The sequence below is a fragment of the Ziziphus jujuba genome, chromosome 11 (assembly GCF_031755915.1).
Source record: "Ziziphus jujuba cultivar Dongzao chromosome 11, ASM3175591v1".
NCBI classification, from domain to species: Eukaryota; Viridiplantae; Streptophyta; class Magnoliopsida; order Rosales; family Rhamnaceae; genus Ziziphus; species Ziziphus jujuba.
The window spans coordinates 4,357,126-4,428,600 of NC_083389.1; the positions used below are offsets into that span (position 1 = coordinate 4,357,126).

The window sequence follows — 71,475 nt, forward strand, 5'->3', positions numbered from 1 at the left end:
CACTTGCATTATCTTTAGCAACATTTGCTTGTTGCTTATCTTTCTTGTTTGCCTTGCATACTCTCTCCACATGACCCTTTTGTTGACATTTATGGCAAAATGCATCCGGCCTCCACCAACACCTTCTTGGATGATGACCTTTCTTCTTGCAATGGTGACAAGGTTCATAGGACTTCCTCTCGGGTTTGCTAGTTTCACCTTTCTCCTTTATGACCCTAAGCTTGTTCTTCTTTTGATTATGTGTCTTTTGATGTTGATTAGACACAAATGCAGCCTCCATTGATTCTTCATGTCTAATCCTCCTCCTTTGCTCCGTAGCTTGCAAGGCATTCACCAACTCGGTCAAGGAAATTTCATTTAGGTTCCTTGACTCCTCCAATGAAGATATCTTAGCTTCAAACCTCTCGGGCATGGAGACCAACACCTTCTCTACAATCCTTTGGTCACTTAATATTTCACCTAGCACCCTAATTTGATTCACCACATTAAGAAGCCTTGTGGTGAACTCCTTAACCGTTTCTTTGTCTTTCATCTTGATGGTCTCAAACTCCCTCCTTAGGTTAAGGATTTGCATTTGCCTTGTCCTTGCACTTCCTTGGAACTCATCTTGAAGTTTGTCCCAAGCTTCTTTGGCACTCTCACATGCCATTATCCTTGTGAAAATGGTATCACTAATACAAGAATGAATGGCGGTGAGAGCCTTGAAACCTTTAGCCAATTCCTCCTCATGGTGCTTGATTTAGTTGACCGTTGCCCCTTGTCTCAAAGGCTCGGGTTCTTGGGGATTTATGGTGACCCCCCAAAGACCATAAGCCTTCAAGTAGGCTTGCATCTTGATACTCCAAATGTTTTAGTTCTCCCCATTGAAGATAGGAGGAGAAGGAGTTGAAAAACTTGAAGAAGCCATGTGAATGTTGCTTTCTAGTATGAAGGAATATGAAAATATATTTGTGCTTTCAAGTATATCTTCACTCTCAAGGAACGAACCAGCCCAAAAACCTCACAAATCTCACAAAAATGTGCCTTGCTCTGATACCACTTTGTTGGGGTGAGAAGGTTATGACCAAGAGCAAGCTAGCTTGAAGTGTTAGCAACAAGCAAGCTTTTGGTGATGCTCTTGGGAATGGTTGTGTGTGAGTTATGTTTTTAGGTTTTAGCTATGGTGTTTTCTGGTTTTTAGGGTTCCTAGAGTGTTCTAAGGTGTTGAAGAAGAGATGAGAAGAAGGGGAGCACGTTGCTTTTGAAAAATGAGGCTTGGATGTATAGCCATTTCATTCATTTTACAATATAAGCTTGAAATTACAACTAGTTCACACATGCCAAGCATGTGAGCTTACAAAATGAGTAAAGTATTTGAAATTTAAAAAGTAAAATGGTCAACACCTAACTTTTCATACACAAAAGAGTCAAAAACCAGCTGCAACATGTCTATTCCAAATATAGTAAAAACTGTCACATGGTTTGAACTAAGTTCCTATTGTTTAACTAGTTTGGGTAAACAACCAAACTAGCTTCACCTACTTAGTTCCCCTTTGTATCTGCTTATGAAACTTTTTTTGAAGTATCCTTGATCATCAATAAATATTGTTCCAAGATCTAGAAAAGTTTTGGAACCGGATCATGGGCCAAACAGCTCCAAAACTGGCCCATACTCTGCATACTGGGCCCATCAGATACAGCAATCTGTTTGGAATAGAAAATGGACTTTCCCATGTCATTTTGACCTGAACTTTAAACCATAGTCTTCTATATATGTCTGTAGACATCCCTCAAAAGTTCAGCCCAAAACTCCATTTGCAACCTGAGATATAAGATAAATAGTGGAGTTATGTTGCTGGAAATTATGAATCCAGCACCATAGGCACTTCAAGCATAACATTCCTACTCTTTTGTGCATAATTTTGCCTATAATTTTGCATACATAACTTAGGCACAAAACATTATCAAAATATACCTTGAATCAATTAAAAACATACAAAAAATATAAACTCATAAAAGGAAAGGATTTGATACCAAGGTGTGCATGCTAGCCGGTGACATGCACCATTAAGTGGCAAAATTGCCACACTTCAGTGATTAGAAACTTTGGTATATAATGAAGCCTCCATAATAGGTGATGGAAGGCCTATTGATGAGTCAAACGAAAACACTCATTCACTAATGGTGTTCTAGGTGTTCAAAAGAAGAAAGAGAGATTCAATCTCACAAAACATATTCTCAATATTATCAATGGTATGTTCTTCCTAAAAAACAAGCCCTTTTATAGGTTAAAAGAAAACAAAATAAAACCCTAAAAATGAGCCATGCTTGTTGTTTCCTAATGTGACCGAATTTTCTATCTCCTTTCCTAATCTAATTTTGATTAATTAATTTCTTTATTTTGAATTAGGAATGAATTAATTTACAAAGAAATAATAAATATAATAACTTTCCTAAACTTATTTTTCCAGAAAATAAACAAATAAAAACCAAAACATAAAGGTAATTTCCTAAAATAAAAAGTAGAAATCAAATTAGGAAACTAAAATACTATCTTTTTGACGAAGTTGACTTTGACAAAATTTTGACCAATTTAAGCTCCAAATCAGATTCCATGTGCTTTTTAGGATACCAAATAGTATTTCCATGGAGCCCTATATATTTTCCTTGCTTGGAGGAAAAAGAAAAAGCTAACTCAGCAAAATGCAGTAAAGTCAATGGGTAATACAGTAAAACCGGCCAATTTGTCATGCCATACATATAGCCCCTTTTTGGTTGCCTTTGAAGCTGTCTTGACTTGATTCCATGGCCTCTTATACATATATATTGAATCCATGAAGCATTGGAACCATTTCATGCTCCCCGGACTCCATAAATGCACCAAAACTACTACCCGAGTCCGTATCAGCTTCTACCACTTGTATGTTCAAAACAAGTCTTGGGTCTTCAGGTATGGGCAAGCCCCCTTGAGAATGAATTACTCCCTAGATAAAGGTAGTAATGTTGTCCTTAAACCTCTTATCTTAAGCCTTAGTGATTGGTCCGGTCTTCATCCATATCGGTTCAGCACCCCGGCAGGTTGTCGATTGTTCGGGTTCGGGCAGATTCGTATCAGAACTCAAATGTGAGAATGGTATGATCATACGATATGATGACAATGCTGTAGTTGTTATTGATCAAGATGGAAATCCAAAAAGAACTCGAATTTTGGTGTGATCGCTCGAGAATTAAGATAGTAAAATTTCACTAAAATAGTTTCATTAGCACCCGAAGTATTATAAGAAGAGACCAGAACAAAATTAATATAATTAATTATAACATAATTAATATAGTGATAATATTTAACTGAGTATTTACTAAGTATTTGATTGAGATCGATTAGGATTATTTAGTAAATTGAGATTTATTATTAGTAGTAGATTGGTTGTGTCTCACGTATATGCCTTTAAGAATTCATAAATAAAAAATAAAGAAAAATAGAAAAAAAAAAGCATGTTGATTATATCAAAATTCGAGTACAACAACACTCTGAGTTTATCATAAATAAAGACACTATTACTGACATAATAACCTTTATATGAAATGCTGACATGAATAAAAAAAGAACAGTTCAAATACCATATACTAACATTACTGAAAACATTGTTAAAATCCTTTTATGCGAAGGTTTATTGAAAACATGCGGAAACATTAGGAAAACAACAAAGATTTTTTGGTTTTAACCCTACGACATAGAAGGAATAGGAAAGGACCATATAAGCTATTTTAAATTTAAAATGGATCAGTTGACCCGGTCTACGAATATATCCTAACTATCAACAAATTCCTAGAATTTTAGGCGGAATGGGGATTGTAATTCTTTCTACTTCTTGAGGTATAATGATAGACAAAGAGGCCCAATTACAAAAAATTGGTGGAGAACTTTTGTGCTATATATGGTAATCCTTATGATATGAGAATTATATGCAGAACTTTCATATTTATGAAAAAGAAAAAAGAGAGAGGGCGGTTTCTAATATCATCCCTCCCATATTAGTTGATACCTCAAGGAGTTTGACCTAAAATGAAAGGAAAAAAAAAAAAAGATTCATGAAGGTTGAATTACTGCATGACTGCCCAATGGTATAGTTTGAATTTGTTTAGATAATGAAAATTTGATTCTAGATTATGTTTCAAAAACAATTATAGGCAGTTTTTTTATATGTATATGATGAGGAAATCGAAGCTAAAGTGAAGCAGGTCATTATGATTCGACCAGGGGACATATAGTTTATAGACTGTGAAAAAAATTCCAATGATTAGATGGTTTTTTCAATTTCAACATTCATTTTTGGGGTATAAAATTCGAAGTTAAAAATTTAAAGCAACTTATTTTCTTCCAATAAAGAAAGTCAGAATTAAGTTCAGGAATGATAAATATGAAAATAAGACCCTCTGTTCATAAAATCTATGAAAAATGTCAACTGATCCTTAGGCGGGGATGAATTATAGTAATTTGTTCCAACCCAAGACATAAACAAAGACAAGGATAATCTTTCTAAACAAAAAAGGATTCTATAAATATAAAGGAACCGTTGTAAAAATATAGAAATAAAAATAAAGGATTTGTTTTGACATGAAATGGATATATCCATATATCTCTGACTTATATTTATGAGATGATAAAATATGGCAAAACCTATACCAAGAACTAGTTCAGATAAGAATAGACGTATTGGTTCACGTAAAAATGTGCATAGAATACCAAAGGGAGTTATTCATGTTCAAACAAGTTTCAACAACACTATTATGACTATTACAAATGTAAAGTGTACGGTAATTTCGTGCTGTACCCGGGTACAAGACAAGGGACACCATTTGCCACTCATACTGGATTAAGGTATGCAACGTGTAGAAGTAATCATAAAAGGCCCCGGTCTCAGAAGAGATGCGGCATTAAAAGCTATTCGTAGAAGTGGTATACTATTAAGTTTCATACAAGATGTAACCCCTATGCCACATAATGGTTGTAGGCCTCCTAAAAAAAGACATGTATAAAAATAAACATTGAAGAATTTTCAAGAGAAATAAATAATGCAATGATCTGATTGAATAATATTAGTATGGTTCGCGAGAAAGTAGCAGTATCTACTCAGACACTGCAGTGGAAGTGTGTTAAATCACAAGTAGACAGTAAGCATCTTTGCTATGGACACTTTATGCTGGCTCCACTTATGAAAGGCCAAGCCGATACAATAGACATTGCGATGCTAAAAGCTTTGCTTGGAGAAATAGAAGGAACATGTATCACACACGCAAAATTTTATAAAATACCACATGGATATTCTACCATAGTGGGCATTCAAGAATCTGTACATGAAATTTTAATGAATTTGAAAGAAATTGTATTGAGAAGTAATCTTTATGGAACTCATGATGTGTCTATTTGTGTCTAAGGTCCCCAATATGTAACTGCTCAAGGCATCATCATACCACCTTTGGTGGAAATCATTGATAATACGAAGCCTATAGTGAGCCTAACAGAACCAACTAATTTGTGTATTGAATTAAACTCGAAAGGCATCATGGGTATCGTATAAAAACACCAAATAACTTTCAAGATGGAAGTTATCGTATAGATGTTGTATTCATGCTTGTTCAAAATGCCCATCATAGTATTCATTCTTATGCAAATGGGAATGAAAAAAAAGAGATACTTTTTTCTCAAAATATGGACAAATGGAAGTTTAACTCATAAAGAAGCACTTCATGAGGCTTCCTGGAATTTGATTGATTTATTTATTCCTTTTTTACATGAAGAAGCAGAAAATTTCCATTTAGAAAAAAACCAACACAAAGTTACTTTACCCCTTTTTACTTTTCATGATAGATTGGCTAAACCACGTAAAAATCAAACTGAAATATCGTTGAAATCTATTTTTGTTGACCAATTAGAATTGCACCCCGAGGTCTATAATTGCCTTAAAAGGTCTGATATACATACATTATTAGACCTTTTGAATAACAGTGATGAAGACCTTATGAAAATGAAACATTTTAACATAAAAGATATGATGAGAATCCGTCCAAGCCCACACAACCGACAATCCGCTAGGGTGCTGACCCAATACGGATGAAGACTGGGCAGATCATTAGAGCTCAAGCCAAGAGATTTAAGGACAAAATGGATGCTTTTATATGAGGGGTAATTAATTCTCAAAAGGACTTGTCAAAACACGAAGATACAAATCCTGTTTTAAGCATCCAAGTGATGGAGACCGTTACAGACTGGAGTAGCTGTTTTCGTGCAAATTTGGACTCCAAGTAGCAAGGAATGGTTCCAACACTTCATGAGCTCCATGAATATCATTAAGATAACATGGAATCCAAGCAAGGCAGAATCAAAAGCATCTAAAAAGGAGTTGTACGGACAGCATCCCAATTTGGCTAAAAATGTGCTATCTAGCAACTGACTTTGACTTTTCTTCTTGTTTGACTTATTCCAATCAAGGCGCAACGTGTGGGAATCATTATTAATCATATTTGGCATCATACATGGCATATAGAAGTTGATTTGGAGCTCAAACAAGCTGGAGATTGGTCAAAAACAGCTTAGTAGTCAAACTAGTCAACTAGTTTCCTAATTTAATTTTTACTTATTGTTTTAGGAAATTAGTCTTTTATTTGATTTTTATTTATTTATTTGTTGGAAAAATCAACTGAGGAAATTATTATTTTATTATTTCCATTGTAAATTAATTAATTCCTAATTCAAAATAAAAGAATTATATGAATTAATTAATCTAAATTAGATTAGGAAATGAGGTGAATTTCAGCCAAGCTAGGTTTCCTATTTTTTGGTGGCCAGTTTTACCTAGATAATTAGGGTATTATCTTGTAACTTCTTAGCCTATTTAAGGGCTTATTTTATCAATAATATTCAGTACATTACTTATATGGAAAATTATTTGTGAGATTGAATTCTCTTTGTTCTCTTTGAACACCTAAAACACCATTAGTGAATGAGTGTTTTAGTTTGACTTATCAATAGGATATCCATCACCTATTGTGGTGTCTTAATTATACCAAGGTTTCTAATCACATGTTGGTTAGGGGTTAAGCTGACCATTAGAACTTAAATATAATTAGATCCGGACTAATATAGTACGGGTTTAGGCGCAGGTCGTCCTAGGTTTATATCAAGATATAAAACATATATTGGACATTCTAGAAATAAAAATTAGTTTTTAATCTTTAGCATATTCCATATGCTCGGAATAAATCCAAAATTGAATGTAATAAGTAGATGTATCTAGGGAGAATTCACTTTGAAATGACTATTCCCTAGATACACACATTGTGTTTTTTTTTTTTTTTTCACAATTGAATCAATTTAAAAAAGACCTAAAGTTAGAGATTTATCAATAGTAACATTGCTCCAATACCCAACCAAAGGGCTACTACAGTACCAATCAAAAAGACGATTGTCCCTACTGGATGACAAAATGGGTTTTGGAATTTATTAACATTGTCCTAAAAAGGCACTGTTAATAACCCCGCGATACGAAAACCATTAAAAGAACACCCAATAATTTATTGGGCACTGTACGAAGAATTTGAAATACGGGAAAGAATTACCATTTAGGCAATATATCCAAAGGAGTTGCAAATTGATCCACAGGTTTGCCAATAATTGATGGTTCTAGAATCGCTAAACCTATGTTACACACCTAAAATTACTATCAGAAAAATATATAAAAGATTGTTGGGCCGTGCAGGCTCTCCATAATAATTATGCCCCATCCCCTTAGCCAACTTAGCTTTTAATACAGGATCGTTCAAGTCAGGTTTTTTTGTTATTAGGATTGGTGAATTATTCTAGATCCAACTCCTAAAAGAACCAGACATAATAATTTTTCATCATCCGGCTCAAGTACGAATCAAACGAACCAAATAGATCCATATAAAAATAAAATAAAAAATTGATATGGTATCCACACCTATATGAATGATTCTATGTAAGAGTAAGAAAAAATTTACCAAATTTCCTTTTTCGGAGTTCCAACAACCATCCATTGTAAGGAAGTAAGTTCTTACAGATAAATGCTCAATGCCCAAGTAGGCTTACAAATCATAATCAAGTGCTTTCTTGGCCGTCTCAAACCTTGCAATTTAACTTTATCCCCAAGAATATCAAAACTTTTTACATGCAAAGGACTTACTTGTTACTAATCTAGTTTAGCCCCCTATTATTCTTATTCTTCTTTAGATCCCTTGTTTCACTATGATAGTATAATAAATTGAGTCAATGTAAAGGAAATGAATACATTTCCATACTATTAAGTAAGTGAAATATATAGAACATACTCCTAGATTTTATCAAATCACTTCACTTATTCATTCTATTGGATCTCACGAAGCCTATTCATACACGATATGATTGGGTCTGATCATAGAAAAGATTCTCTTCAAACAAACTAGCCTATACCTCTGTATGGGGCTTACATGGTTCTTGGAACAAAGACATATTTGTTTATTTTAGTTGCGAATTCAAATGTGGCAGATAAGGGCATATATTCTGCATGGCCCAATCAATAGTTCAAGTCACACACTCCCATAATCCATTTTATCTTCAAAAAATTTACTCAGACTATGAGCGTAAAAAAAATAAAAATAAAACTTTATTACATTTCTATAAGACATATTTGTACCAATGAAATACTATTGGTCCTAACCCAATTGATAAATGATTGATTAGAAATAGCTATGATATAATATATTTTTTATATTATTTACATTATAAATTACATTACATTATCTTATAAATGGCCAGAAATCCCTTGCTTACGTATCATTAGGAAGTACATTAACATGAATACAGCAGTAAGAAGAGGTAATACAAAAGTATGTAAACTATAAAACTGAGTCAATGTGGATTGTCCCACACTAGCACTTCCGTGTAATAACTCTACCAAAGGCGATCCTATTATAGGAATAGCTCCTGGAACACCTGTTACAATTTTTATTGCCCAATAACCAATTTGGTCCCAAGTTAAGGAATAACCAGTTACACCAAAAGATGCAGTCAATACACCCAAAACCACACCTATAACCCAATTCAATTCGCAAGGTTTTTTAAAGCCGTTGGTGAGATACACACAAAATATGTGCAGGATCATCATTAGGACCATCGTACTGGCTGACCATCAATGAATTAATCGGATAACCAACCAAATTTATATTGAACAGAAGCAAAAGCCTCCGTAACAGTCGAACGGTAATAAAAAGTCATAGCAAACCTTGTAGCTACTTATACCAAAAAACAAGTAAGTGTAATTTTGCCTAGATAATAAAAAATGTAAACATGAGGAGGAACATATTTACTAGTTATATCATCTACAATTGCCTGAATCTCAAGACATTCTTTGAATCAATCATAGATTTTATTGGGATAGGTAAACAAAGCGGACCCCCCCCTCGAGAATCGTATATGAGATTTTCATCTCATAGGGCTCAAACAGAAACACCAAAATACTAGTTCTACCGGATATGTGTAATAGAAAGTTAAGTTCGAAACTTCTTAATCCTCTAATCAATCGTTTCTGAAGATACAAAAGAAAAAAAATTCGAAAGTTCTTTCTTGTGGTTGTAATGCGAAAATATCAAGTCGGCTCATTTGTCTCTATGGTGATGATTATAGGCCTCTTAAATCTTCTTCTTACCTATTTTATAGTTTTTTTTATTGTGTGTATTGCACCTTTAACTATTGTTTTCTTTATTATTGATATTGATGGGAATTCTCTTGTTAAGACCCTATGAATCGGTTAAAACCTAAGATTCATACCAGAACCACGATGATTAAATCAAACCCTTTCTTTATAAACTAATTCCAAAAATTCCTTGAGTAAGAACTGTTGGATTATCACTTAATCAATGAATAATAGAATGAATAAAAGTCCAATGACATCCTGTCCTTTGATCAAAATAAGTGTAAATACGAGTTTGAAAAAATAAAAATATTACGATATATAACTTCTAAATCTAACTCTTTGAAAAAAAAAAAATGGAAGTCCGGACACATGGTTTAAATATTAAGGATGAATCATATTGCTAATAATACTTTGGAATCTACTTCCTATATTCCGTGCTTCAGATACTAGAATGAATATCTGGCCAAGTAAAACTATCTCTATTAAGATGACAAATGAATTCTCTATACTATCCATAGGAAAATAGAATGGGATAAAAATTCGAGACCTAGATGCTTCACTTTGTATTGAAAAGGTAGTTATTAGTTCTTATGAATCTAATTCATTCCAAATTCATCCAGTAAAATGGAAGAATTATAGATCTCCAAAATAATATATAGGAATACTGTAAAATGGGCCATTGCGATACCCATCAAAGGAGTAGCTCCCTACCGAGGAGCTGCTTTATTGTATTTTGAATTCAATGGTTTCAATAAACTCCGTACAGCAGTTTGTCTTGGACCAGATCTAGAACTACTCTCAACAGTATGTGTAGCCATAAATTGTATTTTATATTCATTGAGATATGTTGACTTTGTATACCATTTCGTTGTAAATAAATGATCTTATCATAGACCCATTGTGGTATTGAAACTATATAATAATGGAAATAGTAACCCTAGTTGCCATCTTTATATCAGGTTTACTTGTAAGTTTTACTGGGTACGTCTTATATACTGCTTTTAGGCAATCCTGTCAACAACTAAGAGCTCCATTCGAGTAAGATGGAGACTTGATGAAGTAATGAGCCTCTCAATATTGCGAGGCTCATTACTTTCAATTGAGATAATGAAAAATCATTTCACCTTTTTAGTTGGAACTTTAGGTGGTTCTCAAAAAAAGATAGTGAAAAAAATTATTTCTAAAGTTGAGACTAAGAGGAATGTATAGACCAATGCTTCTATAGATTCGATCGTGGTTTACATACAATTATAGCTTCCAGACCTATTTATTTGGGATCATCTCCTTGATAAAGAAAGAGCAAGAGTCAAAGAAAAGGTAGTGATTCAAATCAAGATTTATCCGGTACCCTACTCATAAAACTAAAATCAAAAAATTACAAAAATTTATTCTATTAGATTACTTGTCTTTGTGTAGTTGGATCTCCAAGTTGTTCGAATGCTTCAAATTTTACTTGATCATCCAAACTAGCAAAAACATCTCTGAACAAGGTTCTAGCACCATGCCAAATGTTTCCGAAGAAAAAGAGCAGAGCAAACAAAGCATGTCCAAAAGTAAACTAACCCCTCGGACTGCTATGAAAAACACCGTCGGATTTCAAAGTAGCACGATCGAATTCAAAAATTTCACCCAATTGAGCACGTCTAGAATACATTTTCATAGTAGCGGGATCACTATAACTGACTCCATTGAGTTCGCCACCATAGAACTCAACTGTTACACCTACTTGTTCAACATTGTATTTCGATTCTGCCCTTCTAAAAGAAACATTGGCTCTAATAATTCCATTTCCATCTACCAAAACAATAGGAAATGTTTCAAAAAAAGTAGGCATACGACGTATAAAAAGTTCATGACCCTCTTTATCTCTAAAATTAGGGTGTCCTAAGCATCAAACAGCAATTCCATCCTCATTGTCCATTGAGCCTGCTCTGAATAATCCCCCCTTTACTGGATTATTGCCGATGTAATCATAAAAAGCTAAATTTTTAGGAATTTTAGATGAAGCTTCGGATAGACTTTGATTTTCAGCTAGCCCAGCACCAATTCATCGGTATATTTCTTATGGAAAGTATCCTTGATCCCATTGATAACGAGTGGGACCAACTAATTCAATCGGCGTAGTTACCGAACCATACCACATAGTTCCAACACCACAAAAGCTGTAAAAAAGGCAGCAGCGATACTACTGGAAAGGACAATTTCAATATTTCCATACGTAATCCATTGTATAGGCCTTGTGATACGAACCTAGGACGACCTGCTCCTAAACCCGTATTATATTAGCCCGAATCTAATTATGTTCAAGTTCTAATGGTCATCTTGACCCCTAACCAACTTGTGATGAGAAACCTTAGTATAGAATGAAGACGCCACAATAGGTGATGGAAGTCCTATTGATAAGTCAAAACTAAAACACTCATTCACTAATGTACAATGTTACAAATAGAATTCAAAAGAGCAAAGAGAATTCAATCTTACAAATAATTTTCTATTAACATTCAAGCTTCCCCTTTCTCATTGAAAATAAGCCTTTAAATAGGCTTTAAATGAACAAAATAAAACCTAAAAGGATTAGGAAATTTCGGCCAACATAGAATCCAATTAGGAAATTGCCTAATTTCACATCCTTTCCTAATCTAATTTGGATTAATTAATTCTCTTATTCTGAAGTAGGAATTAATTAATGTACAATGTAAATAATAAAATAATAACTTTCCTAAACTTATTTGTCCAGCAAATAAATAAATAAATAGCCAAAAAAAAGTCAAACGCAAATTAGAAAACAAGTTGACTAATTTGACAACTAAGCTGACTTATGTCTGATGTCCGAGCTAATTTATGTCTGTCCGAGCTAACTTATGTCTGTCCTAGCTAACTTATATCTGCGTGATGTCCGAACTAAGTTATGTTTGATGTACAAAGTCCGAGGTTAGATGTCTGAGGCATGGGTGTCCGATATAAAATGTCCGATGTATGGGTGTTCGATATAAAATGTCCGATGTATCAGTCTCCACCACTTGGATGCTTAAAACAGATTTTTTATCTTCAGGTATGGACAAGCCCTTTTGAGAATGAATTACTGTCAAGACCCGTCCAGAATTCCTTCCCCGGAACCCTAGACAGCCCTGATCCCAGGGAAACCCTACCGGACCCTCCAACGGAAAATCCGACAGAGCCTCCCCTAAGGGATTTACTTACCACAAACTACAAGTTGCTCCACAAATTTCAGCACTTCTCAAAAACAACAACAGTCCAGTGCATAAATAAAACAGAAGTATCCCAATAGTATACAGAGCTTTAAGAAGTGCTAAACAACATAAATACAACAAGGCTGAAAGAAATAATACACTGAAATGAAAGAGTACGAAGATACTTCTCGAAACACAACAGCAGCGGAAAACTTGGTTCGCTCCGGAAGAACGTCTACCACCACTTGCACCTAAGGGAACGGAATTTAAGAGTGTGAGATGCTAATCATCTCCGTGAGTAACCGGAACTACTGAACACCTTTTGCGATAATAAAAATAATAATAGTAATAGCAATTAAGGAATAGAACAAATACCAGCAATTAATAAATAAATAATAATAACTGTTGGAAAAATAATAATTTCCCTCAAAACTCTCACCAATCGCTCCGTTTGAAATGTTCCCTTTTTAAAACCTTTTCGCAAAACCCAATGTACATACCTCCCAAAAACCAAGGGATTAAACCATTTGATACACAATAAATAAATGAAAACATACCCCAATATATATAATAAAAATATAATAAATTATAGTAAATAATTTTTGAACACCTTTGGGTTTAAACCACTATTTGGAATTTACACCGACACACCACACCATATACCGGTGATGCCCTCCGATACCCAGCGTCCCGAGCACCGACTGGCGGGGGGTTAAAGAGAGAAACCTGCAACGGTCACTTCGGCGTCCCGACAGTACCGCTGCTAAAACCATCAACCCGGCCAAGGAGGGGGGCGGCTGTGCGCAACAATAACCTTGCCTGCCCACGGTCCAATGGCAACTCACGGGTGAAGTAATAACCGTGCGCTAAACCACATAATAACCGCGCACTGCCACGTGTCTATACACCATACACCAGAACACCAATACTGTATGAGTGCGTCTAAAAATAAACATAAATAACCAACCGTACCGTTTTTCCAAAAACCACCGTGGGAAGTATACCAAATTTTCACAAAACACCATCCCACATATTTTTATTCAACAACCCGGTACGAAACAACGATAATCAACAAACCACAATTTTCTCGAAATACGAGATGTAACCATAAAAATACCGCGGACATAATATATAAAATTCAAACCAATATTTTCGTAAAATATTTAACCCAATTGTGCCCGGAAAATCAATTTTAAAAACCATGTACAAATACTACCAAAATACACCTTGCTCATGCATAATAAATTAAACCACAATATAATTCATAAATAAATCACACCACATGAGCATAATTTAAATACCAATTAAATATAATTAATTGCCCAAAATAATTTTTGAAGGTGGGTCACTCACCTTGAGCACGCAAATCAACTAAGATCCTCCTCGGGATCAACTCCGCTACTCGCGCGTGCACCTAAACAACCACAGTGCACAAACCAAAAATATTAATATTTTATTCGGGTAATTCCAAAATGGATACCCGGGGAGCGAACAGCAAACGACATCTAAGGGTTACGAGTTATATACCGAATCGAAGCTCACGTGATGAGGATCACGGATTCGGTCTTACTTTCCGGTGATCGGACCCGACGGGGTCGGAATCTCGCCGGAAAGCTTTTCAAGTTTCGGCTCTGCAATTCTCCCAAACCTTCGCGAATTGGTGGAAACGGAAGCCGGATTCGGGTTCAGGAGGTCGAACACAGTTGACTGGAGCTGGCCGGAAAACTGGGTACTCTCCGGCGAGCCGCCGCGGTCACCGGCAACCGTCACCGGCGGCGGCGCGTACGGTGGCCGTTGGCTGTGAAAATTAGCAGACTTTTAGATCTTGAAGAGAGCAACCCAACGGGATCGGCGGTGAGCAAAACGGAGGACAGACGGCGGAGAAATCACCGTTTGAAGATTTCCGGTCGCTCGCGGGAAAACGCTCCGATCCCGGCGCGTCGGTGGTCCGATGGCCGTGAGTTTTGGTGGGTCGGCCGAACTTGAGGAGAGGATCAAGGGTGTACGGCGCGTGTGGCCGGAAAATGGCCGGAAAAGGGTCGATTTGCGGTGGCCGGCGGTGGAGGGGTAAAACTCGCCGTCGATCTTCGGAGGTCCGATCCGGGCACGTCCGGCGGCCATTCGCCGTGAAATTTGGAGGCTTTGCCGGAAATGAGGAGGGCATGCTTTCTGGCCGGCGCGTACACAGTAACTCGACCGGAACAGTGGAAAACTCCGGTGGCCGGCGGTCTCTCGCTCTCTCTTTCTCTCTCCTCTCTCTCTTTCTCTCTCTTCCCCGAGAATTTTAACAAATAAAACCCCTGTGTGACACTGTTCATGCCACGTGGACAAATCAGAAGCTGACACATGGCATTTTCACTGTTCATAGACCAAAAAATATTAAAATAATACGGTATCCGATAAACTTCAAACATCCATAACTTTTTAACCGGATGTCCGTTTTGAGTGTGCCGCTAGTCTGTGAACTCATATCGACGAGCACTTCACAACCATGCACGAGTCAAAGCTCATTTCCCCATAAACAAAAAGTCAACTCCGGCACCCCCTGGACAATTTGGACCGCAACTTGTTTCGCCCATAACTTTCAAACCGTAGCTCCGTTTTTGACGTGCTACCAGTCTACGAACTCAGGGCGTCATGCACTTCGCCACGGTACCCTGGTCAACTCAAAATTCCCACCGAGTCAAAAAGTCAACTTTTGACCCCTTAGGTCAACAGTCAAAGGTCAACCTCGGTCAACGTGCACGAATTCCGGTGCGATTTGGGACAGGGTGTTACAATTACTTTCTAGATAAAGGCAGTAAGGTTGTCCTTAATCCTCTTAGCTTGAGCTTTAGTGATCGGTGCAGTCTTCATCCATATCGGATCAGTACCTCAGTGAGTTGTCGGTTGTGCAAGCTCGGGCGGATTCGCATCATTCCCCTCCTTTTGAAAAGGATTTTCCCTCAAATCCAAATCATCACTTGCAGCAAAAGGAGACAAATCAACAACATTGAATGTAGCACTAACATTATACTCACCTGGTAAATCAAGTTTGTAAGCATTGTCATTTATCCGCTCCAAAACTTGAAAAGGTCCATTGCCTCTCGGCATCAATTTTGATTTCTGCTGTTTGGGAAACCTCTCCTTCCTCAAGTGTAACCAAACCCAATCCCCAGGTTCAAAAACAACCTGTTTTCGGCCTTGGTTAGCATTCCTTGCATATTGCTCGGTCCTCCTCACAATATTTGCCTTAGTTTTTTCATGAATCTGCTTAACAAAATCAGCTTTTTGGTTCCCATTTAGATTAGCACGTTCACTTAAAGGTAAAGGTGTTAGATCTAATGGAGTTAAAGGATTAAAACCATTAACAATTTCAAAAGGAGTAAATTTAGTTGCTGAATGCAAAGACCTATTATAAGCAAAGTCAACATATGGCAACAATCCTCCCAAGTTCTCATATTTTGACTAATTAATGCTCTCAACAATGCAGACAAAGTTCTATTCACTACTTCGGTTTGTCCATCAGCTTGTGGATGACAAGTAGTTGAAAATAAAAGCTTAGTACCTAACTTTGCCCACAAATTTTTCCAAAAATAAGTTAAGAACTTAGCATCCCTATTCAAAACAATAGTTCTTGGCATTCCATGCAATCTCATAATTTCCTTGAAAAATAAATTAGCAACATTGGATGCATCATCAGTTTTATTACATGCAATAAAATGTGCTATCTTAGAAAACCTATCTACTACAACAAATATTGAATCCCTACCTATCCTTGACCTAGGCAAACCAAGAGTAAAATCCATAGACAAATCTACCCAAGGATAGGTAAGAATCGACAAAGGCTTGTACAATCCATGCGGCTTCAATGTTGATTTTGTTTTTCGGCACTTCAAACATCTCTCCTCATGTTAGGCCAATAAAAATGTTCTTGTAGCAAGGATAAAGTTTTAAAAACACCAAAATGACCCATTAAACCACCCTCATGTCCTTCCCAAACCAATAATTCCCTAATGCTACAATTAGGCACACAAAGTTTGTTTTCCTTAAACAAATGCCCCTCAAATATGTAAAATTTATTAAATCCATATTTCAAACAGGTTATAAAAATTTCTCCAAAGTCACTATCGTGCTTATAAAGTTCTTTCAATTGCTCAAATCCAAGCAATCTAGCATCTAAGGTAGAAAATAGGACATACCTTCGCGATAATGCATCGGCAACCACATTTTCCTTACTTTTTTTTGTAGCGGATCACATATGGAAAGGGTTCAATAAATTCAATCCACTTGGCATGCTTTCGGTTGAGCTTTCCTTGACCTTGAATATGCTTTAAAGACTCATGATCCGTATGAATCACAAACTCCTTTGACATGAGATAATGCTGCCACGTCTCCAAAGCCCTCACCAAAGCATACATCTCCTTGTCATATGTCGGGTAGTTTAGTACTGCTCCATTTAATTTTTCACTAAAGTAGGCTATGGTTCTTCCTTCTTGCATTAAGACAGCTCCAATACATATACCCGAAGCATCACACTCAATTTCAAAAGTCTTAGAAAAATTTGGCAAAACTAATAAAGGTGCATTACACAATTTTTCTTTCAACAAATTAAAAGATTTTTCTTGTACTTCCCCCCATTTAAAGCCAACATTCTTCTTGACAACTTCATTCAAAGGTGCGGCTATGGTGCTAAAATCCTTGACGCTCAATTTTTTGTGCTCTTAATATGGTTAAGTAATCTTCTTCGGATAATTTATCCAACCCAAGGATAGCCATAATGTTCTAAAGTTCTTTGTAACGTTGTACATTTTGTTTAACTCTTTATGCAGTTTCGTAATGCTCTTCACCAATGATCCAAGGTTGGAGCATAGTTGACATTGAATCTAAAGGATCTATTGCTGGATAGATACCTTTGGCAGCCAATCCTCTTAATAGTACGGTAGTAGCATTTAAATGTGCAAATGTTGTGGTCGGAGTAGGATTGATCAAATCGTCCAAGGGAATATAAACTGCTTGAATAGAAGTTATGGACCCCTCTTTGGAAGAACTAATTCTTTCTTGTAAAGAACCCATTTCGGTATTAAGAGTGGGTTGATATCCCACAGCGAAGGGCATTCTACCCAATAAGGCCGATACAAATGAATGTAAGGGGATCAGATTCTATTTGTATTATATCTGAAATGAATCTTGGCTATTCGTACCCCTCAACTCCCCTTGTAATATAGAAGAATTAGTACCATTCTTTGGGAATGAGAGGAGACATAGTATGAACAAATAAATAAAACGATGAGGAAACAAAGTCTATTTGTTTCTTTAGATACGCTTTACTCATCTATAAATACTCATCTATAAATATTCTCTATTTCTTATATAGAAGGGGTATCTTTCCAGTCGCTTAGATGGATAAACATGTATCATGATCTATACTATTAATTAATGAATATGTATGTCGACCAATTTGTAGAATCGATACTCATACAAATAGTCCATGTGCCAGGTGTCAGGACCCGTCCAGAATTCCTTCCCCGGAACCCTAGACAGCCCTGATCCCAGGGAAACCCTACCGGACCCTCCAAAGGAAAATCCGACAGAGCCTCCCCTAAGGGATTTACTTACCACAAATTACCTGCACTGAAAACACACTTCTAAAAACATCCCCTTATTCCTCCCACAAACTACAAACTGATTCCACAAATTCCAGCACTTCTCAAAGCAACAACAGTCCAGTGCATAAATAAAACAGAAGTATTCCAATAGTATACAGAGCTTTAAGAAGTGCTAAACAACAGAAATACAACAAGGCTGAAAAGAAATAATACACTGAGATGAAAGAGTACAAAGAAACTTCTCGAAACACAACAGCAGCGGAAAACTTGGTTCGCTCCGGAAGAACGTCTACCACCACTTGCACCTAAGGGAACGGAATTTAAGAGTGTGAGATGCTAATCATCTCCGTGAGTAACCCGAACTACTGAACACCTTTTGATAATAATAATAAAATAATAATAATTAAGGAGTGGAACAAATACCAACTATTAATAATAAATAATAATAACCTTTGGAAAATAGTGATTTCCCTCAAAACTCTCACCAATCGCTCCGTTTGAAATGTTCCCTTTTTAAAACCTTTTCGCAAAACCCAATGTGCATACCTCCCAAAAACCAAGGGATTAAATAATTTAACAACAACAATTAAATAAATACATACCCCAAATATATAATAAAAATATAATAAATTATAATAAATAAATTTTGAACACCTTTGGGATTTAAACCATTATTTGCAATTACACCGACAATTACACCTGACGCACCACACCATATACCGGTGATGCCCTCCGATACCCAGCGTCCCGAGCACCGACTGGCGGGAGGTTAAAGAAAGAAACCTGCAGTGGTCACTTCGGCGTCCCGACAGTACCGACTGCTAAAAACCATCACCCGGCCAAGGAGGGGGGCGGCTGTGCGCAACAATAACCTTGCCTGCCCACGGTCCAATGGCAACTCACGGGTGAAGTAATAACCGCACGCTAAACCATATAATAACCGCGTGCTAAACCACGTGTCCATACACCATACACCAGAACACCAATACTGTATGAGTGCGTCTAAAAATAAACATAAACAACCAACCGTACCGTTTTTCCAAAAACCACCGTGGGAAGTATACCAAAATTTCACAAAACACCATCCCACATGTTTTATCCAATCACCCGGTACGAAACAGCGATAACAACAAACCACAATTTTCTCAAAATACAAAATGCAACCATAAAAATACCGCGGGCATAATTTATAAAATTTAACCAAATATTTTCACAAAATATTTAACCCAATTATGCCCGAGAAATCACATTTGAAACCACGTAAAATTAATACCGAAACATACCTTGCTCATGCATAACAAATAAATTAAATTAAACCGCATTAAAACCATAATTAAACCACACCACATGAGCGTATTTAAATACGAAATTAAATACCAATTAAATTTAATTAATTGCCCAAAATAATTTTTGAAGGTGGGTCACTCACCTGGAGAGCGCAAATCAACTAAGATCCTCCTCGGGATCCACTCCACTACTCGCGCGTGCACCTAAACAACCACAGTGCACAAACCAAAAATATTAATATTTTATTCGGGTAATTCCCAAATGGATACCCGGGGAGCGAACACCAAGCGAAATCTAAGGGTTACGAGTTATATACCGAATCGAAGCTCGCGTGATGAGGATCACGGATTCGGTCTTAGTTTCCGGTGATCGAACCCGACGGGGTCGGAATCTCGTCGGAAAGCTTTTCGAGTTTCGGCTCCGCAATTCTCCCAAACCGTCGCGAATTGGCGGAAACGGAAGTCGGATTTGGGTTCAGGAGGTCGAACACTGCGGACTGGAGCTGGTCGGAATTTTCGGGTACTCGCCGGAACAGTAATTTCCGGCGGGCCGCCACGTCACCGGCAACCGTCACCGGAACAGTATTTTCCGGCGGTGGCCGTTGGCTGTGAAATTTTGCAAATTTGTAGATCGTGAGGAGAGCAATCCAACGGGACCGACGGTGAGCAAAACGGAGGTCGGACGGCGGAGAAATCACCGTTTGAAGATTTTCGACCCCTCGCCGGAAAACGCTCCGATCCCGGCGCGTCGGTGGTCCGATGGCCGTGATTTTTGGTGGGTAGGCCGGACTTGAGGAGAGGATCAAGGCTGTCAGGCGCGTGTGGCCGGAAAATGGCCGGAACAGTGCCGATTCGCGGTGGCCGATGGTGGAGGGGAAAAATCGCCGCCAAACTTCGGACGTCCGATCCGGGCGCGTCCGGCGGCCGTTCGCCGTGAAATTTGGAGGTTTTGCCGGAAATGAGGTGGGCAAGCTTTCTGTCCAGCGCGTGTACAGTAACTCGGCCGGAACAGTGGAAAACTCCGGTGGCCGGCGGTGGTTCTCTCTCTCTCTTTCTCTCTCTTCTCTCTCTCTCTCTCTCTTCCCCGAGAATTTTAACCAATAAAAACCCTTGTGTGACACTGTTCATGCCACGTGGACCAATCAGAAGTTGACACGTGGCATTTCACTGTTCACCGACCCAAAAATATTAAAATAATACGGTATCCGGTAAACTTCAAACGTCCATAACTTTTTAACCGGATGTCCGTTTTGAGCGTGCCGCTAGTCTGTGAACTCGTATCGACGAGCACTTCACAACCATGCACAAGTCAAAGCTCAATTCCCCATAAACAAAAAGTCAACTCCGGCACCCCTTGGACAGTTTGGACCGCAACTTGTTTCGTCCATAACTTTCAAACCGTAGCTCCGTTTTCGACGTGCTACCAGTCTACGAACTCGTGGCATCGTGCACGTCGCCACGGTACCCTAGTCATCTCGCAATCCCCACCGAGTCAAAAAGTCAACTTTTGACCCCTTTGGTCAACGGTCAACGGTCAACGTGCACGGATTCCGGTGCGATTTGGGACGGGGTGTTACACCTGGAACCAGATTTGAACTGGTGACACGAGGATTTTCAATCCTCTGCTCTACCAATTGAGCTATCCCAACCATTCACGATGCGTCATCCTCATTTTAATAGATGACTTGGGTCTATGTCAACTAAAAAGATGAAAAGGGGAGTACAAAGTCTTATCCAAGCCTTGGAATTTCTTAGATTTAAAAAAAAAAAAAAAAAAAAAAAAGAAGATTTTTTGTAAGTTTCAGTACAGTACGAGCTATAATATGATCATTCCAATTTACAATCGGGGTTACTTGCTCAATGATGTTCATTTGTATGTGTATCATATATATCACAAGGCTTGTGAAAAGAAAAAAATTAATGAATGAGAACATAACGAATTTGAACCGCTAACGAAATGAGAATATAGGATAAAAATTAGGGAATCAAATGGGCCTTTTAAGGGATAGAGGGACTTGAACCCTCACGATTTCTAAAGTTGATGGATTTTCCTCTTACTATAAATTTCACTATTGTTGATATTGACATGTAGAATGGGACTCTATATTTATTCTTGTCCGATTAATCAAATTTTCAAAAGATCTATCAGATTACAATGGAATAAGGACCATTTTTTTTTTTTTTTACTTGGAATCGATTCACAACAATTCTTTCATTTTTCATATAAACATATAAATAAATAAAAAAATTTGGGCCATCATTAATCATTTGGCTTGGAGATAGTATTTCAGTACATGTATGTATATAATAGTATTTCAGTACGTATACATATATATAGGTTTATTCTTCATCCTTTCTGGAGTTTCGATAGAAGGATTCCTTTACTAATGCATCGCAGACAACTCCATTTGTTAGAACAGCTTCCATTAAGTCTCTGCACCTATCCTTTTTTATTATCACTTTTTGAATCCTTATTTGATTTCAGAAAACAGGATTTGGCTCAGGATTGCCCATTTATAAATCCAGGGTTTCTCTATATTTGAAAGTTATCACTTGATAGGTTTCCATACCAAGGCTCAATCCAATTAAGTCCATAGTGTCTACCAATTTCGCCATATACCCCCCTTTTTTTATTAGGGTCTTGATGCCACTCTTCTTTATTCGTTTATTTATATTAGGCCAGAACCCCTGAATTCATTAGATAGCAGTTCCATATTGAAAGGCGTTTTCTCCTAATTTGGATTTATTGTCTATCTTCTTTCATCTTTATCGAACAGTCATATTTGGTCCAATCAAAAAAGATTCTATTAGTTCTGTAGCTGAAATTAAATTCAATATACAATATATATGGATATATACTACATATGTATCATGTATATTTATTATACATAATAATATTATACATAAATATATATGTGGTAGATGTATAAGCTCACATGCTATGCCCCTATTTCTATCATTTTTACCATGTAATTTTGAATACTTGAATGGTCGATTCTTTTTTTTTTCATTTTAGCTTTCACCTTTCTGAATGAAAACACCAGAATGTTTCATTATGATCTGGATTGCATTTATATAGATTGGATTGCACTTTTCTTTTTCATGTTTTTTTTTTCTTCCTCTTCCCCTTTTCTTAGGGCAAACCTTCTATAACAATAACATCAATAACATAAAAAAAAAAAGAACTAAAAAGGAAAATTTTTATTATAATATTAATTCTTTATTATAATAATTATAATATTTTTAATCTTTTTTATATTAAAACATTAATATTATAATATCCAAAAATAATTACAAAGTCATTTTTTAATTCACAAAAAAAAAAAATCGTACTATTTAATCAATATATTGATTATTGATAAACGTATAGTTGATTAAAAAATCGAAATTATATAGCGCTATATTAATTGTTATGTTAATTGCTATGTTTTATAATATTCAAATATCTAATATTTCTTTGAACTTCTATTCTAGATTCTTCTCTCAAGTCATATGAATTATGAACAGTTAAGAAACTCTTCAGTTAAGTGAACTGGTAACTAATAGAATAGTAATTAGAATACTAATAACCAATATCTATCTATAGTATATAGATAGAGAATATTAATTATTATTATAAAAATTTTATTATTATAAATATTATTAATATTAAAGTAATAAAATTTGTTTTAGAACTTCATTCAAAAAAAGAAACTTTATTTGAATGACTATGGGAAAAAAAAAAAAACGAGAAAGTAATTTCTAGTTTGATATTTTTTTATTGTATCAACGAATCCTTTTTTTTTTTTTTTTTAAGAATGATAAGTGACTTTATCTTATAACTTTAAATTGAAATTGAACTTATTAGATTCAGTAGCAAGTTCATTCACATAATCTCTCGAATGAAAAGAAAAAAAGTCTCGTATTATCAGATCACTCAAAATGGGGTTTTACATTTTGTCTTTCCATATTACATAGCCCCATCCTTGTAATTAGATCAAGAAAGACCCCTTCTTTTGGGTCAAATACAACACCAATGCATATACCATGAGTATTTGTTTTTACTTTTTCTTTGTTCTTTCATTGAATACTATCTAGTGTTGTTACTTGTTGCTGGACGACTAACCAATTCCTTAAATGAAAAATAAAATTCCAACAAAAAACATTTTCTTCAAGCAAAAAAGTATTTCTTTTTTAAATTGGAACATCTAATTGAATCTTGAGAATATGATAATCTCCTTCATAAATTATTGGAAACCAAGAAATCGTTAGATTCACATTTTACCTGATCCTCAGTTTCAAGCCTAAAGCCAATAATAGAGAAAACCCTTATATTACAAGTACTACTATAGGTACTACAGGAATTTGAGGTATTTTCTATTGAATAGTATATAATTCTACATGGACAAGAAACAAGAAAAGAAGAAAGAAATTATTTAACACTTCATTTCGATACGGATTGTAAAATTTCGTTGCTGTGTTGGAAGAAGGATAGCTATACTGATTTGGTATACTCTAAAGACACCCATGGTACAATATTGATGATCTCACAAAGAAAGATTCGATTCTAGTAAATGGAAATTTACTGATTTTAACTTTTAGGAAATCGATCCCCCTTTGACTGTACAAGAATATGCGAAGCTTAACATGTCTGGAAGCATAGGAGAACGTTCTTTTGTTGATATTATTACTAGAATTCGATATTGGGTCATTAATAGCATTACTATAACTTCCCTATTCATTGCGCGTTGGCTATTTGTCAGCACCGGTTTAGCTTACGATGTATTTGGAAGACCTCGTCCAAACGGGTATTGTATAGAAACCCAACAACGAATTCCATTAATAACTGGCCGTTTTGATCCTTTGGAACAACTTGATGAATGTAGTAAATCATTTTAGGAGGCCCCAATGACTATAGATAGAACTTGTCCAATTTTTATAGTGCGATGGTTAGCTGTTCACAGACCAGCTGTAGCTACCGTTTCTTTTTTGGGGTCAATATCAGCAATGTAGTTCATTCAGTGATAAATATAATCTGAATCATAGAGCTATGACACAATCAAACCTGAATGAACAAAATGTTGAATTGAATCGTACCAGTCTCTACTGGGGGTTATTACCCATTTTTGTACTTGTTGTTTTATTTTCAAATTATTTCTTCAATTAAAAGAAGAAAAGAGAATAGTAAAAATATAGTAGGAATTCTCTTATCTCATTCAGAAGGATATAATCTTATGATTATCCATGGCTATTTATGTCTTTAGCATGACCCCCTAATGAAATGTGGAGGAAAGTAGGAAAAATGGCCCATACTACCAGAGGGATTCCTCTTTGGCTAATAGGTACAGTAACTAGTATTTTTGTGATCGGTTCAACCCTTTAGTAATCGGATAAACCATGTTGTAGAAATGACATGAAAGCGTAAGAACTCAACAGTGCCCCCTGGAATCAGACAAAGAAAGAAAGGCTAGGCTCGTTGAGTTCTGAATAATCATAATAGTTTATTCGTCCAAATGGTTAAAAAAAATGGATCACTTTTTCCGATAGTATTCGACAATACTTTCAAAAATCATGAAGGAATCATTCTATTTCCTCTTTTTGGATGACACAACCACAATTATAGCTATTTGTTTTCAAATAAGTTTTCTAAGTACACTGAAGAAGTTCTATTTGCTCACTAAAGTTTCCTATATGTTTTGTTTGTCCACTATCACTACTTATGTTCCTCTCATTTCTTTTATACTTTGTTTTCTATTCTACAATTATTGATCTCTTAATTTTTAGTATCCAATTGAATAGAAAACTATTGATTTATTATATGAAATAGAAAGTTGACAATATTGACATAATCATACTGCTTCAATTTGGATTGAAAAAACAAAGAAATAAAGAAAAGGGGAGTAAACTCAAATAGTCTTCTTCATAGTATACATACTAGGAGTGAGGTCCAATTAATTCAATTCCTGAACTTGGCTAGAAAAAACATAAAAAAAAAAAAGAACAAGAAGCTTTTAAGAACTTTTTTGATCATCCATAATTACATAACATAATTGGTGACAAAAGTTGGATTCTTTTAGAGCTTGGTGTGGATAAATCCTTGGATTTAGAAATTCATTTCGGAAAACTGAACCTTATCAAACTATTTCTTTTTAAGAACCCAAAACATTTGTGCCAAAATAACATATGCTAAGAAAAGCAAAAGTTTTTGGACACATAATGGATCTTGAAGTACTATTTCCCCATCCCCTTAACCAAATCCACCCACATTAGGATTGCTTAGTACTAGTTGATCAAGTTTGATGGATTCTCCCTCTGAAACAAGAAGTTCTTGAGGGATAATATCAACCACTTGACATCCATCTGATGCATCTACTATGGTTATTTTGTATCCCCCTTTTTCTTTTCATATGATTTTGCTTACTATACCCGATGCTGTAGCATTATAAACATTATTGTTACTCTTGCTTCCGTCGGGATAAATCTAACCCCATCCCCTATTACCGCCTACTTATATGGGATATTCTAAGAAGTGCACATCTCTCTTAGTAGCAGGGTCTGGAGAAAGAATAGGAAAGGTGATTTCACTATATTTCTGACCAAGAACAGGACCTATCACAAGAATATTTTTTTTAGTGGGACGATAGCTCTGAAAAGATAGATTGCCTATATTTTCTTTAATCTCGGGCGAAATATGATTGGGAGGGGCTAATTCAAACCCCTCAGATAAAATAAGAATAACCTCTACGTTCAAAGCTTCTTTTTTACCATTAGTAAGAACTTGTTTCATATGCAGATTGTAAGGAATTCAAACAAATGCTTCAAATACAGTATCAGGAAGTACCACTTGTGGAACCTCGATATCCAGGAGCTTATTGGCTAAATGGTAATTACCACATACAATACGGCTGGTCGCTTCTCGTGGATTTTCATAAACCTACTGTGCAAAAATGGGATGTGCATTTGAAATGGGGGCCCAAGTTATTATATATATCATGAGCAATACGGAAATAGATCGAGTAATCTCTTCCTTTATCCAAGAAAAGGTATTTCTAGTTTGCATGGTCCAATCATTGATATTGAAAATTTCTACAATAAAATTAGATAAGTCACTAGTATAGTTCCCTATCTGTGATTCTGCTATTTACTGAAATAATTTTACTGGAACATTAAAGGAAGTGCCCATATGGGCAGAGATAATAAGTACAATTTTGAATGGGTTACTTAAGTACAAAGTAAGAAACATTATAATTGAATCGATTTATCATTTTTTAGTCATTCATTGAATAACGAAGGATCTAATATTTAAAAATGGTATCTAAAATGACTGGAAAAGTAGAAACAAGACCTGATATAATTTGATCATTATGATCAAATCCAAAATCTTTGTAGATAAAGCCAATCATTAGTTTCCAACCGTGTGGCAAATGGAATCCTATACATAAATCAATTAATAAAAGAATAGAAAACACTTTTATTATGTCGCTTAAGTTATATAGGAATTCTTGAACCCAAGAGTTAAGAATAACAAGTTCATCATTACCTAGAATAGAATAACCGGTTAGAATAATGAAAGAGATTATATTTGTTGAGAAATGAAAAAAACATATTCATACAATTCTCATTATGCATTTTGATCAATTGGATCATTTCTTTGTAGATTCCATGGTGAGGCTTTGGTAAATGTGTTTCCGGGTATTCCTTTATCATTTTGTTCAAGAGGGGAGAGTCCTTCTAATTCTAGGAATTTTTTTAGAATACTTTTTTCTTGAATATCATTCAAAAAAAATTCGAAGTGTCTAGTATGCCACCAATTAGTAACCTAGGATTCCATACGTTCATTAAATGAGAGAGAGATCCACCAAGGAAAAAATACTATAAATGAGAGATATATAAGGGAAATGAATGCTATCTTTTTTGCCATTTTTTCGTATGGGAATTCTTAAATGAACTCGCCTCATTTGTCGACTCAATACTGCTATTTCTATTTCTATCAAGCATCGGTTCTATTATATTAAAAGTTATAGAGCCCATGAATCTATTTCCTACTTTTTATTTATGATTCAGTAAAGTGGTTAGTCCTTGAATTTAGAAAGAATATAGAAAAACAATACTAAAATACAATAAGAAAGAGTGCACTTCAAATTCAAAAAAAAAAAGAGAAAAAAAGAAAAGAAGCAATTTCATTTTATGATTGTTCCTTGTTCATTTGCGTCTAGCTAGAATGAATGTTTTGAAGAAACTTGAGTTAAGTTGAAGGATTCTTGAGTTTTAATTTTTTTCCCTCTTGCTAAGAAAGCTATCATTCTTTAGTTCTTATTTCAAAATACTTCAATTGGTGCATGCAAGAAATAGGCCAATCCAGCAGCTTTTTGTTCAATTTCTCGTAGAGTCAAATTCTCATCAGTATGAATCAAGGGAATGGACCCCTGGCATCTGATTTCCAAATAAAGGGCACGATGAGCATAAATACCCTCTTTAACTTCTATTACGATGGACTGAATGTCTTTCATAAGGAATCGGAGGAAGATACGACAATTTGTTTTCCAGGAAATCCCCAACGAAACATACACACTATTCCTTCTTTTATATCGAATCGATCATAACCACTACCTACATTCCATGAAATTGTGCACCAAAAATAGGAACTAATAAAAAGACCTACGATTCCATAAAAAGACATCACGATCCCTTGTGGAAAAAAAAAATTTGCTGAGAGGGAACTAAAGATATAAAATTCCTACCAAAATAACTAGAAGTTCTAACAAATAAAAATCCTAATGAACCTAAAAAAAGAATAAAGGTCCAACATAAATTACTCATTTTTCTAGGCTCTGCTATAAGTTCTATCCATATACGATCTTATCGCCAACTCATACTATACTAGATCTAGTTGCATTTTATTGGAATTGGGGAATAACCACAAAAAAAAAAAAATACTTTCATTTTTTTGTTTCCGAAGTAACTTTCATCAACTAGCACTATTCTGATGTGAACTTTTAGGAGTAATTCATTGAATTGCCTAGATCTAAACTAAAATATGAACATCCCTTTCATACGATATCCTATAGATATCCACATACATATATTGATTTAACATTTTAGAAACTCATCCAAACATCGATTCATTTAAAAATAGCTCTAATTTAGTTACTCGTATATCATGTTTACACATTCACACGACCTTATGCTCGGAAGAAGCCACATGTTATACCATATTCTAATAAATAGATATCCGTGCTATGAGTCACGCAAGTCTTGAAAAAAAAATAGATAAGATTTTGCGCCATCATATTTAAAAAAAATTGTATTTTTGAACATGAAGAGATAAAGAAACCATTGCAATTACTGGAAAAACTAAGCCCACTAAAGGCACAAAAATAGAGAGTAAGGTGTTAAGAATTGTCATATAATGGATACCTCGATTTAATATTTGATTTGTACCTATTATTTATTGTTATAGTAATCTTTTAACCTGTTATAAAGATATCTTATAATTCATATAATAATTATACTATTATACTGAGTATGCCTAAGTGAGTATATACACTAACTAATAATAGTTATTCATACAGGGTATATAATGTATATATAGTAAGATATAATAAAATATGATAATTAAATAATGATATAATAAGGAGTCTGTAATATAAGAGTCTATAGACTAATATATATTAAATTAAAAAAAAACAAAATATTATAAGTCTGTAAAGTATATAATAGACTAGAATATACTAAGTACGTATATAATATAGCTAATGTAAATCAAAAGTGTAAATATGAAAATAAAATAAGCAAATAAATGGGCTTATTCATCTTTCTACATGCAATATACGTATGATAATTCACTTTTTTATTATGTTCATTATTTATTTTTATTATTCTTAATTTTTGTTTTTCCCTTCAACAAAAATTTGTTATAATACGATCCGAAAAAAGTGATTCTTAGTAAAATCAGAGATTCTTAAGGGATATAGAAAGATGCAGAACCTCTCGCCCAATTTCATGGATGAAAGAGACAGAATATATATATATATTTTTTTTTGATAGACATTTCATGACCTGATTAGTAATTAGGGCTATCGATAAAAAAAAAGTATCCACATGATTCTTTTTCCTATTTAATCTTATGTTATGAAAGAAAAATCCATTCTTGGAATTTTGACTTTGCTTCCTATAAACTAAATAACTACTTGGTTACCACAAAACAAGTAATAAATTTTTGAATTTATTAAATTTAATAATTTATTAAATATTAAATTAAGGATAAGGACATATGGCACTCCTTAATTTTATTTTTGAATTCACTTTTTGATTCAAAGGAAAGAAATCATGCATCTGAAATAACTCACTTAGAGCACCTTTTAAAGGATAACATGGTACGATTGGATCGAATAAGCCTTTACGGAATAAATATTTAGCCACTTGTGCACCCTCGGGTACTATCTTATTCAATGTTTGTTCAATTACTCTTTTACCCACAAATGCAACATAGGCATTTAGTTCGGCAATAATGATATCTCGCAACATATCGAAACTAGTTGTCACCCCATCCATAGTAGGAGATGAAAGGATTGATACATAGAATAACTTATTATTTGATTGATAATAATATAAAGCAAAAGATATTTTAGCCATTTGCATAAAGTTCAAACTTTCTTCTTGCATACGTGCTCCTCCCGAAGCACACACTAGAATAAGAGGTAAAATTTTATTGGTAGCACGTTCGATCAAACATGTGATTTTCTCACCCCCTACTGATCCCATACTACACCCCATAAACTGAAAGTCCATAACCCCGATTGCTGTAGGAATACCATTTAGTCGACCTATGCCTGTTTGAACAGCATCAATTAATCCTGCCATTCTTTTATTAAGATCATATCTTTATAAGGTTCTTCCTGCAAATGAAATTTTGTAAAATCCCTATAGACCATGTCTTCATCCAGAGGCTTCCAAGTACCTAGATCAACCAAACTTTCGATTCTATTTGAACGAGTCATTTTCAAATGACGTCCACAATGTTCACAAATATTCATTTGAAATTTAAAAAATTTCTTATGATTTAATCCATAACAATTTTCGCATTGTACCCATAAATATTTGTATTTTTTAGTTATCTCTAAATCACTTTTTCTATCTCTTATTTGTATTTGATTAAGAGAAAACGCTAAATCATTTTTTCTTTCTCTTATTTCAATTAGAGCTTTCTTTACTTTGTTTTATTTTAAAATTTTATTTAATTTTAATTTGTTTTCTTTTAGTTGAGTTAGAACTCTCTCTAAATCCTTTTTTTTTTTTTCTTGTTTCAGTTAGAGCTATCTCGAACTCTCTTTTTCTTAGAGTTTTTGGACTATCATCCATATTGGTTCATATACTGGAACTCTCACTTTTACTACTCTTATCGCTTTCGCCACGAATGTAGCTATCATTGGAATTGAAAACACTACTTGAAGTATAACGATTTGAGAATTAAGATAACCGTCAATGCAACTAGTAATGTGATTATTCCAACTATATTTAGTATCATACATGTAATGATAATAGTGAGGATCGTCACTCTTAGATACATTATTCGGATAACTAGAAGTTTGATAGCTATAAAAAGAACTTTTAGGTGCACTTAGAAAAGAACGATCGGTATCAGTCTCAAAAATTCAATTTTCAATATCAAAATATATGGAGTAACGCTCCCTATTACTATCCCAAAAGAAAAAAGTTTGATCATATATGAAATTTCAAATGTACCTCCTGACGCCGACTAAATGATCAACATTACTTTAACTATAATTGTTACACTCAATCCCATTAGGAATTTTTTTATTCATATGATTTATAATCGGATCTTTATTTTGCACTGGTATTTTCATTTTCAATAGGACCACCAAAACTATCCATTGATTTACTTAACCCACACCTGTATTCTAACCCCCGCCTAAACAACATCGAATCGAACCAACATTTTTCCATAGAGCTTTCTTGCCACCACATTACATAAAAATACAATAAATGAATAGTCATTTGATAAAAATCATTTGAATATTCCAATTAGAATTTGGAATGAGAATAAGCATATAAATCCAATTGCTAGGATTATTAACTAATAACAAGTAGATACTGAAAAAAAACAAAAAAGTGATTATCCCTTGCGAGAATTCGGAGTATCTCTTCTCTATATATGATAAAATAGGATGAAATCTTTTTCAATTCAAAATAGTTTAAGAAAGTTTTATCATTATTATAAATAGCAAATAGCGGGTTCCTTTATGTTGTGTACAATTCACATAGAAAAAAGGAAAAGTTGTTTTCTCGTATGAATATGAAGAACCTTTTTTCGTAAAATCTCGCCTACTAATCAGTTTCTATTCCAACACAAAATGAAAAAGACAATATACAGGATGGGTAGAAGAAATTATGATACTCGACTCTATCCATGATCCAAAACAGCAAGATATAATAATATATAAACAAGATATAATAATGTATAAAATAAAAATATATTTATAAAAATGATAATTAAAATATATAATATAAAAATTAAAAAAAATGCACCAATCCTAAGGATCCATAGGATTAATTGTGGATCCAACACAACAATAGAAGCATTTAAGTTGTTTCGCCTTATATTTTGTATTTAAGATCTTGTATACCTAGATAGCTTTGTATCTATCAAAAATTGATAAAATCTTTGTATTCAGCTCAATCCTTTTACTAAAAGATTGGGCCGAGTTTAATTTCAATTACAATTAAAAGAACGAACAGTAAGTAATTACTGGATTACAAAGCATTCATTGCTTCGAATTCAAATTTGATATCCCTCCATACTTCAAAAGCAGTAGCTAGTTCAGGACTCCATTTATTAGCCTCACAGATAATTTTATTACCTTCATGAGCAAGATCACGTCCTTCATTTCTAGCCTGTACACATGCTTCTAGAGCTATTCGATTAGCTACGGCACTGGGCGCATTTCCTTAAGGGTGTCCTAAAGTTCCTCTATTGAACTGTAGCACGGAACCATCTCCAAAGATCTCGATCAAAGCGGGCATTTGCCAAACATGAATACCCCCTGAAGCCACAGGGATAACACCTGGTAGAGAGACCCAATCTTGCATGAAATAAATACCACAGCTTCAATCTTTTTCAATAAAATCATCGCGTAGTAAATCAACAAAGCCTGAAGTGATGTCTTTTTCCCCTTCAAGTTTACCTACTACAGTACTAGCATGAATATGATCTCCACCAGACAGACGTAACGCTTTAGCTAGTACATGAAAGTGCATACCATGATTTTTCTATCTATCAATAACTGCATGCAATGCATGGTGGATGTGAAGAAGTAGACCATTATCTCAGCAATAATGGTATGAAAAAATGTCTAAAAATATCAAATTTAGATATTTGTATCCTGTCGAAGTAAGGAACCATGGCATATATGTTCGGAATATATTCCATTTTGAGAGAGTTGAAAAAGGATTATCTCGTTAAAAGGTTCTATACATCCGCCCTTTCTCAAGGCATTTCTTTAGACAAAGACCACATTTTTTTCCTCTTTTCGGATGGTAAATATTTCTTAGAACATGGAGGGTGAATCAAACCCATGTTTGAATTGAAATTGAGATACTGATGTAAGTTCTTCCCTTTTGAATCAGACAAATCCATATATAAAAGAGGTTGACAATAAGTTCTTCCAAAATTGACTATTTCTCCCTCTGTTAGAAATGTTCCAGAAATGTCTATGATCGAGTAAATAGCTTTACAAACGAATGGATCGGATCAAATTGGAAAATGGAAAGATTTGTACAAGTTATACTTTTTGTCACCATTTTATGGAAAATCGTTAGGTATGAATATGTTAGACACCAGTAACTCGATTGGTGAAATAATATCTCTCTCTAAAAAGATATATTTTCTTTTTTATCATTGTGCAAAGAAAATATTTTGTTGTGAATGAACAATATATTGAGGAATTGTCCACACGTAAAATCATAATAAATGATACTGGACTTTTCCACATAAAAAGGGAATCCTTTGTTACCATATAAGCAAAAGTGATGTGGATTATTCAAGAATCGAAGTCGATTTGCTTTATAAAAAGAAGATATCAATGAATTTCTATGAAATGGTTTCACAGGATTCAAACAATTGTCTTGATCGTGGGATATGATTAAGAAATAGGAATCCATGTTATCAAAAGATTTCTTGCAATTATTTCTAGTACGGAATGAGTCAATCATCCACTTTGGTATCTTATTGAACATAAATGGTGATATTGTTCCTCCATTGATCAAGAATTTCACTTTTTGGGAAGTATCATAATCATCTAATAAGAAGGGCTTCCATTTTTTCAAATGAACGATTTGAATACCTATTGATTCTAACAACTGATTACAGAGTTGATCATTCGGACCTTTCAATTCATATATGCGGATCTCAAACCTACAAATGGGGATATTCCCAAAACTCAAAAAGAAAAAAGGAAGTGAGTTAGACAAAAAGAGAAGAAACTTGGACAAAAAAAGAAGTAACTTGGACAAAAAGAAAGGAAGTGACTTAGACAAATCTTTTTTTTTTCCTATAACCTCAAACCAATCAATTGAATATTGATTAATATGTAATCGATTGAACACTACCTAAAAATGAAAATGGCTCTTCTGCTAAAAATTGAAATGTTCCAAATGTTCCTGAAAATTCTTGCTCCCACTGGACCATTGATGTCTATATGCATTAGGATCCCGATTCATGGATCTCAAGGTTCAAGAAATAAAAATAAAAGGATTGAACCATTTCTTCTGACTATTTTGCAGATTAAATACATGTTGGTTGATCGTATATTTCATTATAGTTCTATGATTCAGAGTATCATTTCTATTTGATCCCTTTGAATTCCATATTCAAAGTTGTGATCGGATCTATTCATTAAAAGGAATCGATTTAATACATTTCTCAATACATTTCTTGTGTACCCATAGGTGCTATATTGGATTTGAATAAGATTTCGGATCAGTCTATATTGATTGACTGCCTCCATTATGTTGTTGCTAGCAAATACCACTATTTTTGATTTTGTATCTTCCAAATCATTCCCGCATGAGGTTCGGACCCTTTTTTTTTTTTTTTTTTTCTGATCCTTCCATAAAAAGATTCATTTTCTTCATAAAAAATAGGAGGTAGAACCAATAAAGATTTCTTTTTCGATTCATCCCTAGAGTTAAATACCTCATTCAAGAATTGTTTTTGATCCAATTTGTAGGAATCAATAGAAAAGGCAAATCCCTTATGATGCACCAGATCTGGCTCGGTTATTGATAGAGTGAATAAATCTGCCATTTATTGAACTTCTGATTCAAAATCATGGTGTAACATGTATCCCCCCTATTCCGGTTGTGGAATAGATGAAATAAATCAAAAAATGGATATTTCTTCAAGAATTAAATCTTATTAGAACTATCTAGTTCATCCTTCGGAACCATATCACATCCGGGATATGATGAATTGATAAGGTATTTTATAAATACATAATTATCTTGAATGTATTAACTATTTCTTTATTTGGCAATCGCCTGGAAAGGATAAAAGGAACATCTTGTTCTTTCTTCAACAATTTTTGATCTCTAGTGGACCTTTTAGTAGGATTCGAACCCAAATGAAGTTCTGACCATCTATTAGAGAAAAAAGAACAAATGGATCTTGTAGGATTCCCAAGAAATTCTTCGATTTCTTCCAGAAGCAGATGATTACATTTCGTGAAAATCCAAGACATTGAGGAATATCCAAAGAGGCATTTAGGGAATTGGTTTGATTTGATCTCTGTTTGTTTCGTTTGAAGAAAGGAAGGGTCCCAAAGAATCGATATTTCTTTTAGTTATTGAATCTCTCTTTGATTGATCAATGTGTGATATTCTGAATCCTCATTACTAATGGGATCAAAATGATCTCTGGATCGATTAGAAGATCCTTTCAATTGGCCAAAATCCGTTACTTGAACAAAACTGGATTTTGTGGAATCATATTGAATATTTGATGATACATTCCGTACCTTGCTAAAAAACCGGTCCTTGTTTACCAACCATATATTGTCTAACCAAATCCAATTCTTTCTCGATATGTTCCTCAAAAAATCCAATTTGTGCGGATTCTTCCCCCAACTAATGAAGAGATCTTGGCGGACTTGCCACATATGAAATTGAGCACAATTTTGCAAAGAAATAGCCCACTTGTTTCTCGAGAAAAGATGGGAAACATGCTCAATATCATTTCATTGAATAGTTGACCCAACTCTTTGTTGTTTGAAGAAACCCTCCGCTTTAATTGGTATTTTTTCATGAAAAGCAACCATGAGATAACAAATCCAGTATTTCACTGAGATTTTGAATAGCTGTCCTGAATTCAAGTTAATTATGTTTCGCCTCTTCCTCGGAGAAAGACGATCAAACAATTCCCAATCATGGTCCTTGTAGATCAGATCATCCATAGAATATACAAAAAGAAACTCTAGATATTTGATATCTTTCTCTTTGAATGAGATCTCAATTCCAGTGACAGTTTTATTAGATATCTTACAACTAGAATCCTTCTTATTTCTGATCCAATTCTTCCACCACCCCAAACTCCCGTTAGATTCAGGCATGATACACTTTTTAGTTATTAGGAGAAGCTAAGTACTCTCTTTTGGATCCAGGAAACAGCTCTCAGAGATCTTTTTTTCCTTTCGGAAGATACAAGAGCGAAACAATCAATCTATTGATATTGGAAGACCCAAAAGATTCTTCCAATGTATCATTTATGGGTCCAATGAAATTCATAAGTATAGGAAGAAGCCCCATCAAATAAAGATTTTTTCTTTTGACCATCTTTCGATTGTTAATATGATATATAAGGACAGCTGCTACAAATAGTACTGCACACTTGATTGTGAAATATCAATTACTTGTTGAACCATGTAAATGTCAATTGCATGAAAGTAGGATACTCCGAATTTGGGAGTCCAAGAGTTTATAAAATGTTCTTGATGGAAAAAAATGTGAATGAAAGATCCCACATAATTGAATTGGGTCCATGGATCTAAGAAATATTAAGAATTCTTGATCTCTCTCAATATCTCTCTTACTTCGAAAATCTAGAACTTAAATTGATGTTCTTTCACTGAGTCCTCCTAAATTGCATTGATTTATCCTAAAGATTTCATTTGAATTGGAATTTGGTTATTCACCATGTACGAGGATCCCCGCTAAGCATCCATGGCTGTATGGTCAAAGTGCCCAAATCATAATTGGCAAATTCATAGGTTCAATTCCTACTGGATACATGCCAATGGGACCCTTCAATAAAATAAGTCTATTGGAATTGGCTCTGTATCAATGGAATCTCAGCATCCATACATAACAAATTGGTGTGGTAAATTCATATCATAACATATGAACAGTCAGAGCTAGCATTCTTATTGAGACTATAACTCATATGGAAGAAAATAGATTTATAGATGGAATCAAATATGTAGTATTTACAGACAAAAGTATTCAGTCATTGTTGAAAAATCAATATACTTTTAATGTCGAATCAGGATCAACTAGGACAGAAATAAAGCATTGGGTTGAACTCTTCTTTAGTGTCAAGGTAATAGCTATGAATAGTTATCGACTCTCGAGAAAGGGTAGAAGAATGGGACCTATTATGGGACATACAATGCATTACAGATGTATGATCATTATGCTTCAACGTGGTTATTCTATTAGACCTGATAGAAAGAAAAGAATATAAATTAAAATACTTAATAGCATGCCGATACATTTATAAAAAACTTTTACCCCGAGCACCTGTAAAGGAGCCGTAGGCAGTCAAATGAAATCCAATCCATGAAATAATTTGATCTATGGGCAACATCGTTGTGGTAAAGGTCATAATGCCAGAGGAATCATTACCACCGGGCATAGAGGGGGAGGTCATAAACGTCTATACTGTAAAATCAATTTTCGATGGAATGAAAAAGACATATATGGAAGAATCATAACTTTATAATACGATCCTAATTGAAATGCATACATTTATCTCATACATTATGGGGATAGTGAGAAAAGATATATTTTACATTCCAAAAGTGCTATAATTGGAGATACTATTGTTTCTGGTACAGAAGTTCCTATAAAAAATGGGAAATCCCCTACCTTTGAGTGCAGTTTGAACTATTGATTTACGTAATTGGAAGTAACCAATTAGGTTTACGATGAAACCTAGAAATTGATCACTAATCCAATTTGAATACCTTTATAGGATAGAGCTCAATAGAAAACTGAAGAGTAACAGCAGCAAGTGATTGAGTTCAGTAGTTCCTCATATAAAATTAGTGATTCTAGAGATATAGTAATATGGAGAAGACAAAATTGTTTCAAGCAGCAACAGAACCGGAAGCACCCTTAGTTCCAAAGAGAGGAGGACAGGTTATTCACATTTCATGTGATGGTCAGAGGTGAATTGAAAGCTAAGCAAAATAGAGATGTCTCCTACATTACCTGTAATATGTGGAAGTATCGATGCAATTTCATAGAGTCATTTGGTATGAATGTTACATGAAGAACATAAGCCAGATGAAGGAATGGGAAGACCTAGGATGTAGAAGATCATAACATGAGTGATTCGGCAGATTTTGATTCATATATATCCATTCATGTGGTACTTCATTATATGACATATATAAGAATTATACGATATATATAAGATCCATCTGTATAGATATCATCATCTACATCCAGAAAGCTGTATGCTTTGGAAGAAGCTTGTACAGTTTGGGAAAGGAATTTGATTGATCAAAAAGAAGAATCTACTTCAACTGATATTCCCTTAGCACAGCTATACATAACATAGAAATCACACTTGGAAAGGTGGTGATGCGAACCCGCCCGAGCTCACACCACCGACAACTCGCTGGGGTACTAATCCGATACGAATGAAGTCTGGACCGATCACTAAGGCTCAAGCTAAGAGGTTTAAAGATAACCTTGCTGCCTTTATCCAAAGAATAATTCATTCTCAAAAGGGCTTGTCCATACCTTAAGATAAAAGACCTGTTTTAAGAATCCAAGTGGTGGAAGCTGATACATCGGATACACATACATCGGACATTTTATATCGGACACCCTTACCTCGGACATCAGAGCCTTGCCTCGAACATCTGGTCTCGGACTTCGGACATCGGATGTAATTTAGCTCGGACAGACATCAGTTAGCTCGACCAAACACAAGTTAGCTCGGACAGACATCAGTTAGCTCGGATAGGCCATAAGTTAGCTCGGACATCAGGCAAACATAAGTTAGCTCGGTTGAAGACATAATTCAGCCTAGATGTCAAAGTCAATTCGTTACCTAATTTGCGATTGACTTTATTTCTTTTTGGGTTTTTGTTTAATTACTTTCTAGACAAATAACTTTAGCAAGGTTTTTATTTTAGTGTAAATTAATTAATTCCTAATTTAACATAAAGGAATTAATTAATCAAACTTAGATTAGGAAAGGAAGTATAGTTGCGGCCAACTAGGTTTCTTTATGTGTGTGCCCGGTTTTTCGTAGGGTTTTTAGGGTTTATTTTGTTTCTTTCAAAGCCTATTTAAAGGCTTATTTTTCAATAAGAATACAACTTTGATTTGATTAAGAAAATACTTGTGAGATTAATTATCTCTTTGTTCTTTGAGAACACCTAAAACACCATTAGAGAATTGGTTGTTTTAGCTTGACTTATCAATAGGTTTTGCATCCCCTATTGTGGCGTCTACATTATACCAAGGTTTCTAACCACAGGTTGGTTAGGGGTTGAGTTCCATTCCATTAGAACTTGAATTTAATTGAAATCCGGGCTAATATAATACGGGTTTAGGAGCAGGTCGTGCTAGGTTCGTATCATTTGGTATCAGAGCTAAATTTTGTTCAGGTTTGATCTATCTTTATTTGCTTTATTTGTTTTTGTGCTGTTCTACAATTTTAGCATTAGGTTAAGGTTGCATCCATCCCATACACGTTCTACATCTTTAAAAAAAAAAAAAATTTATTCCTAGTTGAATTAGGATTTCTTAGTTTTACCGTATTTTTGTTTCCTAGTTTGTTAGTTGTTTTTCATCATTGTTCTTGTTGATTTTTGTTTTTGTTGATATTTCTTTGCTGTTTTAGTCATAAATATTTGCATTCATATATTAAAAAAAAAAAAGAAAAAGAGTTTGCGGCAACATTTAAAAAAAAAAAAAAACTGCATGTTTGTGTTTATTTGGAGGTCACGGGTTTGATGTTTGTTTTGGTGTTGGAATTGCAATTTGGTAATTATTCTTGCTACTGCAGCTGTTTATGTTCTGTGAGTGAAAAAAAAGAAAAAAAAAAAGAGAAGAGGTAAAGCCGAATGTATATAAAAAAAAAAAAAAAGAAAAAAAATATTTCGGTTTGTTGGAGCTGCTGGGTTTTTTTTTTTATTATTTATTTGAGTTGCTGGGAAATTATTTTTGCTGCTGTATATTTGGATTTCGGGTGCTTAAATTATTTGGATTAAAATCAGTTAAAGGATTTGATACAAAACTTGAATTACAAAGAACAACAACCAACAACTATCCTATATTTTTGTTCAATTTGATTCTTGTTTGTATTTGAATTTCTTTTTCTGGAATTTTATTCCCGAACTCATAATATACTACCATCTGGTGCAGTTTTCAAAAATTCCAACATTTTCCCATTATTTTGTGTTTTCTTGTCTAGAAAACTGAAAAATTAGTATTTGTTGGATTCTTTTGGTATTGCGTACTTTTTGCTACTGTTTTGTTGATAAATTTAATTAAAACATACTAGTGATCTAATTGCTGTTTTGTGGGTGTTTTAATTAGAACTTTGAGATAATTTATTGAGTGGAAAAAGACAAGAGTGTTGAGCTTAAAAGAGGGTAAAAAGCCAAAACAAGTGTGCAAACACGAATGTCGAGTTCTCATTTGACTGAAACACGTAAGAGAGTGAAATTGTAAGGTCCTATTTTATTTCTATTGCATTATTATACTAACATGACAGAATCAAGAATGAGGAGAGGAGAGCCACCCTTGAGGATCAATGAGGAGGAGTCTGTAGCATTCCATAGCGATGCCCGAACTACCGGGAGTGGAGACCAAGTGGACATGAGATCTGTTTTGGAGTTAATACAGCGGGTTAGTGCTCAAGTTGAGCGTGTGAATCAAAGGATGGGAAGGCTCGAAGTTTCCCAAGGAATTCTGAACACAAGAAATAGGCAAGAATTCCATGGAGGATGAGGCCGACGACGAGGAGGTCGCGAGAAACCGAGAGAGGAATTTGATGAGGAGCCATTCGGTGGAGACTTTGAGGAAGGTATGGATGAAACTTTTGCTGTCCAAGATAGAGCTGGCCATGGAAGATATAGGAGGGAAGAAACAGATGATAATCTTAGCAATATTAAGATCAATATCCCACCATTCATGGGAAAAAGTGACCCCAAAGCATATTTGGAGTGGGAAGAAAAGATGGAGATGATATTTGACCGCCTTAATTATTCAGAGGCTAAGAAGGTGAAATTGGCAGCAATGGAGTTTGGCCATTATGCACTCCAATGGTGGACCAATGAGCAAAACACCCGAAAGAGAGTTGGTGATGACTTGATTACTACATGGCGACAAATGAAAGGAGCCATGCGGAAGCGATTCGTACCATCACACTATCATAGGTTGCTGCATCAAAGACTTCAATCTTTATCACAAGGACATGGATCCATGGAGGATTATTACAAGGAGATGGAGATGCTTATGATGAGACTGAACTTGAATGAAGATAGGGAAGCAACCATGGCAAGGTTTCTTGGTGGTTTGAATCGTGAAATAGCCAATCAACTAGAATTGCAACAATATGTGGAATTGGAGTAGATGTTTCATGTGGCTATTAAATTAGAGCATCAATTCAAGAGGAGGGGTGTAAGATCATGGTTTGGAGGTGTTTCCAACAGTGGAAGGTCCAATTCTAGTGGCTGGAGGAACAATCCCATCTATAAAAGCAAGCCAAAGTCGAAAGTAAAAGAAGAAAGTTCAAACTAGCCAAGGAAGGAGACTATAATCAAATCTGTCCAGGCACCAAAGAATGAGGTAAAATTAGATCCTAAACCTTCTAGAACTCATGATGTTGTGTGTTTTAAGTGCCAGGGAGGAGGACACATTGCTAGTCAATGCCCGAATAGAAGAATCATGGTGTTAAAGGGCAATGACGAGCTAGAATCGGAAAGTGAAGAAAGTGAGGATGAAGCCAAGCAAAAGGAGGAGGACTTGGAGGATGAACCCGAAACCTTGCAAGCATCCAATGCTGAATTAAACTTGCTTTCTAGGAGAGTACTTGCTGCATACAAAGATGAGGATGAAATTCAAAGAGAGAACATCTTCCACACCCGATGTGAATTTGAAGGTAAGATTTGTAGTATGACTATTGATAGTGGAAGTTGTACTAATATAATAAGTAACCTTGTAGTTGATAAATTGGGCTTAAAAACAATAAAACATCCTGAACCATATACATTACAATGGCTTAATGATAGTGGTGAGATGAAAGTAAATAAACAAGCCAAAGTAAAATTTAATATAGGTAGATATGAGCATGTAGTTTTATGTGATATTGTACCCATGATTGCTGGACATATACTATTAGGTAGACCATGGCAATTTGATAAAGATGCTACTTATTTTGGTCGAGAAAGTAGTATTATTTTTAGGTTTAAAGGGAAGAAGGTCAAGCTGTGATACAAACCTAGGACGACCTGCTCCTAAACCCGTATTGTATTAGCCCGGATCTTAATTAAGTTCAACTTCTAATGGAATGGACCTCAACCCCTAACCAACCTGTGATTAGAAAGCTTGGTATAATGTAGACGCCACAATAGGGGATGGAAAACCTATTGATAAGTCAAGCTAAAACAACCAATTCTCTAATCGTGTTTTAGGTGTTCTCAGAGAACAAAGAGATAATTAATCTCACAAGTATTTTCTTAATCAAATCAAAGTTTTTTTCTTATTGAAAAATAAGCCTTTAAATAGGCTTCAAAGCCATGAAATAAAACCCTAAAAACAAAGGGAAAACCGGCCATACAAAGTAGTTTCCTATGGTGGCCGAAATTCTCACTCCTTTCCTAATCTAATTTAGATTAATTAATTCCTTTATTTTAAATTAGGAATTAATTAATTTACAATGAAAAATAATAAAATAATAACTTTCCTAAACTTATTCTTCCAGAAAATAAATAAATAAAAACTAAAAAGTAATGGTAGTTTCCTAAAACAAAAAGTAAAAACAAATTAGGAAACTAAAAATGCTAGCCTTTTGATCAAGTTGACTTTGATTAATCTTTGACCTCTTTGAGCTCCAAATCAGCTTATAGATGCTTTGTAGGATGCCAAATAAGCTGAATATGAAGTCCCACACGTTGCCCATGCTTGGAAAAATAAGAAAAGGCTAATACAGTAAAATACAGTAAAGCCAGCAAGCAATACAGCAAATTTGGCCAAATTGTTGATGCTGTTCGTACAAGCCCTTTTTGATTGCATTTGAGGCTGCTTTATCTTGATTCCATGACCTCTTAGGCATGTGTATTGAACCCATAAATCATTGGAACCATTTCATGCTTCCCAGACTCCAAAAATGTACCAAAACCGTCACCCGGGCCCGTTTTGGCTTCTATTGCTTGTATGAGTGAAACAGGCCTTGGTTCTTTAGATATGGCCAACCCCTCTTGACTATAACTTATTCCTTGTATAAATACAGCAATATTGTCCTTGAAATTCTTGGCTAGGGCTCTAGTGATCGGTCCCACCTTCATCCGTAACAGATCGGTACCCCAGCGGGTTGTCGGTTGTATGGGTTCAGGCAGATTCGCATCATTCCCCTCCTCTTGAAAAGGATTTGTCCTGAAATCGAAGTCATCACCTACAGAAAAAAGGAGACAAATCAGCAACATTTAAGGTAGTACTAACATTATACTCACCCGGTAGATCAAGTTTGTAGGCTTTGTCGTTTATCCGCTCCAAAACTTGAAAAAGTCCATCCATAGGCGGCATGAGCTTTGACTTTCTTTGTTTAGGAAACCTTTCCTTTCATAAGTGTAACCAAACCAATTCTCCTGGGTCAAACACTATTACAACAAAATCTAGAAATACATGCTCATTATGGTAAAAATTACACTTTTTAAAGTTAGCAAACAATATTTCCCAGATTTTCAAATTGCCACTAAGAAAAGCTCTCAACAATGCAGATAAAGTTCTATGCAATAAAGACATCTTTAAATAAGTACCTTTAAAATTCATGGTCAGCAATGATTTCTTAGTCATAATTACTTTATTAACATCACCAAAGCTAAGATAAAAATTTATATTTTTCCTTTCTTGTCTTCCTTTTCCTTTCTCACTCAATGCCATCTCACCTTCCTCACTCTCGGCTTTTGCACCAAATTTCTCACTCTTGGTTTTATTAAAATCTTTCCACACAACCTGGGTATTAGAAGACTTACCTTGGATAGCAAGCTCACCTTTTCCCTATTGATTGGTTGGTAGTCCACTTGGAATTTCATTTGGAAAGACATCTCCAAATTCCTTCAAAAGAGAAATCATTGAACTTGGCAATTCAAGTTCTTCAAAGTTCGTTTGATCATTAAAATAATTTTCTTTATAAATCATGACCAGCAAAGGTTTCTTATACTCAATAACCTTATTAATATCCCCTAAACTCAAATAAAAGTTGCTGCTTGACCTTGCTTTTCTTTCTTTTTCTTTTTCTCTCTCGGATTGGTGCAAACCTTCGGATTTCCCTTCCTTCTCCAAGCTCTTGGGTTTGCCACTTTATTTCCCCTCTCTTTCAGTTTTTCCTTGATCTTTCCACTCAATATGAGTCTTAGAAACCTTACCTTGATCAGCAACCTCATTCTTACCTTCTTGAAAGGATGGTGAAGCCGTTGGTGCCATACTTGCTTTTTCCTTAAGCTTTTCGGCTTCTCTCCTTTGTTGCATTTGTAATTGGTCTTTGTAAACCTCTTTAGGAGATAATGGTTCCAGCTTGACCTTCTTCCCTTTAAACCTGAAAACATTATAATTTTCTCGACCAAAATGAGTAGCATCTTTATCAAATTGCCATGGCCTACCTAATAGTATATGTCCAGCAATAATGGGTACAATATCACATAAGACTATATCCTCATATCTACCTATACTAAATTTCACTTTGGCTTGTTTTTTTACTTTCATCTCACCACTATCATTAAGCCATTGTAATCTATATGGTTCAGGATGTTTTATTGTTTTTAAGCCCAATTTATCAACTACAAGGTTACTTATTATATTAGTACAACTTCTACTATCAATAATCATACTACAAATCTTACCTTGAATTTCACATCGGGTGTGGAAGATGTTCTCTCTTTGAATTTCATCCTCATCTTTGTATGCAGCAAGTACTCTCCTAGAAAGCAAGTTTAATTCAGCATTGGATGCTTGCAAGGTTTCGGGTTCATCCTCCAAGTCCTCCTCCTCTTGCTTGGCTTCATCCTCACTTTCTTCACTTTCCGATTCTAGCTCGTCATTGCCCTTTAACACCATGATTCTTCTATTCGGGCATTGGCTATCAATGTGTCCTCCTCCCTGGCACTTAAAACACACAACATCATGAGTTATAGAAGGTTTAGGATCTAATTTTACCTCATTCTTTGGTGCTTGGACAGATTTGGCTCTAGTCTCCTTCCTTGGCCAGTTTGAACTTTCTTCTTTGACTTTCGGCTTTGGCTTGCTTTAATAGATGGGATTGTTCCTCCAGCCACTTAAATTGGACCTTCCACTGTTGGAAACACCTCCAAACCATGATCTTACACCCCTCCTCTTGAATTGATGCTCTAATTTCATAGCCACATGCAACATCTCCTCCAATTCCACATATTGTTGCAATTCTAGTTGATTGGCTATTTCACGACTCAAACCACCAAGAAACCTTTCCATGGTTGCTTCCCTATCATCATTCAAGTTCAGTCTCATCATAAGCATCTCCATCTCCTTGTAATAATCCTCCACAGATCCATGTCCTTGAGATAAAGATTGAAGTCTTTGATGCAGCAACCTATGATAGTGTGATGATACGAATCGCTTCCGCATGGCTCCTTTCATTTGTCGCATGTAGTAATCAAGTCATCACCAACTCTCCTTCGGGTGTTTTGCTCATTGGTCCGCCAATGGAGTGCATAATGGCCAAACTCCATTGCTGCAAATTTCACCTTCTTAGCCTCTAAATAATTATGGCGGTCAAATATCATCTCCATCTTTTCTTCCCACACTAAATATGCTTCGGGGTCACTTTTTCCCATGAATGGTGGGATGTTGATCTTGATATTGCTAAGATTATCATCTGTTTCTTCCCTCCTATATCTTCCATGGCCAGCTCTATCTTGGATAGAAAAAGTTTCATCCATACCTTCCTCAAAGTCTCCACCGAATGGCTCCTCGTCAAACTCCTCTCTCGGTCTCTCGCGACCTCCTCGTCCTCGGCCTCATCCTCCATGGAATTCTTGCCTATTTCTTGTGTTTGGAAATCCTTGGAAAACTTCTAGCCTTCCCATCCTTTGATTCACATGCTCAACTTGAGCACTAACCCACTGTATTGACTCCAAAACAGCTCTCATGTCCACTTGGTCTCCATTCTCGGTAGCTCGGACATTGCCATGGAATGCTACGGACTCTTCCTCATTGATCCTCAAGGGTGGATCTCCTCTTCTTATTCTAGAATCTACCATGTTAGTAAAATACTGCAAAAATAAAATAAATCCTCACAATATTCACTCCCTCACGTGTTTCACTAAAACAAGGTTCTAATTAAAACACCCACAAAACAGCAATTAGATCACTAGTATGTTTTAATTAAACTTATCAACAAAATAGTAGCAAAAAGTAGGCAATACCGAAAGAATCCAACAAATCCTAATTTTTTGGCTTTCTAGACAAGAAAACACAAAATAATGGGAAAACGTTGGAATTTTTGAAAACTGCACCAGATGGTAGTAGATTATGAGTTCAAGAATAAAATTCCAGAAAAAGAAATTCAAATACAAACAAGAATCAAATAGAACAAAAATATAGAAAAGTGTTGGTTGTTGTTCTTGTAATTCAATCTTTGTATCAATTCCTTTAACTAATTTCAATCCAAAAATTTAAACACCTAAAATCCAAATATCCAGCAGCAAAAATAATTTCCCAGCAACTCAAATATTGGATAACTAATCAGAAAACAAGCAGCTCCAAGAAATTTCCAGCAAACAAATCAAACTCCAACAAACTGAAATATTTTTATTTTTTATTCGGCTTTCCCTTTTTTCTTTTTTCTTTTTTTTTTTTCACTCACAGAACATAAACAACTGCAGTAGCAAGAATAATTACCAAAATTTCAATTCCAACTCCCAATAATCACCAAACCCGTGACAAGAACAAAAGTGCAGTTTTTTTTTTTTTTTTTTTTAAGTTGTTGCCGCAAGTCACCTTTTGTTTTTTTTTTTTTTTTAATATATGAATGCAAATATTTAAGACTAAAACAGCAAAGAAAAAAATCCACAAAAACAAAAATTACCAAGAACAAATATGAAAAATCAACCAACAAACAAGGAAACAAAGATATGGTAAAACAAGGAAACCTAATTCAACTAGGAATGAGTTTCTGTTTTTTTTTTTTTTTTTTTAAAGAGAAGCTGAGTGTGTATGGATAGACGCAACCTTAACCTAATGCTAAAATTGCAGAATAAAACAAAAACAAATAAAGCAAATAAAGATAGATCAAACTTGAACAAAATTTAGCTCTGATACCAAATGATACGAACCTAGGACGACCTGCTCCTAAACCCATATTATATTAGTCCGGATCTTAAAAACTAAAAAGTAATGGTAGTTTCCTAAAACAAAAAGTAAAAACAAATTACGAAACTAAAAATGCTAGCCTTTTGATCAAGTTGACTTTGATTAATCTTTGACCTCTTTGAGCTCCAAATCAGCTTATAGATGCTTTGTAGGATGCCAAATAAGCTGAATATGAAGTCCCACACGTTTCCCATGCTTGGAAAAATAAGAAAAGGCTAATACAGTAAAGCCAGCAAGCAATACAGCAAATTCGGCCAAATTGTTGATGCTGTCCGTACAAGCCCTTTTTGATTGCATTTGAGGCTGCTTTAACTTGATTCCATGACCTCTTAGGCATGTGTATTGAACCCATAAAGCATTGGAACCATTTCATGCTTCCCAGACTCCAAAAATGTACCAAAACCGTCACCCGGGCCCGTTTTGGCTTCTATTGCTTGTATGAGTAAAACAGGCCAGCATCAACAATGTGTGGTGGCCGATTTTCTTTATGTTCCAGGGTTTTTCAGTTGTTTTTTCAAATCCTATTTAAAGGCTTAGTTATCAATAAGAATTAACTTTGATTTGATTAAGAAAATACTTGTGAGATTAATTATTTCTTTGTTCTTTGAGAACACCTAAAACACCATTAGAAAATTGGTTGTTTTAGCTTGACTTATCAATAGGTTTTCCATCCCCTATTGTGGCGTCTACATTATACCAAGGTTTCTAACCATAGGTTGGTTAGGGGTTGAGGTCCATTCCATTAGAACTTGAACTTAATTGAGATCTGAGCTAATATAATTTGGGTTTAGGAGCAGGCCGTCCTAAGTTCGTGTCATTTGGTATCAGAGCTAAATTTTGTTCAGGTTTGATCTATCTTTATTTGCTTTATTTGTTTTTGTGTTATTCTGCAATTTTAGCATTAGGTTAAGGTTGCTTCTATCATTCCTAGTTGAGTTAGGATTTCCTAGTTTTACCGTATTTTTTGTTTCCTAGTTTGTTGGTTGTCTTTCATCATTGTTCTTTTAATTTGGTTATTGTTGATTTTTCTTTACTGTTTTAATCTTAAATATTTGCATTCATCTATTCAAAAAAAAAAAAAAAAAAAGAGTTTGCGGCAACATTTAAAAGACAAAAAAAAAAACTGCACATTTGTGTTTATTTGGAGGTCACGGGTTTGGTGTTTGTTTTGGAATTGGAATTGCAATTTTGGTAATTATTTTTGCTACTGCAGTTGTTTATGTTCTGTGAGTGAAAAAAAAAAAAAAAGAAGAGTTAAAGCCAAATAAAATAAAAATAAAAATAATTTTTGGTTTGTTGAAAATTGGTGTTGAAGTTTGTTGATTATTTATTCCATATTTGGAGTTTCTAGAGAGTTATTTTTGCTGCTGGATATTTGAGTTTGAGTGCTAAATTATTTGGATTAAAATTAGTTAAAGGATTTGATACAAAACTTGAATTATAAGAACAACAACCAACACTTTTCTATATTTTTGTTCTCTTTGATTCTTGTTCATATTTTAATTTCTTTTTCTAGAATTTTATTCTTGAACTCATAATCTATTACCATCTGGTCCAAAATTCCAATGTTTTCTCATTAATTTGCTTTATTTTGTCTACAAAAACCGAAAATAGGTATTTTCATTCCGTTCGATATTTGTTTATTTTTGCTTACTGTTTTGTTGATAAATTTAATTAAAACATACTAGTGATCTAATTGCTGTTTTGTGGGTGTTTTAATTAGAACTCTGAGATAATTCATTGAGTGGAAAAAGGCAAGAGTGAGTGAGCTTAAAAGAGGGTAAAAGCCGAAACTAGTGTGCAAACACGAGTGTCGAGACCTTGTTTGAGTGAAACACGTGAGGGAGTCAATATTATGAGGATTTATTTTATTTTTTCAGTATTTTACTAACATGGAAGATTCTAGAATAAGAAGAGGAGATCCACCCTTGAGGATCAATGAGGAAGAGTCCGTAGCATTCCATGGCGATGCTCGAGCTGCCGGGAGTGGAGACCAAGTGGACATAAGAGCTGTTTTGGAGTCAATACAGCGGGTTAGTGCTCAAGTTGAGCATATGAATCAAAGAATGGGAAGGATAGAAGCCTCACAAGGAATGCCGAACACAAGAAATAGGCAAGAATTCCATGGAGGACGAGGCTGAGGATGAGGAGGTCGCGAGAGACCGAGAGAGGAATTTGATGAGGAGCCATTCGGTGGAGACTTTGAGGATGGTATGGATGAAACTTTTGCTGTCCAAGATAGTGCTGGCCATGGAAGATATAGGAGGGAAGATACAGATGATGATTTAGGAAATATCAAGGTTAACATCCCACCTTTTATGGGTAAAAGTGATCCCGAAGCTTATTTGGAGTGGGAAGAAAAAATGGAGATAATTTTTTACTGCCACAACTATTCGGAAGGTAAGAAGGTGAAGTTGGCAGCAATGGAGTTTGGACATTATGCACTCCAATGGTGGACTAATGAGCAAAATACCTGAAGGAGAGTTGGTGATGATTTAATCTTGACATGGCATTAAATGAAAGGAGTCATGAGGAAACAGTTTTTGCCATCCCATTACCATAGGTTGCTGCATCAAAGGCTTCAATCTTTATCTCAAGGAACTAGGTCCATGGAGGATTATTACAAAGAGATGGAGATGCTCATGATGAGGTTAAGCATGAGGGAGGATAGGGAGGCGACAATGGCAAGATTTCTTGGAGGGTTAAACCGTGACATTGCCAACGAGCTTGAATTACAACAATACTTGGAATTGGAGGAGATGTTGCATATGGCTATTAAATTAGAGCATCAATTCAAGAGGAGGGGTGTAGGCTCATGGTTTGGAGGAGTTTCCCACAATGGAAGATCAATTCCAAGTGGCAGGAGAAGCAATCTTACCTATGAAAGTTAGCCAAAGCCGAAGGTTGGGGAAGAAAGCTCCAATCGGTCAAAAAAGGAGCATAAAATCGAATCTGTCCAAGTCCATAAAAATGAGGTAAAATATGATCCTAAACCTTCAAAATCCAAAGAAATAATTTGTTTTAAGTGCCAAGGAAGAGGACATTCATTGTTCTTTTTCGTGATTTAAATTCATTCAATATTTAAAAAAAAAAATTACAGTCAAAATGGAAGGACTTATATTGGAATTCCTATCTAATATTGGAATCCCTATCGAAATTCATAACACAATAGTAACACAAATTAAATATATCTTTAATTCATATACACCTACTTAATATCGAATATCACTATACATGTCTTTCCCCCATAATGTAAACCAACTATTCATATCTTAGATTTAGTCAGATTCTAGAATCATTCTTCAAAACATACATAAGAATTGTCTTATAACGATTAGATTACAAACATCTAGTTCGACCCCCCCCCCCCTCCTCCTCCTTTAATCAACCCTTTTTTTTTTATAAATATCCTTTTTGTAAACCCTTATCTTCTATTTTTATTTATTATTATCCCCCATGAGTACAATCAATCTAACTGAAAAATTCATTAGACATAATCATTGCGTAGAAATATCAGGATTGAGTTGATCGAAGTACATGTAATTTATTATTTATTAATTTTTTTTGGTCAATCGGTGAATTGAATGAACAAAAAACTATCAATAGAAATGAAGTATTCATTGGAGGGTGGTATAAATCGACCAAACAGGAATTTGAGGAAGAAAAAAATCTTTTAGATGTTTTTCCTTTTTTACTTTTTCATTTTTTTTTCATTTTTTTTTTTTTTTTACAATTCCTTAACTTAATATCGTTATATTCTTTTTATTCTTACTTTAGATCATACATACTTTATTTTCATTTTGATTTTATTTGTATATTTTTCTTCCCTAAGTCTAAGTGGATTACTTTGAGACACGTAGACATGCTGTCAAGCTAAGCTAAAAAAAAGACTATGTCGAAAACTAATCAATGATGACCTTCCATGGATTCGCCTGTATAAGTCGCAGCTAAGGTTGCAAAAATAAAAGATGGAATCCCACTTATAAATAATCCAACGAACATAATAGGTATAGGAACCATTAAAGGTACTAAAGAAACAAGAACAACAACTACTAATTGTAACACCCCATCCCAAATCACATCGGAATCCGTGCACGTTGATCGAGGTTGACCGTTGACCGAGAGGGTCAAAAGTTGACTTAGCGGGTCAAAAGTTGACTTTTTGTCCCAGTTGGAATTTCTAGTTGACCAGGGTACCGTGGCAAAGTGCATGATGCCTCGAGTTCGTAGACTAGTAGCACGTCGAAAACGGAGCTACGGTTTGAAAGTTATGGGCAAAACAAGTCGAGGTGCAAACTGTCTAGAAGGTGCCGGGAGTTGACTTTTTACCATTGTATAATTTTGTTTTGACTCTTGTATGGTTGTAAAGTACTCGTCAATACGAGTTCATAGACTAGCGGCACACTTAAATCGGACATTTGGTTAAAAAGTTATGGACGTTTGAAGTTCGCAGGATACCGTAATATTTTATTATATCTGGCTTAAGTGCATAGTGACACCACGTGTCATCACCTGATTGGTCCACGTGGATGAACAGTATCACCATGGTGGCTTTTATTTGACAAAAATCTCAAGGAAGAGAGCGAAAGAGAGAGAGGAGAGAGAGAGAGAGAAATCGACCGGCTGCCGGATTCCGACCAAGTTTTCGGCCGATTCACGTTACACGCGCCGGCCAGACGGACGCCTCTCCCCATTTCTCGCCAAACCCCAAAATTTCACGGCCGTTGGCCACCGGATGCGCCCAGATAGAGGCGGCAAAGCTCGGCGGTGATTTTTCCCTCCACCGCCGGCCACCACCATTTGACCCCATTCTGGCCGTTTTCCGGCCACACGCACGAGCCACCCCTCACCACCTCCTCAAGTCCGGCCTACCCACCAAATTTCACGGCCACCGGACCTCTGACGCGCCGGGATCGGAGCTTTTTTCGGCGAGGGGCCGAAAATCTTCAAACCCCGATTTCTCCGCTGTCCGGCCTCTGTTTGCCTCACCGCCGGTCCCTTTGGAACCCTCTCCCCTTGATCTACAAAACCCCCAAAAATCTCAGCCAACGGCCACCGCAGGCGCCGCCGCAGGCGACGGTTGCCGGTGACCGCGGCGGCTCGCCGGAAGTTACTGTTCCGGCGAGTAACCAGTTGCACCGCCGGTCCTTGTCCACTGTGTTCGACCTCCTGAATCCAAATCCGACATCCTTTTCTGCCAAGGTAAATAAAGTTTGTAGGCATTGTCGTTTATGCTCTCCAAAACTTGAAAAGGTACATCACCCCTCGGCATGAGTTTGGATTTCCTTTGTTTAGGAAACCTTTCTTTCCTTAAATGCAGCCACACCCAATGTCTAGGTTCAAACACCAATGATTTTTTACCTTGATTAGCCACCTTTGCATATTGCTCGGTCCTCCTCTCAATATTTGCGAGTGTCTTCTCATGAATCTGCTTTACAAATTTAGCTTACTGTTTTCCATCTAGATTAGCACGCTCACTTAAAGGTAAAGGTGTTAAATCTAATGGAGTCAAAGAATTAAAACCATAAATAATTTAAAATGGAGTAAATTTAGTTGCGAATGTAAAGACCTATTATATGCAAATTCATCATGTGGCAAACATTCTTCCCAAATTCTTAAATTTCTACTAATTAATGCTCTCAACAATGCAGACAAGGTTCTATTTACTACTTCAGTTTGTCCATCAGTTTGTGGATGACAAATAGTTGAAAATAAAAGCTTAGTACCTAATTTAGCTCACAAAGTTTTCCAAAAATAGCTTAAGAACTTAGCATCCCTATCCGAAACAATAGTTCTTGGCATTCCATGCAATCTCACAATTTCCTTGAAAAATAAATTAGCAATATTGGATGCATCATTAGTTTTGTTACATGCAATAAAATGTGCCATCTTAGAAAACCTATCTACTACAACAAACATTGAATCCTTACCTATCCTTGACCTAGGCAAACCAAGAATAAAATCCATAGACAAATCTACCCAAGGATAGGTAGGAATCGGCAAAGGCTTATACAATCCATGCGGTTTCAGTGTTGATTTTGTTTTTCGGCACTTCAAACATCTTTCACAAATTCTCTCAACATGTCTCCTCATGTTAGGCCAATAAAAATGTTTTTGCTGCAAGGATAAAGTTTTCAAAACACCAAAATGACCCATTAAACCACCCCCATGTCCTTCCTGAACCAATAATTCCCTAATACTACAATTAGGCACACAAAGTTTGTTTTCCTTAAACAAATATCCCTCAAATATGTAAAATTTATTATATCCATGTTTCAAACAGGTTCTAAAAATTTCTCCAAAGTTACTATCATGCTTATAAAGTTCTTTTAATTGTTCAAATCCGAGCAATCTAGCATCTATGGTAGAAAAGAGTACATACCTTCGGGATAATGCATTGGCAACCACATTTCCTTTACCTTTTTTGTAGCGGATCACATATGGAAAGGTTTCAATAAATTCAATCCACTTGGCATGCCTTCGGTTGAGCTTTCCTTGACCCTTGATATGCTTCAAAGACTCATGATCCATATGAATCACAAACTCCTTTGGCATGAGATAATGCTTCCACGTCTCCAAAGTCCTCACCAAAGCATACATCTCCTTGTCATAAGTCGGGTAGTTTAGGGCAGCTCCATTTAATTTTTCACTAAAGTAGGCTATGGGCCTTCCTTCTTGCATTAAAACAGCTCCAATACCTACACCCAAAGCATTACACTCAATTTCAAAAGTCTTAGAAAAATTTGGCAAAACTAACAAAGGTGCATTACACAATTTTTCTTTCAATAAATTAAAAAATTTTTCTTGTACTTCCCCCCATTTGAAACCAACATTCTTCTTGACAACTTCATTCAATGGTGCTGCTATGGTACTAAAATCCTTGACAAATCTTCGGTAAAAGCTTACCAAGCCATGAAAGCTCCTCACTTGGGTGATAGAAGTAGGAACCGGCCACTCTTGAATTGCTTTCACCTTAGCTTGGTCAACTTTGATTCCTGCAGCACTTACTACAAAACCTAGAAACACAAGCTCTTTTTTGCAAAATTCACATTTTTTAATGTTAGCAAACAATCTTCCCTTTCTAAGAACTTGGAAAACTTGCCTAAGTTGATCCACATGGTCATCCAAATTTCGGCTATATATTAGAATGTCATCAAAATAAACAACCACAAATTTACCAATAAATGGACGCATTACATGATTCATAAGCCTCATTAAAGTACTAGGTGCATTGGATAATCCAAAAGGCATAACTAACCATTCATACCGCCCATATTTAGTTTTGAATGCGGTTTTCCATTCATCACCTTCTTTCATCCTAATTTGGTGATAACCACTCCTAAGATCAATTTTTGTAAACATGCAAGCACCATGCAACTTATCAAGCATATCATCTAATTTAGGAATGGGATGTCTATATTTGATGGTAATGTTGTTTATAGCCTTACAATCAACACACATTCTCCAAGAACCATCCTTTTTAGGTACCAACAAAACAGGAACAGCACATGGACTTAAACTCTCACGAATGTATCCTTTATCAAGCAAATCACTTACCTGTTTTTGCAGCTCCTTTGTTTCTTCGGGATTGCTCCTATAAGCTGGTCTATTTGGTATGGCAGCCCCTGGAACAAAGTCAATTTGATGTTCTATCCCTCGAATAGGTGGTAGTCCACTTGGAATCTCATTTGGGAAGACATCTTCAAATTCCTTCAAAAGAGAAATCATTGAACTTGGCAATTCAAGTTCTTCAAAGTTAGTTTGATCATTAAAATAATTTTCTTTGTAAAGCATGACCAGCAAAGGTTTCTTACACTCAATAACCTTATTAATATCCCCTAAACTCAAATAAAAATTGCTACTTAACCTTTCCTTTCTTTCTTTTTATTTTTTTTCCCTTGGATTGGCGTAAACCTTCGGATTCCTCTTCCTTCTCCAAGCTCGCGGGTTTACCGCTTCCTTTTCCCTCTCTTTTGGATTTCCCTTGATCTTTCCACTCAATATGAACCTTAGAAACCTTACCTTGGTCAGCAACCTCAATCTTACCTTCTTGAAAGGATGGTGAAGCCGTTGGTGCCATACTTGCTTTTTCCTTGAGCTTTTCGGCTTCTCTCCTTTGTTGCATTTGTAATTGGTCTTTGTAAACCTCTTTAGGATATAATGGTTCCAGCTTGACCTTATTCCCTTTAAACCTGAAAACAATACTATTTTCTCGACCAAAATGAGTAGCATCTTTATCAAATTGCCATGGTCTACCTAATAGTATATGTCCAGCAATCGTGGGTACAATATCACATAAAACTACATCCTCATATCTACCTATATTAAATTTTACTTTGGCTTGTTTATTCACTTTTATTTCACCACCATCATTAAGCCATTCTAATCTATAAGGTTCTGGATGTTTAATAGTTATTAAGCCTAATTTATCAACTACAATGTTACTAATTACATTTTTACAACTTCCACTATCAATAATCGTACTACAAATCTTACCTTGAATTACACATCGGGTGTGGAAGATGTTCTCTCTTTGAATTTCATCCTCATCTTTGTATACAACAAATATTCTCCTAGAAAGCAAGTTTAATTCAGCATTGGATGCTTGCAAGGTTTCGGGTTCATCCTCCAAGCCCTCCTCCTCTTTGCTTAGCTTCATCCTCACTTTCTTCACTTTTCGATTCTAGCTTATCATTGCCCTTTAACAGCATGATTCTTCTATTTGGGCATTGGCTAGCGATGTGTCCTCCTCCCTGGCACTTAAAACACACAACATCATGAGTTCTAGAAGGTTTAGGATCTAATTTTACCTCATTCTTTGGTGCTTGGACAGATTTGATTCTAGTCTCCTTCCTTGGCCAGTTTGAACTTTCTTCTTTGACTTTCGGCTTTGGCTTGCTTTAATAGATGGGATTGTTCCTCCAGCCACTTAAATTGGACCTTCCACTGTTGGAAACACCTCCAAACCATGATCTTACACCCCTCCTCTTGAATTGATGCTCTAATTTAATAGCCACATGCAACATCTCCTCCAATTCCACATATTGTTGCAATTCTAGTTGATTGGCTATTTCATGATTCAAACCACCAAGAAACCTTACCATGGTTGCTTCCCTATCTTCATTCAAGTTCAGTCTCATCATAAGCATCTCCATCTCCATGTAATAATCCTCCACGGATACATGTCCTTGAGATAAAAATTGAAGTCTTTGATGCATCAACCTATGATAGTGTGATGGTACGAATCCTCATGGCTCCTTTCATTTGTCGCCATGTAGTAATCAAGTCATCACCAACTCTCCTTTGGGTGTTTTGCTCAGTGGTCCACCATTGGAGTGCATAATGTCCAAACTCCATTGCTGCCAATTTCATCTTCTTAGCCTCTGAATAATTATGGCGGTCAAATATTATCTCCATCTTTTCTTCCCACTCCAAATATGCTTTGGGGTCACTTTTTCCCATGAATGGTGGGATATTGATCATGATATTGCTAAGATTATCATCTGTTTCTTCCTTCCTATATCTTCCACGGCCAGCTCTATCTTGGACAGCAAAAGTTTCATCCATACCTTCCTCAAAGTCTCCACCGAATGACTCCTCATCAAATTCCTCTCTCAGTCTCTCGCGACCTCCTCGTCCTCGGCCTCGTCCTCCATGGAATTCTTGCCTATTTCTTGTGTTCGGAATTCCTTGGGAAACTTCTAGCCTTCCCATCCTTTGATTCACATGCTTAACTTGAGCACTAACCCGCTGTATTGACTCCAAAACAGCTCTCATGTCCACTTGGTCTCTGCTCCCAGTAGCTCGGACATTGCCATGGAATGCTACGGACTCTTCCTCATTGATCCTCAAGGGTGGATCTCCTCTTCTTATTCGAGAATCTGCCATGTTAATAAAATACTGCAAAAATAAAATAAATCCTCACAATATTCACTCCCTCATGTGTTTCACTCAAACAAGGTCTCGACACTCGTGTTTGCACACTAGTTTCGGCTTTTACCCTCTTTTTAGCTCACACACTCTTGCCTTTTTCCACTCAATGAATTATCTCAAAGTTCTAATTAAAACAGCCAGAAAACAGCAATTAGATCACTAGTATGTTTTAATTAAACTTATCAACAAAACAGTAGCAAAAAGTAGGCAATACCGAAAGAATCCAACAAATCCTAATTTTTCGGCTTTCTAGACAAGAAAACACAAAATAATGGGAAAACGTTGGAATTTTTGAAAACTGCACCAGATGGTAGTAGAATATGAGTTCAAGAATAAAATTCCAGAAAAAGAAATTCAAATACGAACAAGAATCAGAGAGAAAAAAATTATAGAAAAGTGTTGGTTGTTGTTCTTGTAATTCAAGTTTTATATCAATTCCTTTAACTAATTTTAATCCAAAAAATTTAAACACCCAAAATCCAAATATCCTGCAGCAAAAAATAATTTCCCAGCAACTCAAATATTGAGTAAATAATCAAAAAACCAGCAGCTCCAACAAATTTCCAGCAAACAAATCAAACTCCAACAAACTGAAATATTTTTCCTTTTTTTTATTCGGCTTTACCTCTTTTTTTTTTTTCACTCACAGAACATAAACAACTATAGTAGCAAGAATAATTACTAAAATTGCAATTCCAACTCCAAAACAAACATCGAACCCGTGACCTCCAAATAAACACAAATGTGCAGTTTTTTTTTTTTTTTTTAATGTTGCTGCAAACTCTTTTTTTTTTTTTTTTTTTTTTGAATATATGAATGCACATTTCTAAGACTAAAACAGCAAAGGAAAATCAACAAAAACCAAATTAACAAGAACAATGATAAAAGACAACCAACAAACTAGGAAACAAAAATACGATAAAACTAGGAAATCCTAATTCAACTAGGAATGATTTTTTTTTTTTAAAAAAGATGCAGAACGTGTATGGGATGGATGCAACCTTAACCTAATGCTAAAATTGCAGAATAACACAAAAAACAAATGAAACAAATAAAGATAGATCAAACCTGAATAAAATTTAGCTCTGATACCAAATGATACGAACCTAGGACGACCTGCTCCTAAACCCGTATTATATTAGCCCGGATCTTAATTAAGTTCAGGTTCTAATGGAATTGACCTCGACCCCTAACCAACCTGTGGTTAGAAACCTTGGTATAATGTAGATGACACAATAGGGGATGGAAAACCTATTGATAAGTCAAGCTAAAACAACCAATTCTCTAATGGTGTTTTAGGTGTTCTCAAAGAACAAAGAGATAATTAATCTCACAAGTATTTTCTTAATCAAATCAAAGTTGTATTATTATTGAAAAATAAGCCTTTAAATCATTGGAACCATTTCATGCTTCCCGGACTCCAAAAATGTACCAAAACCGTCACCCGAGTCCGTATCGGCTTCTATTGTTTGTATGAGTAAAACAGGCCTTGGTTATTTAGATATGGCCAACCCCTCTTGATTATGACTTATTCCTTGTATGAATACAACAATATTGTCCTTGAACTTCTTGGCTTGGGCCCTAGTGATCGGTCCCACCTTCATTTGTATTGGGTCAGCACCCCAGCGGGTTGTCGGTCGAACAGTTTCGGGTGGATTCGCATCACTAGGTGCTTACTTTAACCCGTAAAGTGCCTTATGTAGATGGTAGACTTTGTCCTCATGTCCTTGAACAATGAAGCCCTCAGGTTGCTTGACATAAACCTCCTCTTGAAGCACACCATTCAAGAAAGCCGACTTTACATCAAGGTGGTACACCTTCCATGACATTGAGGCCCATATGGATAGGATAAGCCTTATGGTCTCCATTCTTGCAACGGGTACAAACGTCTCTCCATAATCTACACCTGCTTGTTGTGCATAGCCTTTTGCCACAAGCCTTGCCTTGTGCTTGCATATTGTTCCATCTGGGTTGAACTTGGTCCTAAAGATCCACTTTACACCAATTGGTTTCTTGTTTTTAGGTTTAGAAACCGAAGACCAAGTTTCATTCTTTTCTATCATATCCATTTCGGTTTGCATGGCCTCCATCCACTCTTTCTTTTGCATAGCTTCCTGAGCATTGGTAGGATCACTCAAGGCAACAATGCACCTTTCATATATTTCGGACAATGGCCTTTCTCCTCTCACACCATCTCCAATCTCCAATTCGGCTCCAATGGTCTCAAGTGCATCCTCCTCATCATCTTCATTTTCTTCATTGTCATTGTCATTGATTTCTTCTTCTTCATGTAACACCCCGTCCCGAATCGCACCGGAATCCGTGCACGTTGACCGAGGTTGACCGTTGACCGTTGACTGAAGGGGTCAAAGTTGACTTTTTGACTCGGTGGGAATTTCGAGTTGACCAGGGTACCGTGGCGTAGTGCATGACGCCCTGAGTTCGTAGACTAGTAGCACGTCGAAAACGGAGCTACGGTTTGAAAGTTATGGGCAAAACAAGTTGAAGTGTAAACTGTCTAAAAGGTGCCGGGAGTTGACTTTTTCTTGTGATGTAATTATGAGTTGACTCTTGTATGGTTGTAAAGTACTCGTCGATACGAGTTCATAGACTAGCGGCACGCTTAAATCGGACATCCGGTTAAAAAGTTATGGACGTTTGAAGTTTACCGGATACCGTATTATTTTAATGTTTTTGGGTCGTGAACAGTGAAATGCCACGTGTCAGCTTCTGAGTGGTCCACGTGGCATGAACAGTGTCACACAGGGTTTTAATTTTGAAAAACTCTCGGGGAAGAGAGAGAAAGAGAGAGAAGAGAGAGAAAGAGAGAGAGGAGAGAGAAAGAGAGAAAGAGGACCCGCCGGCCGCCGGCCATTTTCACGTTTTTCCGGCCTAGTTACTGTACACGCGCCGGCCAGCCAGATTGCCCACCTCATTTCCGGCAAAACCTCCAAATTTCACGGCGAACGGCCGCCGGACGCGCCCGGATCGGACGTCCGAAGTTTGGCGGCGATTTTTCCCCTCCACCGCCGGCCACCGCGAATCGGCACTATTCCGGCCGATAAACAGTACACGCGCCATACACCCAGCATCCTCTCCTCAAGTCCGGCCTACCCACCAAAAATCACGGCCATCGGACCACCGACGCGCCGGGATCGGAGCGTTTTCCGGCGAGGGGTCGAAAATCTTCAAACGGTGATTTCTCCGCCGTCCGACCTCCGTTTTGCTCACCGTCGGTCCCGTTGGATTGCTCTCCTCACGATCTACAAATCTGCAAAATTTCACAGCAAACGGCCACCGTCGGAAATTACTGTTCCGGCGACGGTTGCCGGTGACGTGGCGGCCGCTGGAAATCACTGTTCCGGCGAGTACCCCGAAAATTCCGGCCAGCTCCAGTCCGCAGTGTTCGACCTCCTGAACCCAAATCCGACTTCCGTTTCCACCAATTCGCGACGGTTTGGGAGAATTGCAGAGCCGAAACCCGAAAAGCTTCCCGATAAAATTCCGACCCCGTCGGGTACGATCATCGGAAATTAAGACCGGATCTGTGATTAGCATCACTCGAGCTTCGATTCGGTATATAATTCGTAAATTTTAGTTATCGTTTGGTGTTCGCTCCCCGGGTACCCATTTAGGGATTACCCGAATAAAATATTAATATTTGTGGTTTTGGTACTGTGGATGTTTTAGGTGCACGTGCAAGTAGCGGAGTCAATCCTACGGAGGATCTTGATTGAGATACGTGCACAAGGTGAGTGACCCACCTTCAAATTAATTTTGGGAATTTAATTGGTGAATATATAATGTGTGATTTAAATAATTGGAATTTAATTTCTATGTGCCAAATATTTATTTGAATTATTGTGGAATTATTTGTGAATTTATCGGATTTAAGAAAATGTGTATTTCACCAATTTATGCCATGTGGAATTATTTTATGGTTTTGAGGATTTTGAAATTGGTGTGGTTTTAATGGTAAATTGGGCACGATTCGATTTTCAAATATTTCAAGGAAAATATTTGGTTATGTTGGTGATTTCAATTTTTATGAAATATGCCCATAAAATATTATGGGATTTGATTATGATATTTCGAGAAATTATTTATGCTTGGAAAAAATGTGGATATTTGAATTGATGGATTTGGGAGTTGGTGGATTTGAAAATCATGGGATTTATGGTATTAATTATAAGGAAATTGTGGAGAATTTCCCGGTTCAAGCGGATGGATTATGCCCGCTATGTTTATGAAAAATGTGAAATTTGTTTTATAATTTAAATTGTGGATTTTATGATTTTTAGATGCACCGTGCACGTACTGGTGTTCTGATTATGTGATATGGTATATGTGATATGGATATTGTGCACACGGATATGATTAGCGCGCAGGTGGGTGTGAGTAGCGCGCGGTTGATATTATGAGGGTGTCCTGTGGATGCCATCGGAGAGGGCGGCCACCCCCCTTTGGCCGGGACACCAGGTTAGCAGCGGCGCAGTGGGACGCCACGCGACCGTATGCCGGTTTCTTTCTATAACCTCCTGTCTGGCGGTACCTTGGGACGCTGGGTACTGTTGGCGCCACTGGTATATAGTGGGTGCATCAAATGATTTTCAGAACTGTGTTTTAAAAATAAAATGTTTGGACACGGTATTGGAATTAAAAATATAATATTACTGTTCTGGTATTTAATTGATGTCTTGGTTTTCGGGAAATATGAATAAAGGGTTTTGTGAAAATGTTTTAAAAGGGGAACCTTTCCAACTGAGAGAATTGTAAGGGTTTTGAGAGACATTATTATTTCCAAATAATTATTATTTATATACCTATTACCGTGGTATGATAGTGTAGAGTAGTAGGGTCGCTCACTGAGATGATTAGCATCTCACACTCTTAAATTTCGTTCCTCTAGGTACCAGGTAGTCGGTGTTCACTCGGAGCGGACTCGATCTTCCTCGCTGTATTTGTTCGTGCAGTACCTTGTTCTTCTTTTACTGCAGTTGTACTATTTCTTTCACTTTTACTGTATTCTGTATTTTGTAGTACTTCATAAAGCTCTGTATACTGTATGGGACACTTATGTATTTGTATTGCACTGGATTACTGTATTTTTATTTTGGAGTGCTGAAATTTGTGGAACCAGTTCGTCGTACTGTGGGAGGAATAAGGGAACAATTATAGAAGTGTGTTTTCAGTGCAGGAAATTTTGTGGTAAGTTCATCCCTTAGGGGAGGTTCTGCCGGATCTTCCACAGAAGGGTCCGGTAGGGTTTCCCTGGGATCAGGGCTTGTCTAGGGTTCCGGTGGGGAACTTTGGACGGGTCCTGACAGTTGGTATCAGAGCATAGGTTCTTGTAATCCTAAGGGACTGTGCATTGCTGTACAGCCCATCCGTAAATTCCTTCCTTTTGTAATCGTGCTTAAGTGTCCCTGTTTCTAAACTCTTGTTTGTTTCTTCAGTTTTTAATCGATTACGATGAGTCGGCGGGACACACGTAGAACTCGGGAACGCTCGGCTGAGAGTTCCGGGAGTCGATCAAGCCTTAGAGATCTGGTCTCTCAGCTAACTAGAGCCTTAGGAGGTTCAAGCTCTAGTAACCGATCCGTGGATCAGGCTCGACGTTTAGGAGCCGTGGAGTTCGATGGAAGCCAAGGCCCAGCTGCAGCCTTGAAGTGGCTATCCAGCATGGAGAAAATCTTGGAAGAGGGGATGCAGTGCCCCGATGAGGATATGGTGAGGATTTCTGGGTTCATGTTAGAGGGAGACGCCCGGAAGTGGTGGCAAATGGAGAAGACCCGCAGAAGGCATACGTGGGACCAGTTCAAGATTGCCTTCTCTACTGAGTTCTGTCCTCCTGCCTACCGTGAGGCGAGAAGGAGAGAGTTCGAGGGACTGCGCCAGGGAAACATGACGGTGACAGAGTACGAGAGGAGGTTCCGGGAGCTGTCAGAGTTCTGCATGCACTTGATTCCCGACGATCACGCGAAGAAGGTGAGGTTCATAGACGGGTTGAACGAGAGCATCGGCTACACCCTTTCTGGGTCAGTACACCCCACCTATCAGTCCGCCAGGGATGCAGCGCTCGAGCTAGAGAGACAGGCGGAGATACACAGACCCTCGAGGCGCAGACCGTTCGAAGGTTCGTACAGCGGGGTACCTCGACAGGGGGCATCTAAGAAGAGTCATAGTTCAGGCTCAGACAGTGGTGGGTTCAGCCCTCGAGGCAGATTTCAGAGGAGAGGCGGCTATCGTATGCCCCAACCAGCGCGCCATTCCATCAGCGGCGGCACGAGCTCATATCAGCACTCTGGGTTTAGCCCCAAGCCATTCTGCAGACGTTGCAATAGAGCACACCATGGGATTTGCCAGTTTGAGGGTGTGTGCTTTCAGTGTGGACAGGCGGGACATATTAAGAGAAATTGCCCTTATGGAGAGGCGGGAGTGTTAGGGGCGAGCCCACCATCACATCAGGCCAGTGGATCGCGGGGTCAGAGTTCCCGAGGGAGTTATGCAGTAGGAGGTTCATCGGGATCAGTCCCACAGCCTGTTGGACCGAGCAGGGGTAGAGGACGGAGGCCCCAGCAGACAGGGCAGGGTCGAGTGTTTGCGATGACGCAGCAGGAGGCCCTAGCTACACCGGACGTCGTGGCAGGTACGTTGAATATATTTGGTAATGATGCATTAGTACTTATAGACCCGGGAGCAACACATTCATTTATCTCCAAGGAATTCGTCACTCGGGTCGGTATGACCCCTACTCCTTTAGAATGTCTAGTAGAGATAGCCACTCCTGCAGGAGAATCCTTGTGGCCTAGCCAGTTAATCAAGGAATGTTTCTTCTGCATCGAAGATCAAGTGATGGAGGCGGACTTGATCCTGTTGGATCTGTCCGGACTTGATGTAATTTTGGGCATGGATTGGTTGGCAAGGAACCATGCATCTGTAGACTGTTTCAGCAAGGAAGTTACATTCAGGAGGCCAGGGTTGCCAGAAGTAGTATTCCGTGGAGGAGTTGGAAGGCCCTTACCGAGGTTGATATCTACCCTTACCGCCAAGAAGCTACTGAATAAAGGTTGCCATGGGTATTTGGCTCATGTGATAGATACCCGAGTAAGTGGGGTCAGGTTGGAAGACATGCCCGTTGTGAGTGATTTCCCGGACGTGTTTCCTGAGGAGTTACCAGGATTGCCTCCGGAAAGGGAAGTTGACTTTCCCATTGAATTGATTCCAGGCACCGTGCCTATTTCTCTACCACCGTATCGGATGGCTCCAGCGGAGTTAAGGGGGCTAAAGGTCCAGTTGCAAGATTTGGTAGATAAGGGGTTTATTAGACCAAGTATATCGCCGTGGGGAGCCCCAGTTTTGTTTGTAAAGAAAAAGGATGGTAGTCTAAGGCTATGTATAGACTACCGACAACTTAATAAGGTCACCATTCCTAATCGCTATCCGTTGCCAAGGATAGATGATCTATTCGACCAACTCCAAGGTGCCAAGGTGTTCTCCAAGATCGACTTGAGGTCGGGATACCATCAGTTAAGGATCCGAGAGTCGGACATTCCTAAGACTGCCTTTAGGACGAGGTACGGACATTATGAATTCCTAGTGATGTCGTTCGGACTCACCAATGCCCCAGCAGCTTTCATGGACTTGATGAATAGGGTGTTTCGTCCGTACTTGGATCATTTTGTCATTGTATTTATCGATGACATTCTGATCTATTCAAGGAGCCAAGAAGAGCACGTGAGGCATTTGAAGAGAGTGCTCCAAACTCTAAGACAGCATCAGCTATATGCTAAATTCGACAAGTGTGAATTCTGGTTGAATCAAGTGGGTTTTCTCGGACATATCGTGTCGGCAGAAGGTATCTATGTGGACCCTGATAAGGTAAAGGCAGTGTTGAGTTGGGAGCGCCCTACCACTGTGAGGGAGGTACGAAGTTTTCTTGGATTAGCGGGTTACTACCGTCGTTTTATTGAAGGGTTTTCAAGGATTGCCGGGCCGCTTCATAGATTGACCCGAAAGAATGTTGAACTTAGTTGGACGGACAGGTGTGAACAGAGTTTTCAGGAGTTGAAGCAAAAGTTGACATCCGCACCTGTTTTAACTTTACCTGATGGGAATGAAGGTTTTGAAGTTTATTGTGATGCATCCCATCAAGGGTTGGGTTGCGTGCTAATGCAGAATCAAAGGGTGGTAGCGTATGCATCTCGGCAATTGAAGCAGCACGAACAGAATTACCCTACGCACGACTTAGAATTGGCGGCGGTAGTCTTTGCTCTAAAGAAGTGGAGGCACTACTTGTATGGGGCCACGTGCCAAATCTATACCGACCACAAGAGCCTCAAGTATATTTTCACTCAGAAGGAGTTAAATATGAGGCAAAGGCGATGGATGGAGTTGTTAAAGGATTATGACTGTGTGATTAACTATCACCCGGGTAAGGCGAATGTAGTGGCAGATGCTTTGAGTAGGAAGGCTACTGGATCCCTTGCTCACATCCAAGTCATCCAACTACCTCTCATGGTGGAGTTGAAGAAGATGGGGGTGTTAATGCATATGCATCCTTCAGGAGTTCTCATGGCTAGCTTCCAGGTACGACCGGTGTTGGTGGATCGTATAGTAGAGACCCAAATGGAAGATCCTAAGTTGAGGACAATTAAGGGCAAGGTACAAGAAGGTCTTGATCCGGAATTTTCCATAAGGAGGGATGGAGCCCTCGTGTATAAAGGACGACTTTGCGTTCCGGATATCCCAGGACTCAAGAAGGAGATTTTGGAGGAGGCGCATAGCTCGATGTATGCGATGCATCCTGGGAGTACCAAGATGTATCGGACGCTTGTTAAGTATTATTGGTGGATTGGTATGAAGAGAGAAGTGGCAGACTTTGTATCAAAATGTTTGATTTGTCAACAAGTGAAAGCAGAAAGACAGAAGCCTTCGGGACTACTCCAACCTTTACCGATTCCCGTGTGGAAGTGGGAAGAACTCAACATGGACTTCGTATTCAAGCTTCCTTCCACACCTAGAAGGTACGACGGCATTTGGGTAATCATTGATCGTCTCACCAAGTCGGCACACTTCCTACCGGTACGAGAACGTTTTTCGCCCGAGAAGTTAGCCCAGTTGTTCGTGCAACGCATTGTAAGTCTTCATGGAGTACCGTTAGCCATCGTCTCCGATCGAGATCCGCGCTTTACTTCACGACTATGGCGGAAGTTGGCTGATGCACTAGGAGCAAGACTTAACTACAGCACCGCTTTTCACCCACAATCTGATGGACAAGCAGAGCGCACAATCCAGACATTAGAAGACATGCTAAGGTCTTGCATTATGCAATTTAGCGGTAGCTGGGATGAACAACTGCCACTGATAGAGTTTGTCTACAACAACAGTTATCAAGCGAGTACTGGAATGTCCCCGTATGAAGCTTTATATGGAAGGCAGTGTCGGACACCTTTGTGTTGGAGTGAGGTAGGAGAAGAGAGGCTCCTTGCAACAACTAATGCGGTCGGATCTGAGTATTTAAGGATGACCTTGGACAAGGTGAAGATCATTAGGGATCGATTGAAGGTTGCCCAAGATAGACAGAAGAGTTACGCCGATGTGCGTAGAAAGGATTTGGAATTCGAGGTAGGAGATTGGGTATTCCTAAAACTATCTCCATGGAAAGGAGTAGTACGTTTTGGACGACGAGGTAAGTTGGGTCCTCGTTATATTGGGCCTTACGAGGTTACGGAGAGGATTGGCCCGGTGGCGTATAGGTTGGCGTTACCGGAAGAGCTAGCTCGAGTACACAACGTGTTTCATGTGTCGATGCTACGGAAGTATATTGCAGACCCTTCGCACGTACTCGAGAGTCCGGATATAGAGATAAGGGAAGATCTTTCGTATGTGGAGCAGCCAGTACAGATTTTGGATCGCGAGGAACGCACGCTACGCAACAAGACTATTCCTCTAGTTAAGGTCTTATGGCGGAACCACTTGGTCGAGGAAGCAACGTGGGAACCCGAAGCACAGATGCGTGAGCAGTACCCGTATCTGTTCCAGTGACGTGAGGAAATTTCGAGGACGAAATTTTTGTAAGGGGGGAAGGCTGTAACACCCCGTCCCGAATCGCACCGGAATCCGTGCACGTTGACCGAGGTTGACCGTTGACCGTTGACTGAAGGGGTCAAAGTTGACTTTTTGACTCGGTGGGAATTTCGAGTTGACCAGGGTACCGTGGCGTAGTGCATGACGCCCTGAGTTCGTAGACTAGTAGCACGTCGAAAACGGAGCTACGGTTTGAAAGTTATGGGCAAAACAAGTTGAAGTGTAAACTGTCTAAAAGGTGCCGGGAGTTGACTTTTTCTTGTGATGTAATTATGAGTTGACTCTTGTATGGTTGTAAAGTACTCGTCGATACGAGTTCATAGACTAGCGGCACGCTTAAATCGGACATCCGGTTAAAAAGTTATGGACGTTTGAAGTTTACCGGATACCGTATTATTTTAATGTTTTTGGGTCGTGAACAGTGAAATGCCACGTGTCAGCTTCTGAGTGGTCCACGTGGCATGAACAGTGTCACACAGGGTTTTAATTTTGAAAAACTCTCGGGGAAGAGAGAGAAAGAGAGAGAAGAGAGAGAAAGAGAGAGAGGAGAGAGAAAGAGAGAAAGAGGACCCGCCGGCCGCCGGCCATTTTCACGTTTTTCCGGCCTAGTTACTGTACACGCGCCGGCCAGCCAGATTGCCCACCTCATTTCCGGCAAAACCTCCAAATTTCACGGCGAACGGCTGCCGGACGCGCCCGGATCGGACGTCCGAAGTTTGGCGGCGATTTTTCCCCTCCACCGCCGGCCACCGCGAATCGGCACTATTCCGGCCGATAAACAGTACACGCGCCATACACCCAGCATCCTCTCCTCAAGTCCGGCCTACCCACCAAAAATCACGGCCATCGGACCACCGACGCGCCGGGATCGGAGCGTTTTCCGGCGAGGGGTCGAAAATCTTCAAACGGTGATTTCTCCGCCGTCCGACCTCCGTTTTGCTCACCGTCGGTCCCGTTGGATTGCTCTCCTCACGATCTACAAATCTGCAAAATTTCACAGCAAACGGCCACCGTCGGAAATTACTGTTCCGGCGACGGTTGCCGGTGACGTGGCGGCCGCCGGAAATCACTGTTCCGGCGAGTACCCCGAAAATTCCGGCCAGCTCCAGTCCGCAGTGTTCGACCTCCTGAACCCAAATCCGACTTCCGTTTCCACCAATTCGCGACGGTTTGGGAGAATTGCGGAGCCGAAACCCGAAAAGCTTCCCGATAAAATTCCGACCCCGTCGGGTACGATCATCGGAAATTAAGACCGGATCTGTGATTAGCATCACTCGAGCTTCGATTCGGTATATAATTCGTAAATTTTAGTTATCGTTTGGTGTTCGCTCCCCGGGTACCCATTTAGGGATTACCCGAATAAAATATTAATATTTGTGGTTTTGGTACTGTGGATGTTTTAGGTGCACGTGCAAGTAGCGGAGTCAATCCTACGGAGGATCTTGATTGAGATACGTGCACAAGGTGAGTGACCCACCTTCAAATTAATTTTGGGAATTTAATTGGTGAATATATAATGTGTGATTTAAATAATTGGAATTTAATTTCTATGTGCCAAATATTTATTTGAATTATTGTGGAATTATTTGTGAATTTATCGGATTTAAGAAAATGTGTATTTCACCAATTTATGCCATGTGGAATTATTTTATGGTTTTGAGGATTTTGAAATTGGTGTGGTTTTAATGGTAAATTGGGCACGATTCGATTTTCAAATATTTCAAGGAAAATATTTGGTTATGTTGGTGATTTCAATTTTTATGAAATATGCCCATAAAATATTATGGGATTTGATTATGATATTTCGAGAAATTATTTATGCTTGGAAAAAATGTGGATATTTGAATTGATGGATTTGGGAGTTGGTGGATTTGAAAATCATGGGATTTATGGTATTAATTATAAGGAAATTGTGGAGAATTTCCCGGTTCAAGCGGATGGATTATGCCCGCTATGTTTATGAAAAATGTGAAATTTGTTTTATAATTTAAATTGTGGATTTTATGATTTTTAGATGCACCGTGCACGTACTGGTGTTCTGATTATGTGATATGGTATATGTGATATGGATATTGTGCACACGGATATGATTAGCGCGCAGGTGGGTGTGAGTAGCGCGCGGTTGATATTATGAGGGTGTCCTGTGGATGCCATCGGAGAGGGCGGCCACCCCCCTTTGGCCGGGACACCAGGTTAGCAGCGGCGCAGTGGGACGCCACGCGACCGTATGCCGGTTTCTTTCTATAACCTCCTATCTGGCGGTACCTTGGGACGCTGGGTACTGTTGGCGCCACTGGTATATAGTGGGTGCATCAAATGATTTTCAGAACTGTGTTTTAAAAATAAAATGTTTGGACACGGTATTGGAATTAAAAATATAATATTACTGTTCTGGTATTTAATTGATGTCTTGGTTTTCGGGAAATATGAATAAAGGGTTTTGTGAAAATGTTTTAAAAGGGGAACCTTTCCAACTGAGAGAATTGTAAGGGTTTTGAGAGACATTATTATTTCCAAATAATTATTATTTATATACCTATTACCGTGGTATGATAGTGTAGAGTAGTAGGGTCGCTCACTGAGATGATTAGCATCTCACACTCTTAAATTTCGTTCCTCTAGGTACCAGGTAGTCGGTGTTCACTCGGAGCGGACTCGATCTTCCTCGCTGTATTTGTTCGTGCAGTACCTTGTTCTTCTTTTACTGCAGTTGTACTATTTCTTTCACTTTTACTGTATTCTGTATTTTGTAGTACTTCATAAAGCTCTGTATACTGTATGGGACACTTATGTATTTGTATTGCACTGGATTACTGTATTTTTATTTTGGAGTGCTGAAATTTGTGGAACCAGTTCGTCGTACTGTGGGAGGAATAAGGGAACAATTATAGAAGTGTGTTTTCAGTGCAGGAAATTTTGTGGTAAGTTCATCCCTTAGGGGAGGTTCTGCCGGATCTTCCACAGAAGGGTCCGGTAGGGTTTCCCTGGGATCAGGGCTTGTCTAGGGTTCCGGTGGGGAACTTTGGACGGGTCCTGACATTCATCATCCAACAGAGAATTATCTTCATGGACAAGAAGCTCCTCCTTTGTCCAATCCCAAACAGCATCTTCATCAATCCTCGCATCCCTTGTTACCACAAGTTTCTTGGTTTCCAAGTTGAAAACCCTAAAACCAAGAAACTTGTGGTAACAAGGGATGCAAGGATTGATGAAGATGCTGTTTGGGATTGGACAAAGGAGGAGCTTCTTATCCATGAAGATAATGCTCGGTTTGATGATGAAGAAGAAGAAACCGATGACAACAACAATGAAGAAAATGAAGATGATGAGGAGGATGCACTTGAGACCATTGGAGCCGAATTGGAGATTGGAGATGGTGTTAGAGGAGAAAGGCCATTGTCCGAAATATATGAAAGGTACATTGTTGCCTTGAGTGATCCTACCAATGCTCAAGAAGCTATGCAAAAGAAAGAGTGGATGGAGGCCATGCAAACTGAAATGGATATGATAGAAAAGAATGAAACTTGGTCTTTGGTTTCTAAACCTAAAAACAAGAAACCAATTGGTGTAAAGTGGATATTTAGGACCAAGTTCAACCCGGATGGAAAAATATGCAAGCACAAGGTAAGGCTTGTGGCAAAAGGCTATGCATAACAAACGGGTGTAGATTATGGAGAGACATTTGCACCGGTTGCAAGAATGGAGACCATAAGGCTCATCCTATCCATCTCGGCCTCAATGTCATGGAAGGTGTACCACCTTGATGTAAAGTCGGCTTTCTTGAATGGTGTGCTTCAAGATGAGGTTTATGTAAAGCAACCCGAGGGCTTCATTGTTCAAGGACATGAGGACAAAGTCT

At 37.2% G+C, this 71,475-nt stretch overlaps 3 pseudogenes; all 3 read right to left on the reverse strand.

Moving 5' to 3' along the window:
* Positions 1–29,969: 29,969 nt before the first annotated feature.
* Positions 29,970–30,712, reverse strand: LOC125418952 (acetyl-coenzyme A carboxylase carboxyl transferase subunit beta, chloroplastic-like; annotated as a pseudogene).
* A 1,774-nt stretch (positions 30,713–32,486) lies between these two features.
* Positions 32,487–33,140, reverse strand: LOC132799949 (ribulose bisphosphate carboxylase large chain-like; annotated as a pseudogene).
* A 1,000-nt stretch (positions 33,141–34,140) lies between these two features.
* Positions 34,141–36,775, reverse strand: LOC132799950 (protein Ycf2-like; annotated as a pseudogene).
* Positions 36,776–71,475: the final 34,700 nt, after the last annotated feature.